The sequence below is a fragment of the Rhinoderma darwinii genome, chromosome 3 (assembly GCF_050947455.1).
Source record: "Rhinoderma darwinii isolate aRhiDar2 chromosome 3, aRhiDar2.hap1, whole genome shotgun sequence".
NCBI classification, from domain to species: domain Eukaryota; kingdom Metazoa; phylum Chordata; class Amphibia; order Anura; family Rhinodermatidae; genus Rhinoderma; species Rhinoderma darwinii.
The window spans coordinates 104,742,677-104,814,765 of record NC_134689.1 but is presented as its reverse complement, the minus strand read 5'-3'; the positions used below and the strand labels follow the sequence as shown (position 1 = coordinate 104,814,765).

At 43.1% G+C, this 72,089-nt stretch overlaps 2 protein-coding genes across 2 annotated transcripts; one reads left to right on the top strand and one right to left on the bottom strand.

Annotated features, from left to right (window-relative positions):
* Positions 1 to 3,699: 3,699 nt before the first annotated feature.
* On the top strand, positions 3,700 to 5,316 carry LOC142750378 (uncharacterized). The gene is made up of 4 exons (XM_075859378.1): positions 3,700 to 4,001; positions 4,206 to 4,359; positions 4,475 to 4,880; positions 5,263 to 5,316. Exons 1-4 carry the CDS (start codon positions 3,818 to 3,820, stop codon positions 5,314 to 5,316), a joined length of 798 nt encoding a protein of 265 aa, XP_075715493.1. The 5' UTR covers positions 3,700 to 3,817.
* Positions 5,317 to 19,950: 14,634 nt separating this feature from the next.
* Positions 19,951 to 71,071, bottom strand: LARS1 (leucyl-tRNA synthetase 1). Its single transcript, XM_075856532.1, has 32 exons — positions 70,964 to 71,071; positions 65,816 to 65,928; positions 61,597 to 61,684; positions 60,591 to 60,671; positions 60,350 to 60,490; positions 59,460 to 59,621; positions 58,085 to 58,197; positions 56,670 to 56,733; positions 56,464 to 56,531; positions 49,181 to 49,406; positions 48,291 to 48,378; positions 48,106 to 48,182; positions 47,584 to 47,637; positions 47,214 to 47,354; positions 46,528 to 46,605; positions 44,231 to 44,316; positions 43,983 to 44,048; positions 43,290 to 43,372; positions 39,224 to 39,362; positions 38,921 to 39,133; positions 37,893 to 37,950; positions 37,709 to 37,772; positions 37,201 to 37,384; positions 36,921 to 37,011; positions 35,156 to 35,296; positions 32,896 to 33,036; positions 32,138 to 32,248; positions 28,756 to 28,866; positions 26,775 to 26,879; positions 25,978 to 26,073; positions 22,223 to 22,355; positions 19,951 to 20,435 (listed from the first exon to the last, which is right to left on the bottom strand). Exons 1-32 carry the CDS (start codon positions 70,967 to 70,969, stop codon positions 20,230 to 20,232), a joined length of 3,528 nt encoding a protein of 1,175 aa, XP_075712647.1. The 5' UTR covers positions 70,970 to 71,071; the 3' UTR covers positions 19,951 to 20,229.
* Positions 71,072 to 72,089: the final 1,018 nt, after the last annotated feature.

Here is a 72,089-nt window from a genome sequence, read left to right as displayed (position 1 = left end):
CACCCTGGTAGTGCTAGGCTGCGGCGTATCTGGCTGGTTATGAAAACTGGGGGGGACCCCACATCGTTTTTTTTTTTTAAAAAATAAAAAAATTAAGAAAGCGACCCCCCCATTTTCATAACCAGCCAGATACAACACAGCAGCATTAGCAGGGTGGGAAGGGCCACTGTTTTTGGCCCTTCCCAGCCTAACAATACCAGCCTGCAGCCGCCCCAGTGTCCGCCTGTCACTACAGATGGTCAGGTACTGCATCATACCCGGTGCTTCCCAGCACCCCTGGTGGTGGTGGGTACCTGGGTAATAGAGGGGGGTTAGTTGCAGCCTTTTTACTGGCTCACACTAAGCCCCACCTTAGTAATGGACGCTGTCAATCAGACAACTGCCATTACCAAAACACTATTAAAGTATTAAAACAAAACACAGAGACATAAGAAAATATTTTTTATTGAAATAAGAACACCCCCAAACAACCCTCTTTGACCATTTTATTTAAAAACAAAAACAAAAAAAACTTAGTTTATCGAAGTAGTGTAACGAATCTACGACATAGTCCAAACAGTCCAGCCGAACCTGCAAAACAAAAAAAATAAGGTTAGTAATATGAAAAATAAAAAAACTAATCACCTCCAGTGACTTCTGTCTTCCCTGCGCTGCAATAGAAACTAGACGTCAATGAAAAATAATTCCCCTTCATGTAACTCTGCTACCCGTCAGCTGAAAAGTCATCCACCACAGGGAAAAATGTTTCCCCATCAGGTCTGATTCCCAGGTGTTTCTTTGTGGTTCTCCGCCATGGGGAAACATATTTCCCTCTGGCAGATGATTTTTCCATTGACCGGTAGCAGAGTTACACAACTGGAAAAAAAATCCCCATCAAGTAACTCTGCTACCTGTCAATTGAAAAGTCATCCACCACAGGGTCTCCCTCTTGACTTTCACTGTTCTCAGCCTTTTGGTTTGCCCTGCAGCTGCTGCTGCCGCGATGAGCAAATGTTATACCCAAGTTAGGAAAAGTAACATAAAGACGATATAACCTGACCCATAATATTTGTGATATCCATAGTTTATTTTTTTGTAAGCCCTTATGCACACGACAGGGTTTCCCGGCCGTGTGACGGTCGTTCAAAAAACGGTGCAGTAGGAACAATAGACCTGGCCGTCAAAAAAATGGGACATGCCCTATTTTCGGCCGTTCTCCCGGCCGGCCGGCTCCCAGAGAAGTCTATGGGGCCGGGTAATACATGGCCATCACTTGAATGTGCTCCAAGGGACGGCCGTGTCTTCCGTCGCTTGCGCTATCTCCTTCTCCTCCCCACAGTGCGAAGTGCATGTGAGGAGGAGGAGGGTATTTTTTTTTGCTCCCTGTAGGAGCGGAATCCCCAATCCCCGGCCACAGCTTCAGCAACGCTGTGGCCGGGGATTGGGGATTCCGCTCCAGCAGAAGTCCCTGAGTTCACTGTGTTCATATATGGACACATTGAAGTCAGGGACTTCTGAAACGGAATCCCCGGCGATGTGGCCGGGGAATCTGCTCCAGGAGAAGTCCCTGGCTTCACTGTCTATATATGGACACAGTGACGTCAGCGACTTCTGAAGTAGAATTTCGCTCCAGGAGAAGTCCCTGACTTTACTGTGTCCATGTATGGACACAGTGACGTCAGGCACTTCTGAAGGACATTGAAGTCAGGGACTTCTCCTGGAACGGTGGCGCTATCTACAGACAGGTAGGGGGGGGTGCCATCTATGGGGGGGTGCTGTGTAGAACTACCTGCAGGGGTCTGTGTGGCATTACCTATGGGGGGGGCTGTGTGGCATTACCTACAGAGAGCTGTGTGGCACTACCTACAGGGGGCTGTGAGGCATTAGCTACAGGGGGCTGTGTGCCGCTACCTACAGGGGGCTGTGTGCAACTACCTACAGTGGGCTGTGTGCCACTACATACAGGGGGCTGTGTGCCACTACGTACAGGGGGCTGTGTGCCACTACCTAGTGGGGGTTGTGTAGCATTACCTACCGGGGGCTGTGTGGCATTACCTATAGGGGACTGTGTGGCATTACCTACAGGGGGCTGTGTGGCATTACCTACAGGTGGCTGTGTGGCATTACCTACAGGGGGCTGTGTGGCATTACCTACAGGGGGCAGTGTGGCATTACCTACAGGGAGCTGTGTGGCACTACCTACAGGGGGGCTGTGGCAGTATCTACATAGGGCAGTGTGTGGCATTATCTACAGAGGGAAGTGTGTGGCAAAAATTGACAAATGAATTCATCCGATTTTAAAACGGACAGGGAAAAAAACAGATGCAAAGCGGGTCAAAATTGTCCGTTAAAAACGGCAACACGGCCTGGAACGGAATCAGGACGGATGCAAAATGGATGCAAACCGCTGGGGAAAAACGGCCCAAAACGGGCGATTTTATCGGCCGGCACTCAGATCCGGTCGTGTGAATAAGGCCTTAGTCTAGAGATCCGCAGTGAGAATATGCTCTTGTTATTTGAAGAAGGATCTGGCCGTGATTTGATGTGTTTATGCGGGATATTGGGCGTGGTCGGGACAGCCTGGGAATAACAATTTTAGGGAAGTCAAGCTACAAAAAAATTCACATCTGTAAGCAAAATCAGCATCTCCCTGTGTTGCCTTAAAGAATAATTATTATTCGTAAAAACTGATATAAAACCATAAACATTACTGAGTCTTGTAGTAACTTTCCTTACCGCCTCTTGAGATCAGTGAGTGATGTGCCTAATGGCAGTATTATTCTTATTGCTATGTCTATATTTATAGTGATAACTGATACATATCAGACAGTAAAGATTATAAAACAGACCTCATGGCACACAGATAAGAAGACATATCTCATTTATTGTGGCTGCTGCCAGTCTTCTGCTGCCACCTAGTGGTCATAAGCAGCACTGAAATATTCTGCAACCTCTAGTCATTATTTCTAAATTCCAATATGTGTCAGAAACAGGAAGTTGGAAATACAAATGACTTCCCAGATCTGGTCACATATATTCCTTTATGTTGACAACTGGCGCTCAGTTTTTTTCTTGGATATTAACTTTTGTCATTTTACCACTTACCGCTATGGCCTCTGCTCAATTTTTTGTATTGCCTTTTCATTGGCTCTGTGTTCCTGAAAGTAGTTCAATGAGGTTTCCTTACCATGTATGCCACTGCACCTCAGAAATCCCACAAGTAGTACCTCAGAAGTGCCATAAATAGTACCTCAGAAGTACCGTACATCAGAAGTCCCACAAATCTGCCCAGTGCCTACCAGATACGCTCCCATGAGAGCTTTCTTTTATGGGTGCATGCCACAGATCTCCCATTCCAGTCACAGATGTCTCTCAGAACCCAGCATTGCTTTGGGTTTCCCACTGTCTGATGCACTCACATTTAGGCCTCATTTACACGAGCGTATTATACGCGCGTGCGACGCGCGTGCTTTTCACGCGTGTCGTACGCACCTATAATAGTCTATGCGGCTGTTTAGACGATGCGTGAATTTTGTGCTGCGTGAGTGCGTTGCGTAAAACTCACGACATGTTCTATATTCTTGCGTTTTTCACGCAACACGCACCCATTGACTTCAATGGGTGCGTGAAAACAACGCATGCCACACGGACGGTCCTGCGTTGCATGCGCGAAAAACACGCAAGAGCTGTTATGTCCATTCTAATTAGTCTATAAAGCTACACAAAGCTACTCCAAACCAGGAAGTGCCTGCCTTTCAAGTGCGAGGGGGCAAGTCTAGCCAGTGCCAGGAGAGTTGTGTGCGGATAGTTTTGAGCGTTTCACAGCCATACTACAGCCATGCCGCGCGGGATGGATGTGGAGCGCCTCATCCTTTTTGTCCAGGAGCATCCCGCGATATGGGATACCAGATGTGAGGAGTATCATAACAGGACGGTGAAGGAGGACGCATGGGAGTTGGTGGCCAAAAACCTCTTTGGGCAAGAGTGGGAGACTGGCCGAACCCGGGACCGCACTCGGTTGGGTGAGTACCTGGCATTTTCTGTCAATGCCTGTCATGCCTATCGAAAACCTGGGCCCTGTATGTGTATTGCGCTCATTAGCACGAGAAACTTTGGTGGAGCAGGTGCTTCCCCACGTCCCACCGCATTGCCATTGCAGGGCCCTTCATTTTGAAGTGAGAGGTGATAGTTCTGATGGCGTGTTATGTTTTTGTTACATCCAACAGTCCAAGATATCAAGACACGGTGGCGGAGCTGCCGTGATCAATTCAGGCGAGAGATGGGTGACAAGGGACGCAGCGGAGATGGGGCATCTCGCAAACGGCCCTACATATATACTAAGCAGCTGATGTTCCTGAAGGACATCATGGATATGCGCACGTAAGCGTTTATGCCGTTGCATGAGTGTAATGTGTGTTTGCCAAGGTCCTGTCTGCCAACGTGTTGTTGTGGGCAATGTTAGATATTGTAGTCATACTTTTTTTGCTCCTTGTAGAACCACCGACAATTTGGAGGACACAGCAGAGGAGACTGACGTGGGGGAGTCTGTGGCCGAACCCCCTGCTCCCAATATCCTGCCACCCAGCCCCGAGCCGACACCCCAGGAGCCCGCACCAGGCCAGTCAGAACGGCCGGTTGCCTCTCCAGCCCAGGAGCGGCCCGTGCGAGCCCGCAGTCGGCGTGTTCGTGCCCCACAGCCCTCCAGAGCTGCCCAGGTGGATACGCGGGTACTGGACTATCTCAGGCGAGCCGCAGAGGAGGATGGGAATGATGCCTTCGGCCGCAGCATTGTCCCCCTCCTACGCCTGGTGCCGATGGACCTTATGGGCCGTCTGCAGGCGTCGATCGTCACATTGATCGACGCTTGCAGACCACCACACAATCCCCATATGTGTTTCACGGCAATAGAGCAGTGGCGAAATAATTACATGCCGCCACCCACGGCCCAGGTGCCTGGGCAATTCCACCCTGTTCCCCAGATGGTACGGCCGTATCCCTACATGCGCCCTATGGCTCACCAGCTGCCAGGGCACACATTCCACCCACCACATCAGCACCACTATGCTGGCGAGGGACAACCTACCCAGCTCCAGGTCCAGCATAGTGGTGCTGATATGCAGGAATATGCCTCCCCAGGACAAAGATACCAACACCTGTGAGTGTGTTGGTGGGAATATCTTTGGACGGCAATGTTGTGTGTGGTGCAAGGCTGCCCACGTTTGTTGTGTGCGCACGCTGTTGTTTTTTTGTTCGTTACACCATGTTCTTCGTGTGTATGTTCAGGTGCAAAACGTTTTAGTTGGCTCCAAAGCCATCAAGAAAAATAATCATGGTTAATGGTTTGCTTTCATGTTATTATTCATTTAGACCACACAACACAAGGTTTGCCACAATGTTCCTTTGCCTACACTCTCACACACCTCTGGCCTTTTGGACCAATGCATGGCCATGTGATATAAGGTTTTAGTTCATCTGTCGGGGTTTGACATAGCTTGAAAGCGATTGCAAAGTTTAGGTCCTGCCATGGGCCCCGAGGCAAACGAACTACACTTGCACTTGGACGGTCCTAAAGTGTAGTCGGCACAACAGGATATTTGGGGAAAGTAACTCAGCAACTGTATAAAGTCCTGCTGAACCCCTGAGAGATGTAAGCTCGCAACGCGCGTCAAGGGTCCTCTGGTTTTGCGCGTCCCTAACCCAACCCCAAACCCACAAATACACACAATAGTTACATGGTCACATGACACGTGGGTAGTGAAGCCGCCAAAGAACATACACCCCTTCAAAGGTCTTCTGGCCCCCACGGTGCTTGTCCAGATGGGCACGCAAAATATGCTGCCAACGTATCACGCACGCGAAGGCCAGAAGAGACAGAACGCCCTTGAGGATTCACCGGGACATTGTCAGTGGTGCCTGCATGTGTCAGGATATATTCTGCATCAAAGTTAGCATCATTAATGCGGCAGAAGTTATGCAGAACTACACCCGCTTGTATAACACGTGTGACATTCGGCATGGACAATTGCATGGTTGAGAGAAATACACGCCACCTGTTTGACATAATGCCAAAGGCACATTCCACACAGCGCCGAGCTCGTCCCAGGCGGAGATTGAACATGCGCCGACGGTCATCCAAGCCCCTTCTTGCAAAGGGACGCATGACTTGACTAGTGAGTGCAAAGCCCTCATCCGCAACGATAACATACGGGATAGGGGGGCCACTGGAGCCCGGGAGGATGGAAGGTTCCGGCACCGCCAGTCGCCTATTGAGGAGTCGTTTTCCCATTCTTGAAGAACGGAATATGCGTGCATCAGCGGAGCTTCCATACGAGCCAATGTCAACAATAGTGAAACTATAATTGGTGTCCGCCAAGGCTAACAAGACCATAGAAAAAAACTGCTTGTAGTTAAAGTATTGGGAGCCACTGCGTGGGGGCTTTCTCACACGAATGTGTTTGCCGTCTACGGCACCAATGCAATTCGGAAATTCTGTCGCTCTAAGAAATCCCTCCGAAATACTTAGCCACTGTTCTGTCGTGGGCTGCGGCATGACCGTGCTCTTTAACCTCTGCCACAACACGACACAGGTGGATGTGATAATGAACGAAATGGTGGTCACTCCCAAAAGAAATTCAAAATGCAACGAATGATAGCTATTGCCTGTGGCCAGAAATCTAAGAAAAACGAGAAAGAAATACAAAGGCAGAACATATGTTAGTGGAGGGCTGGATAAGCAGACAGCGGCATGGTCTAAGTGCAATCCGTTTCACACATACCTCAAGGTCACAAGCAGCCGTTCTTCGGCCGAAATGCAGCGTCTCATGTTGGTATTCTGGTAGGTGAGACCAGAGCGAGTTTGCGCAAGAAGAAGGTCAAACGCGGCCACAGACATGCGGCAGAAGGCACGAAATTTTTCGGGATGCCGCCTTAACTCCTCATACAGGGTATGGAAATGGCCTTTTATAGTACGTTGCGCCACAAGTGGATGAACCCAAATGCGAGTTCTTACAGACGTCCGGTGCTGCAGCATGTGTCGCCGCTCGCCAAACCGACGTGAGATCATCCAGAGAAGAAGCACACGTGCCAGCGATGGCGAAGCCATAATAGTTGGATGTCAAGGCAATTGCAACGTAAAGGGAAAAACACACGCTTGTTTCTGCAGAGGCGGAAAGAAGGTTCAAAACTGGGTTCTACCAGCAAGCAGGGGTTGGGCCAGCTGGCCTATTTGTAGGCAGGCGTCCCAATAATCCCCTCTGCGTTTTTTATGCGCGATGCAAACGCTAGTCCTGCGCGCGTAAAAAACGCAACAAGCCTGCGTATACGCAGACCATACGCAATACAAACGCGCGAAAAACGCAGCGTTTTTTGCGCGCGCAAAACGCACACGCTCGTGTAAATGAGGCCTTACACATAGGATGCAGTATTGGAAGTCAGCCTACATATCAGTTACAGTGAAGAAACCAAAGAAGCAGGCCGCTAGTATCAGTACACATGGAGGGTATGTTATACTGCTTGTTGGGATCTATCCTGGTTTTGACTAGACTTTACCTAAAATCAAGACATTTTCTGCACGTTAAATGGCTCATGCCTCATAAAGTGCATTTTTTATGTCACCACACAAGTTCTCTATGGGATTGAGGTCAGAGGATTGGGCTGGCCACCCCATTACCTCAATCCTATTTGTCTGTAACCAAGATATTTGCTTACTGGTGTGTTTTGGGTCATTGTAGTCTTGAAACACCCATTGCAGGGGGATTTCTTCTTCGGCATAGGGCAACATGATCTCCTCAAATATTTTGATATATTCAAACTGATCCATGATCCCTTGTATGCGATAAATAGGCCCAACTCCATGGTATGAGAAACATCCCCATATCATGAGTTTTGCACCACCATGCTTTACTGTCTGTACAGTGTACTGTGGCTTGAATTCAGTGCTCGGGGGTCGTCTGACATGCTGTCTGCGGCCACCAGACCCAAAAAGAACAATTTTGTTTTCATCAGTCCACAAAATCTTGTGCCATTTCCCTTTGGGCCAGTCAATGTGTTCCTCTGCAAATTTTACCCTATTCAGGACATGTGTTTTTTTTCCAACAACAGGACTTTGCGGGGAGTTCTTGCTGGTAACTTGGCTTCACTTAATCGTCTTCTGATTGTAGCAGTACTTACTCGTAACTTCAGATCGTCTTTGATCTTTCTGGAGGTGATCGTTGGCTGAGCCTTTGCTATTTTGGCTATTCTTCGATCCATTCGGACAGTAGTTCACGGCTTCCTTCCGCGTTATTCAGGCGTTTGTTGCACTTCAAGGCATTTGAGATCATTATAGCTGAGCAGCCTATAATTTGCTGCAATTCTTAATATGTTTTTCCCACTCCAATCAACTTTTTAATCTAAGTTTGTTTTTCATCAGAACAATGTCTGGAACGACCACTTCTCCCCAGTATTTCAGAAGGAAATGCACTATAACCAACATGTGCAACATTTGCCACCCTTCTACCTTAAAGAAGGGGCCAAATTGACACCTGTTATTCCACAGAATGAATGACTTCACCAATTTACCTCCTCACTGCTATTATTTTGAACTTGTGCCTTTCAATGATTGATTCAATTCCTCAGAATGAGCGGCATGCAGGTCCTAATTGTTGGCTCTGGTTTTTTTTTTCTTCTACTTTACTACACTAAGGCTGGGTTCACACGAGCATGTTACGTTCGTAAAGGATGGAACGTATTTCGGCCGCAAGTCCCGGACCAAACACAGTGCAGGGAGCCGGGCTCCTAGCATCATAGTTATGTACGATGCTAGGAGTCCCTGCCTCGCTACGGGACAACCGTCCCGTACTGTAATCATGTTTTCAGTACGGGACAGTAGTTCCACGGAGAGGCAGGGACACTTAGCATCGTACATAACTATGACGATAGGAGCCCGGCTCCCTGCAGTGTGTTCGGTCCGGGTCTTGCGGCCGAAATACGTTCCGTCCTTATGGACCGAACATGCTCATGTGAATCCAGCCTTACAAGTAAATTCTTTGCTATGCAGAAATATCCCTTCTACCAAAAACATTGATTTATCAGGTTAATGATGTTGGACTGCTATTTTTTGAACACTACTGTATATAGTTGATCAGACGAGGGTTATAAGGATTGTGAAGTCTGTTCCCGTTTCTTTGGAGTCCTTGGAGAACATTTCATAAACTGGTAGTTGATATTTGAGACAGATCTCCATAGTTCCACGTGGCACGTGATTGCTCCAGTGGCTCACTCTCCTCTATTACTTCATTACGACCTATCCGTTTCTAGTCTGCCAGTTCCCAATTATGATCAGAAGAGCGCCAGCAAATATCTTCAGCCGAGTGTTACTAATTACCCCAGGGCTGGAGCAGAACTGTAAGGTGTATTGAAGTCTTGTACAAATAAATGATGGCTGTTGTCACATTAACAGAAGGGTTGACAGAGTATCAGCTCCTCAGTCACAAAATCCATTAGGTCCAGAATAAAAACTTGGTGCTTCTGTTTTTGGAGTGTATATATGGGTGACAAATCGTACTGTCACTTGTGTTTGTCAATAATGGAAAGCTGCAGCTATTCCTGAACAAAATCAAGTGATCTCGTAGCACGGTGTAGCAAAGTGACATATTATTTGTCTTTGTTTTTTAATGGTATTTTTGTTAAGAGAGTAGCAGTTTGTATTTCTAAAAAGTAAGTTATGAAATCTGGTATTCCCTTTTCAAAGCAGGATAATTCCAGGGTGCAGAGGCTGAAGAGATGAGGTGTGTGATGCCACAAATAGCGCACAGGCTGGAACAGTGACGTCACCATACTGGCTCGTGTTCTGTATGTTCCATCAAAAGGCAGGTACCTTGATGTGGGTATACAGAAAGGTAAGTGGCACTATCAGTAACTTGGCACTATCAGTAACTAGGCACTGTACGTGCACACTGAGTACTGTATGTACTAATTATCTGGGAAATATATGGTAATATTTTTTGGGCTATTTATGGTGTCATTATTTAAATGTTATATGGCGGTAATACACTGTTTAGCCACAACATAAAAACCACCTGCATAATATTGTGTTAGGTCCCCCCTCGTGCCACCAAAATAGCTCTGACCCGTCAGGGCATGAACCACACAAGACCTCTGAATGTGTCCTGTGGTATCTGGCACCAAGACATTAGCAGCAGTTCCTTCAAGTCCTCCAAGTTGTGAGGTGAGGCCTCCATTGATCAGACTTTTTTTAACCAGCACATTCCACAGATTAAGGGTATATTCGCACAGTTGATGCTAAAAAAATAGTCGCTGAATCTGATTTCAAAATCAGCCTTTTTTCCAGGCTGATTTTGAATGCAGATTTTCAAACGCAAGGCATTTTGTACAATGTTTTTGGCATTGTACAGCACCAAAAGCAGTGCCCAAGCTATTAGGAGCGGTTTTCTCAGCTTCCTACTTCTTTAACGGAAATATGTGGCACAGAATCCACCCCAAGATTGGGCGACTGACTTTTTTTTTTTTTCATGCTGCTGAATGATTTAGCCAGCTGATCAGTGCTAATTCAGACGCTAAAAAGTTGGAATCAGCCTGCAATAAACGGTGTGTGAACCCGGCATTATCAGTCTTTGCTTTGTAAATTTCCTTCTATTTGGAGCAACTTTTGGCTTTGGCTAAATAAAAACGGTATCAAAAACGGCATGTGTAATTCCAGCGGTAATGTTATTGTTGATCGGTGTAGTAGGGAACTGTATGGTAATCCTCTGGCCACTAGAAGGAAGTATTTGAGCATTGTAAATGGGATTATTTGGAATCTTTATAGTAAGGTTTTTGGGGCTGTGTTATTTTTGCACTGTATGATACTATTAATTTGTTTCTTTATAGGGGGTTTTCCCACAATTAACATTCATCACCCCACAGGGTAGGTGATAAATGTATGATCACTGGTGGTCCCCACCGATCTCTAGAACGGAGATTGAATGGAGCACCAGCGCACATGCACTACCGCCACTCCATTTAATAGGTTTGTTGCAGTGTGCAGTGGGTAGGAATGGGGTTCGGGATCATCGTTCTGGGGATTGGTGGGGTTCCAGTGGTGGGGGCCCTAGCGATCATATATTTATCGCCTATCTTGTGGATAGGCGATAAATGTTAATTGTGGGAAAAGCCCTTTTATAATTCTAAAGTAAGGGCTTGTCCACACGTAACTGAATTGCTGCGTATTTTCCATTCCGGAATTGCGGCCGGACAATATGCAGCACCATCCAGTAGCAGCAAAGCGGGTGAGATTTAACAAATGTCTTCCATGCGCTGTGAAAAAATTCAGACTAGAATTTCACCTGCGGTGTGTAATTTTATTACCGCAACACGTCAATTATTGTTGTGGAAAGCGGACCGATTTCCTGATGTAAGGTCAATGCACACTATTTGTATCACGCACGGTTTTGCCAAACGTATTTGCGTGCAGCGTAATAAAGTACCGGCGTAGACAATGAGATTACAGGGAATCTCATGTCCACGCTGCGGTATTTTTCAGGACATAAATTGACCCGCGATGCGTATTTTCAAAACTACGGCATGTCAAAAAAAAAATTCGATTCTGTATGCGAATTCTATCCCTGTAGTTCTTGAGAAATACTCCGCAAAACCCACAGGATGAAAACGCCATGATTTGCGCAGCAAAACGTAATAACCGAACCAGAAAAAGCATCAAAAACACACCTTTGGGTGCGTTTTTTTTGTTGCTGCAAAATTCTTGTGTTTTCCTGCGGTTTTGCTGCATGTTTTCCAATATGCAACGTGTGCATGTAGCTATACTGTGTAGGTTGCTGTGGAAACGCTGCAGCATTTCTTACAGGGGGTGGAAATTACATCACAGGAAGAAATATCACACCTTAAAACAAAAAAGAAAACGCCGCAAAAATCTGCACTATTTTCCACACTCGAAAACTCATGAAATGGTGCAGATTTTCCACAGCGGATTGTCGGCTAGTTGATGCATTATTACTACTACGAAAATTTTCTGAAGCAAATTGAATGTGTGGACAAGCCCTCAAGATTTACATTTTATTACAGTTTCTGATCTGTCACAGAGCTGGAATGCTCACTTATCAAATATTAAATTTAATGTCAAATGCTAGAAAAAGGAAAATAAATATTTATGGGAAACCATATTGGAACCTACTGTATTACCGAAAGTCAGAGCCCGGACCAAACTACCAGAACAAAATTACAACCAAAACCTGGAGGTTGCGGGGAAGTCCGGTACCATCAGCAGAACACAGGAGCCATTTTTCTTCATTGCGCATTCTGTGGATGAGTGGTTAGACAGAGACTGATGCGTTGGCGAGCAATACCTTTAGGGTGAGGCCTCATGTAGCGTAAATACTGCAGAAATGCCCGCCGGGAGTTTCCATGCAGAGATTCCACAGCATTTACACTAACACCGAAGTCGTTGAAAATGAAATAAATCCCATCCTCACGTTGCAGGAAAATACCTGCAGAAATTGACACTCTCTACAGAATTTCATTCCGCAGCATGTCAATAGAGAATTCCTGCAAGCAAAATCCAGTCAGAATTTGCGCAATATTTGGCCTTACCTTAGTACTGATGCAATTCCTCAATTTAATATGTACGTTTGAATATCTAAATACCACAACCTGATTCCCTGCATTACCATTGTGCACTAGGCCATTATACCTGCACCGCCCTAACATTTCTTTCCCTATTGCAAGAAATGAAGAACAGCGTGCTCCTGCATCACACTGACAGCTAACAATTTACCCACCGATCCTCCCTCCTAATACGCAGCGTTTCATGTAATTATCACTTTCCGCGTGTCATTCAAACCATCAATGTCTGGTTTCTTGCCATTTTCATTCTATAACACTGGAGTTAAATGTGAAGTGTGACAACCTGAAATCTTTTACCTTTTGTGGATGATGAATAAAAACATGAGATCGAGAAGAGGCCGTTAAACAATTAGTTTATGTAATAGATTTAGAAATCACCACGGCCGTCTGATCGTGAGAAAAAAAAAAAAAAGCGGTCGTGTAGAAATCGTGACATTAGAAGCTTACAAGAAGCACTAAAACAGATTACATTAAGTGTCGGTTGTTTCTTACTGCTATTTCCGGATAATTCCAGATCTGCTACATTGGGGGTGGGAAGGATACTGTCAAAGTGAAAACAAAAGCACCAAAAAGTACCTACACTATATGGACAAAAGTATTGGGACATCTACACATTACACCTACAGGAGCTTTTATAACATCCCATTCTAAAATCAATAGGAACCAATATGGAGTTGGTCACCGATTTGCAGCTAAAACAACTTCCACTCTTCTGGGAAGGTTTTCTACAACATTTCGGAATGTGTCTGTGGGAATTTTTGCCCATTCATCCATAAGAGCATTTGGAAGGTCCAGACACTGTTGGTTGAGAGGGCCTGATTTGCAATGTCCATTCTAATTCATCCCCAAAAGTGTTGAAAGGAGTAAGGCCCCATGCACACGACTGTGCTCAGTCCGTGATATACGGTCCGCATGTCATACCGTTCCGGGCTGAAAACATGATTACAGTACGGGACAGTTTTCCCGCAGCGAGGCAGGGACTCCTGGCATCGTACATCACTATGATGCTAGGAGCCCGGCTCCTTGCAGTGTGTTCGGTCAGGGAAATGTGGCCGACATGGGGACCGTATATCACAGACCGAACAATGTTGTGTGCGTGGGACCTTAAGGTCAGGGATCCATGCAGGCCAGTTAAGTTCTTCCACACCAAACTTACCCAACCATGCCTTTATAGACCTTGCTTTGTGCACTGGGGCACAATCCTGCTGGAACAGAAAAGGGCCTTCCCCAAATTGTTCCCACAAAGTTGGAAGGATACAAATGTCTTGGTATGCTGAAGCATTAAGATTTCCCTTCACTGGAACAAAGGGGCCAAGGCCAACCCCTTAAAAACAACCCCTAGTATTATCCCTCCTCCACCACCAATATTTACAATTGGCACAATACAGTCAGGCAGGTAACGGCAGGTTCACGTAGATTCCACCGCAAAAAACGCAAATCAGAAAAACAAAACAAAAGACGTACATTTACAGAGAAGACTGTTTCTTTGTCCAGGCCAGGCCAGCCCCTTGAGATGACGTTTCATCTCATGTGACCGCTGCAGCCAATCACAGGCTGTAGTGGCGGTCACATGGGATGAAACATCATCCCAAGGGGCCGGCCTGGATGACGTCAGAGGGCCAGCCTCCAGGAATGATGCTTCATCCCATGTGACCACCACTGCAACCAATCACAGGCTGCAGCCAGCGATCACCTGGGCTAAACCGTCAGGAGGCTAAGCGCTGCAGTTTTCCGCAGCGGGCATTCTGGGCAAAAAACTGCACCACAGTTTGGTGCGGTTTTTCACCCAAAATTCCCTGTGGCGCACAGGGCGGATACGCTGCATGCTTTTATGCATCGTATCCGCCCCGCATGAACTCAGCCTTAGAACCACCCATTCTTTCACAAATGTTTCTAAAGGAAGGCTGCATGGCTAGGGGCTGGATTTCATACACCTGTAGCAATGGGACTGAATGAAACACCTGAATTCAATTATCAATAGGCATGTCCTAATACTTTTGTCCATATAGTGTACGTTAGGACTAACACCTCTTTCTCCTACATCTCCAGCTACCAGCCTTGCACTCTTAAAGGTTGTTTCCACCTTTAAATTCCCTTTTACTGTTTATCTATAGCAGGGGTGCACTAGCTGCAGCCCTTAATGCTGATCTGTGCAGCCTCCAACCATCAGGACATAAGATAGACTTGTCTGTGTCCTGATACTTCAGAAAGGTACAGTTATCAAAAGACAGCAGCATCTCTGATGGAGGGAAGGGAGTTCTGTCATTGGGCCACAGCGGTGTTCTCTATCAGATAGGTCAGTGCAGGCTATTAAATTAAATAAATATATCCATCTTTGAAGCGCAAGTGCACATGGTCTATGGGTCATAGACCTTGTAAGTCCCAAAATTATATTTGGAATTTACCTCTAGCAGGGTACATCATATCCAGTAATAGACCAATGTTTGTGGTCTTTTTGCACAATGATTTTTTTTTTATGTTCTTTGATATGGGGAAGACTGACACCTGCTGGTCACTTACAACTATTCATGTAGAAATCTTCAGCAATCCTGAATGTGTTCATGGTGCGGTCATAGGGACAATAAATGATTATAAATGGTTGGGGTATAGGGCAATAGAAGAATAGGGCACAAGTAATAATTCTGTAGTAGTTCTAATTTTCATGCCGTGCCGTTTTTGAAGCAGCGGCCTGAACGTACTTTGGTTTCAGTACCCGAACACTGCTAGCCTTTTACAATTTAGAGTTTAGGGTGTGTTTGAAGTATATATTGATAGATGCTCCCTACGTATGCAACTGTAAGGCCCCATTCACATCGCGTTTGTGCCATCTGCAGAGCGTATACGTTTTTAAACACTAAAAAAGGTATTGAAAACGTATAGCTCGACGTATCCATAGACTATAATGGGTCAAACGTAGACCAAAATAGTATCCGTTTGGTCTATGTTTGTCATGGTTTACGTTGGGATACTGGTTTTTGAAAGTACTGAAAAGCGTTGTCTCTTACGCAATTCTGTACTTCAGAAAAAAGTATACGCGATGTAACTTTTTTTTAGCATTGATCTCAATGGACAACGTATTCAAACGCAATGCTATACGTTTGTATCCAGCTACATACAGTAAATCTATCCGTTTGTTTTTTCTATCAGTGTTCACTCTGTCAGTTTTTTACCTAACAAAAGTCTACAAACATATACCGAGGTATGAGTATACGCTAAACGTACACGCTATGAAAAATACAGACGCAAAACAGAAAATGGTACACGTTTTTCAACGGTCCATATTTTTATAAAACAAATGGAAATGCTCGGCCGATAGCACAAATGCGACGTGAATGGTGCCTAAGGGCCTGTTCACATCAGCGTTGGCTTTCCGTTCCGGGGTTCCGTCGGGTGAACCCCGCAACGGAAAGTCAATCAAACCACAGCTTCCGTTTCAGTCACCATTGATATCAATGGTGATGGAAACCTTGCTAATGGTTTCCGTTCGTGACCATTCCGGTAGGTTTCCGTTTTTCTAATTGAATCAATAGCAGAGTCGACTGCGCTATTGATTGTCAGAAAAACGGATACCTGCCGGAATCGTGACAAACGGAAACCATTAGCAATGTTTCCGTCACCATTGATATCAATGGTGACGAACGGAAGCTGTGGTTTGATTGACTTTCCGTTGCGGGGTTCACCCGACGGAACCCCGGAACGGAAAGCCAACGCTGATGTGAACAGGCCCTAAGCCATAGGATTTCATACTTTGCCCTTGGACTGCCATTGTAAAAGAAAATAAATATATATATATATATATATATATATATATACATATATATTATTTATTTTTTTTATTATAAAAAATTTTTTGCAGTGCAAACTATACTGGCTGTATAGGGAGGCACAGCAGGCTGCACTTTCCTATATTTGAAGAAAAAAAAAGTATACTGACGCTCTTTTTGCATCCATAAGGGATATATGGACACGTTTAGCCTTTGCAGCATACGTTCGACATATGCGCCAAGAAATGCTCCTTGTGCAAAGTGTGAATAGACCCAAATATTGCTACACTAAAGCTGGATGCAGCAATGTATGGAAACATTTCCTGATATTTATCTTTTTTTTTTCCCCATTAGGCCAGAATGATAGAGGGCTGGGACCAGGCTTTTGTTTATTTTTTTTTATTTTTTTTTTTAAAAGTCTATAAATTAAAAAAATACAAAAAACCAACCTCATTCTTAGAGCAATTGACACGTTGTGTTAGTTTGTGTGAAGTACATGTTTTTAAGGCGCAATTCACACGAACGTGTGTGTTTTGTGCGTGCAAAAAACGCAGCGTTTTGCACGCGTTGCAATTCTGTGTGTCATCAGTGTTTGGTGCGTGGCTGCGTGATTTTCATGCATTTGCCTTCCTTATGACACGCGGTTTCGATGCTTAGAAACTGCAGTGAATGTGGCGCTTTTATTTTTTTTCCTGCAGTTAACAAGTGTAGCGCGAATCACGTGCGACACACGGAAATGCTTCCTTGTGCTGTGCGCGATTTTCATGCACCCATTGACTTCAATGAGTGTGTGATGTGCGAAAAATGCCCAAGTATAGGACATGTAGTTTTATGCAGCGGGCACACGCTGCGTGAAAATCACAATGTCTGAACGGCCCCATTGACTAGCATAGGTCCGTGCGACGGACGTGAACTACGCTCGTTTAAATAAGGCCTTAGACTGCACTTTAACCTGAATTCGGTGTATCTTTCTTTGGAAAAAACTAGACGACCATTTATCTGTGCAATTTTGGGTGGTTGGCTCAAAGAGGTTCTACTTTATAACAGTCCGCTGCAAATAGACATATGTTGTGATTGCCAGTTACATGGTTGTAAGTAGTTCAGAAGTTGCAGTTGGATCTAGGTCCTTGTACCAACGCCCCTCTGCCACATAAGGCCCTGTTCACACAGAGGTTTTTGCAGGCGGGAAAATCTGCCTCAAAATTCCTTCAGGAATTTTGAGGCAGATTTTGACCTGCCGGCAGAACATTTCCGCGTTTTTCGCCCGCAGCCAAAAACAGCCGTGAGAGCCGCGATCTCTGCCTTCCATTGATGTCAATGGGAAGTCAGAGACGGAAACGCCCAAAGAAAGGGCATGTCGCTTCCTTTTCCTGCAAGTGTTTACCACTTGCGGGAAAAAAAACGCCTTTGCCTTCCATTGAAATCAGTGGGAGGCAAGTTCAGGTGTTTTCTGGCGCGGTTTCCAACGCGGTTTCTGCATCAAAACCAGCGCCAAGATACTCAGTGTGAACTAGCCCTAAGAATACTGCAGTAGAGAGGTAGGATTGTGTTTCATGATAATCTTACATTAACCCCTTGGCGACTTGCCACGTACTATTACGTTGCTATCACCAAATGGAAGTATGGAACACACTCCATACTCGGCGCGTGACGGCTGTGTTATACAGCCGAAACCTCACTCCAGCGGGCGGAATCAAAGTTCACTTTGATTCTGCCCGTTTAACACCTTAAATGTCATGATTGACCGCGGTATTTAAATTGTTAGATTCAGGGGGGCGCACCCTCAAACACGCCATCGCAAAAGTTATGGCTCTCAGAACATCACGACACAAAACTTTTTTTTTTTAGCAAATATTTTGGGTTCTTTTTTAAAAAAAAGTGATAGAACAAAACATAAATTTGGTATCGCCGTAATCGTATCAACCTGTAGAATAAGGTGCACACGTAGTTTTTACCGCTTGATGGACGCCGTAAAAACAAAACCCCCCAAAATGTGGCGTAATCGCCGTTTTTTTCCCATTTCACCCCACAAATATTTTTTTCCCAGCTTTCCAGTACATTATGCAGAACAATAAACAAGCCCTCATACGACCATGTCGACAAAAAAAAAAAAAAAGAGAAAAGTTATGGCTTTAGGAATACAGGGAGGGAAAAAAACGAAAATGAAAAAAAACTGAAATTGGCTGCGTCTCCAAGGATGTAAGAATTATAGAAACATCTTTCTATGCAAATGACTAATTTAGTTCTAGAATATATATAGATCCTACACAGTGTAGTCATTGCACACAATGGCACTTTATGGTTTGTGGGGTAAAGTACAAAGGACGGTGGTGGGCAGCTGGTGGCGTACAGTTGCCCTTTCTGCTACCCCCCCACTCTGAAATACAAGAGTTTATTATTAAAGGTTTTTCAGAGGAGTCATAATTAATTGAGACAAGAGGAGACTGCAGCCGAATAGTGGTAAGGGCGTAACATGTGTTAAGGAGGGTGGTGGTACGGCATGCAAATTTGGCAGGGGGTTATGGCTGCACTTGGGGGGTACAAGTAGCTAGTATTCCTAGGGAAGCAGCAAAAGCACCTTAAATAGCAGGACACAAAAAATTTCCCCAGCGTGGCACAGGCTTTCTTTGGTAGTTATGAGAGTGGCAGCACACATGAAACCACCTGTCTGCTGACAGGAAGATTGAATGTAACGTGTGGCCCTCAAGTCAAGGGCTGCATCTATATCGTGGATTGACTGCCACATGTCTGAGCTTTAAGCTGCGACTCCATTTTTAACGCATTTAACTGCTGCAAATAAAAAAAAAAGACAGACGAACAGAGGATTTAATTTTTTAGGGCAAAATAGTTGAAGATCCTTTAGAGTGGAGACGCTTCAATGAGGAGCAGCATTGCTCCTATAATACTTTCTTATACTGTCTATAATGCTGGCCTTTTATTTACATGTATAAGATGCACTGGGGCTGGACCTTCCCAACCTCAAATATCAAATGCAACTAAACTCAATATCGGAATAGGTGTAAATGTTTGCAGGGAATCTGGGGCAGGTGGGGAAAAAAGTAAAATAAACTCGCTTAATAGAAGAGCTGGTTTTATTTTAAATATTTATGAGAACCTTAACAGTCATACATTTAAAATAATCCAGTAATTGCTGTACAAGCAGAAAAACTACCAGTGACCGACCTGTCTATTATGGGACCAAATAGTATCTGTAAGGCTGAAGCTACATGGATGATCCTGCCTGGGGTGTACGGTCCCCAAGATCAAATGTTTCATACAGCAATTTGGTCAGAGGGCCAGGTAAACCAAACAACGCTTCTGGGTAGATTTCTAGCAGAACACGGTTCACATGATTTGACAGTGGTGTTGTGGCTAAGTAATACAACTAAGCAGCTAATTTGGCCCCAGGAGATGTACTAATCTCACCCATGTAGCTTGAAGGGGTTTTCCCAAAATCTATATTTATCACCTAGTTGATAAGTGTTCCGACCCCCACCAATCCAGAGAACGAGCTTACCTGTGCGACCACATATGAATGGCGCGGTACAGCGCATGCTTGGCCACCACTCTATTCACTTTCTATGTGGATGCCGAAGATAGCGTTCAGCTAACTCTAGAAGCCCAATAGAAAATGAATAGAGCGGTGGCTGAGAATGCGTTGTACCGCTCCATTCATATATGGCCCTCCGGGACGGCCTATTGAGCTCGTTCTCAGGATTGGTGGGGGTACCAGCAATCAGATATTAACCACCTATCCGGTGGATAGGTGAAAAATATTGATTATAGGAAAACCCCTACAAGCCCTAAGGCAAGTGGTATAAAATAATGTACAGTTCTTTTCAGGTTCTTGTGCCACCTGCATTGCTTCTTAATCCACCATATACACCAAGGTATCGCCAATGTCTATCTCCAGTCCATTGTCTGCAACGTGTACTTTCTTCTCATTAAGGTCAATGTGGAAGGCTGCTTGCTCAGAAATCAATGTTTTACCAGAATTTTCTTTTCCAAGAACTGGAACTCTTCGGGGTCCCAAGACTGGGTCATCATATCGCATGAGTTTCACCTTTGTAACATCTGAAAAGAAAAGGTTTTCAATTATTATTAGGAAGGCAATGACGTCCAAGCAAGTTTCACTGTGGTGTAAGGAAAGTAGCCAAAGCACCGTTAAATGTTATGTCCAGCTTTATAACCATTTGTTTTTTCCTCCAATACAGCAGCCAATATACATAGAAAACGAAACAACTTTGCAAACAATTGTCAATGTCAGGGACTTCTGTACACGTTACTGCCCCTCTTACCAGTTAGTGTGAGTATGTTCTCTCTGCCACATTTAGTCTTTTTTCCTACTAAAGGAGTGAGAAGAGCGGTTACACATTTAAAGCCGTTAACTAGGATTAGAAAAATATGTCTGCTTTCGTCCAAAAGAAAAAAGCGCCACTCCTTGCATGTGGTATTGTAGCTCAACTCCAATTTAATGGTGCTGCGCGGCAATGCCATACACAAGCCATGTTAGGTGTGTTGCGGTTATTGGAGGAGAGCAGCCGCTATGTTTTTCTAGTCCTAGAGAACCCCTTTAATCAACTTCTGGGCCTAATCAGACCATTTGTTGACTGGCATCTGGATCGCAGAGACTTGCGGTCCCTTCAGTTTTGCGCATGTAGACATGGGCATTAGTGTCATGTAACAACTTTGCACATCAATAACTTTTAGGTGGTGTTGCGGTTCCCAGACACTACTTCCATCAGACGGTGTTTTATTTATTATATACATTGTATATTTTTGAGCGCAGTTGTGGGTACATATAAAGCTAATTTGTGGGCTTGTTTTTTGCGGGTTGACTTGTAGTATTTAACAGCACTATTTATCGTACCATATAATGTACTAGGAAACAAACATTTGTGGGATGGAATGGGAAAAACCTGCGATTCCACCATTGATTTTTGGGTTTTGTTTTTACGGCCGATACCAAATTTATATAGTTTTTCATTTTACCACTTCTACAAAATAAAAAAAAGATTGGTTAAAAAACATTTTTTTTTTTGTGTTGCCGTATACGGAGAGCCATCATTTTTTTTATGTCTGTCGATTAAGCGGTGTGAGGGCTGAAGTTTTTATTGCACATACGACTTTTTGATCACTTTCTACTCCTTTTTTTTTTTTTTGGGTAACAACGGTGACCAAAAAACAGCTTTTTTTATGGTGTTGATCCTGCGGGTTAACTAGTGTTATATTGTAATAGTTCAGACTTTTACAGACACCGCGATACAAATTACCAGGACTGGCTCAGTACAAAGTCACAGAGCGCAGATATTCCGGTGTTGAAGTCTTTCTGCTGTGACAGTTTCTCTTTAAGTATCTTACAATACCGGACCTTCATTTCTTACTTCTTAATACAGGACTTGATGTGCTTGTTCCTTTTCTGTACAGTCGTAGCAACAGTGGACACGGAATTACAGTTTTGCTCCTTACCATAGTGCACCATTTAGTCATAACAATAGCATCCCTTGATAGGACGAGGCTTACAGCGTAATTGGGGCAGCCTTTCTAAAAAGGAATTACACTGAAAATTAAACATATTCTGTATGATCCCTGCAAATTACAGCTCATATTTCCCACTACACAGAGTTTTGCAGAGCTCTCTTGGGTGTTTGGTCATCATGCATAGTAACAAGATGGTTACTGAAAAACGACATCTCCAGCCTTTGCAATACGGATCAGAAAAACGATATTCCACTCAGACCGCAATAATTGCTCATTAAAATCATCCTTCCTGTCAGTCACTTGCTTAGATCCTCAGAGACCCGTGAAGAACATTCATCCCAGCTCATCACTAGACTGCCCTCTTCCTGCCTGCAAGTTACCTTTAATCCCACGATCAGTCTTCATTAGGCGTCTTATTACGGAATCTCTGCTGTCTCCTTGCCGGATCTCAATCTTTGTGGAGAAATGGCCATTTGACGGCTGTGGGTTCACCATGAACACAGGCACTCCAGGCTGCGATAAATAAAATAGTAATACCATTAAATAGAAGCATAAGTACAATATATGGGCATGTTTTTTGCTCATGATAAATAAGAGAAACTAGTAGCGAATAGAGAATGTCTCAGTTTCTAAATATTATTTGAAACTCTCTAAAAGGGTAAGAGCGGACCTAAAAGTGGCCATATACACAGAGAAAACTTGGCCAAACGCGATTTTGACGGGACCGGCTGACTATCTACTGTGTAGGGGGGCGACCAGACTCTCACTTGACGGCGGGGGAAAGAATAATCGCGCATGCTGGATTTGAAATAAACATGTACGCTCGGTCGAGATGTTTAGGAGGCAGTCGGGAGAAATAGCAGTTTTCCAATTTTTTTCTTATTGAGCGGGCACAGAGTTCCGTTTAGAGCTCCTTTAGTGGGGGCAAGACCTCGGGCTATTTTGGCGTAGATTTTGCTGTCGGGAGATAGACACTATCCTAAGAAAAGGAAAAAGGGATGATTTGGTCCATAATGGCTGTAAGATAAATATATATGTGGACTAAGCTCCAGAAACACAGATGAAACGAGTCTCCTATTACGAAGTCAAGAAAAGACTGAGGGATGGGAATATTCGACTGTATTTCCAGCCAGATTAAGAGTAGTTTGGGAAGGCAAAATTATTTTCTTTGAAAATGTAGAGGAAGCTAGTGATTGCTTGGATTGTCGCTAAATTCTATAGCAGCGGTTGTCAGGAAGCTTAGTATAGCATTTTTTTTCTAGCAAAGTGGGGGGGGGGGGGAGTGAGGATATGATTGGTTATGGGTTCTATTGTGTGGCGGCAGCACACAGCTGGACAAGGGGGGGGATGAACAGCAAGGGATGTTGGGATGTAGGGTGTGTTTTTTTTTTTTGTTATGGGGAAAATGGCTCGGTTAATTTCTTGGAACATAAGAGGCTTGGGAGATAGTCTTAAGTGTCTTGCAGTATTCCAGTAAAATTGTTAGGGTAGGGTGGAAAAAATCGAGGTGTTGGTGAGACATTTTTCGGAGCTTTATGCATCGGAGATGAAGATCTCTGTAGAAATTTCTGATTATTTGAAAGGTATTAGATTACCAACTTTAGAGGAGCAAGCGAGGAGCGCGTTGGATTCTCCTTTTTCTCTTCAGGAACTTGTGCAAGTGGTGAGAAATAGCCCAAAAGATAAGTCCCCCAGTAGTGATGGACTTCCAAGTTTGGTTTTTGGGAAGCACGGAAGTATATTATGCCCATTGCTTTTGGAAGTGGTTAATGATGCTGGTATAAAAGAGACACTGCCAATTGTGTGTAGGGGTGATTGAGAAGTTAATTCACCCAGATCAGGCAGGGTTTATGCCCGGGAAGGCTACGTCTAGTAAAATACGACGGTGCTTCTTAGCTCTGCAGGGCGTCCGACAGGGGTTTGTGGACCCGGCGGTGGTTTCTCTCGATGCGGTCAAAGCTTTTGGCCGAGTCGAGTGGGCCTATATCTGGGAGGTCCTTAGGAGATTCGGTTTTGGGGATCAATTTATAAAGTGGGTTAGGCTCTTGTATGCAGGAGACAAGGCAAGGATTAGTGTAAATGGGGAAGCATCCCCAGTTTTCTCTTTATGGCGGGGAACTAGGCAGGGCTGTCTCCTCGCGCACCGGCTATTTGCATTAATGATCAAATGAGCAAAGTGATCAAGAGAGAAGGCGCCTTTGCAGATTCAGATTAGGAGGGTTGGAAAATCGAGTGCTGCTGTATGCGGACGATGTGTTGATTTATTTGGAGAACGTTCAGGAGTCGATCGGGAAAGTAATGAGGATTATTAGGAGATTTGGGAAATGTTCTAGGTTTTTAATTAACTGGTCCAAGTCTGCCGTTATGCCTCTTAGGCCCGATTTACACGAGCGTGTGCGTTTTGCGCATGCAAAAAAACGCTGCGTTTTGCGTGCGCAAAAGGCACTTAACAGTTGCGTGTGTTATCAGTGTATGACGTGCGGCTGCGAGATTTTCTCGCAGCCGCCATCATTATGACACTCCGTTGGAATGTTTGTAAACAGAAAAGCACGTGGTGCTTTTCTGTTTACATTCGGAGTTTGACAGCTGTTGCACGAACCACGCAGTGCTTCCGTGCGGCATGCGTGGTTTTCACGCACCCATTGACTTCAATGGGTGCGTGATGCGCGAACAGCGCACAAAGAAAGGACATGTCGTGAGTTTTACGCAACGCACTCGCGCAAAACTCACGCACTGTCTGCACTGCCCCATAGCCTAATATAGGTGCGTACGACATGCGTGAAAAGCACGCGCGTATATTACGCTCGTGTAAATGATGCCTTAGGGTAAGGAAGGACAGATAAGTTAGAATGGCTGAATTTGGTAGAAAATTTTAACCATCTGGGTATTGGATGACCCCAGAGGTTAAAGAGTATGTGGACCTAAATATAGTTCCTTCTAGAAGATATATTAGACAAAAAGTTAAGATCTGGAGAAAATTGTCACCTTGGTTAAGATTGTAGTATGCGCTACAGAATAGTCCTATATGGATCCCAGACAGGATGTTTAGGGTAATGGACTCTATTATAAGAGATTTCATCCGAAAAGGGAAGCAGGCGCATATAAGTTTGGAGAAGTTGCAGTTAGATAGGAATAAAGGGGGAGGGTGGAAGTGGAACATTTCAAATTCTATTTTTTCATGGCACAGTTGTGTCTTCTGATAAAGGAGGGAAGATGGTTAGTAAGACACATTAAGGGATCCACGAGTGAAATTATACATAATAGATATGACAATTTTATGTGTTTGGAAGCCTGGCTATTTGAAGAAAGTAGGCTTGTGACCATAAAAATGGTGCAAAAATTTTTGGAAAGAGTAAAAACAATGTTGAGGATATGCGGTTATATGAAATTTACACAAATTTGGGGAATGAACGTTTTGGTTGTGGGAAACTAGGCAACGGATTACAGAGGCGAACATTCTGTATATTTATCAATTCTTTGAACTGGAGAATATTAAGAGTTTTTTGGAGTTGAAGCTGGATTATGGTTTAAAAAGGTAACTTTTTTTTATGCACAAGTATGTCATGTGTTAAGAAGCTGTAAGTTAGGGGGGAATTTAAGAGCTGCTAATTATGAAGACCGTTTTTTGTTTTTTTTTACAGGATACTGTACTAGGAAAAAAAGCAATCACGAAAGTTTATACCTGTCTAAAGGAAGCTGCTGGGAGTCCAAGTTTAGTGTAATCGTATGCCAATTGGCAAGAGGCCCTGGACGACCTGCCGGAGTCTAAGTGGATTGATGCTCTTAATATGGCGGTGGAGACGACTCGCGTTTTTCACGGCCGTTTTTGGAGATTTATCAATAGAGTCTATGAAAAACGCCACCAAAAACGTCCCAAGAATTGACCTGCAGTTCGTTTTCACGCGGCCGTTTTTCAAAGCGGCCACGCAAAAAAAAAAAACGGTCCGTCGGAACAGAACGCCGTTCTGCTTCTGATTTTTCGGGCGTTTACGGCCCGAAAAACGGCCGTGTGAAAATACCCTAATAGGTGCACGGTGTAATATGTCAGCTAAGCAAACCGTTCAAAGTACTTTGTCATATTCCCATAGTGTAAGAAATGTTAACTAACACCGGTATAGCTCAACATTCCACTTACCTCTGTTCTAAAGACAGAAAATGGTTTTCCTGGGCAACAGTCTTCCTTTATTTTATCATCTGCATCTGATGCAAATTTGACATCAATCTGATCCAACTAGGGAAACAAGAGAGACACACGTTACATCATCAGGTCTTCCAAATGAAGAGTAATAACACGTGATAATAAAGCTGAAGCAATGGGTGGGACATACAGTCTATTTCCACTGCTGTTACAGGGATGGCAGTGCAATCCATCCATCACATCTTAAGAAATGTTCTCAGAATTTGTCAACTAAAAGCTTCTCTTTCTCTTGATATTATGCTGCGGCTTTTTATCGGATATTGTATCACTCACGTAGAATGTAGCAGCGGATCACTGGTGGCTAATTAAATGTAAACTCTTGGTAAAAATAAATAACGGCATGACTGACAAGCAGAGATGTGGATGAAATCTAAAAAGGCAAGACAGGCATCCGTGGCGTGGGACAACTAAGCGGTCTGTAAACATTAACCTTGTGAAAGATAATAAAACAGAACATGGTGTCCAGGGATGGGAGATACACTCAGAATTAAAATTCACTACAAGCTCTTAGCAGCAGAGAAAATAATCCATAATTAACTTCTAATCTTTTCATCTTTAGCAAAGACCATTTACAACCAGCACTGAACGGTTCTGTCAACATCGATGTTTAGCAGGGCAGTCTTCAGTAGACTGCTGTATCATCCGGAATTGAAATGAATGTCAGAGGAGTGATTTGCCAAGTTCCAAGACAAACAAAGCATCGAGGGAAGGGAAGTGAGAAAAAGACTACTAACATCCAGGGAGTTGGTGAGATAGACAAGGTTTTCAAGGAGAACAGCCCGCTCATCAAATTCCAGCTCAAGGTCCAGAACACGAGCTCCTTTCTTTTCTAGATTTTCCTGCGGAAAGAAAAATATTAGAAATTAATGTTTTGGAATTAAAAAAAAAAAAAATTAAAAGGTCTTCTTTCAAAACCCCTTAAAAGGTAGTAAGGATCTCACAGATTCTCATAATAAGCAGCGGGCAATCCCAGAAGATTTGTAGATAGTTAAGTGATTGTGACACCTGCAACACCATTTTGAAACCGTTGGGTGACGTTTACTGAGTAGTAATGGAGAAAAGTTTACACAGATTTTCCTTGTAGAGGATTCAACATTTAGTCGCCTTAGAAAGTCTCACAAAGTGGGTGTGCTTATGAGATATGGCATAAGGTATACTATTCAGTAGGCTGTAAATGGTGGATACCAGTCAGTTACAAGAAGGAGCTTATAGTCATATATGTGAAAATTGTGGGGGTCAATGAAGGACAGAGGACCCAATATGGAGTGTAGATTCTGGTAGATTTGAGAATAGCTAAAACAAGCCTCAGTTATAGAGTTCTTCCATATAGAAATGGTCTAGCAATCAGCCATAGTCTTGAAATATGTGCAGTAAGGCTAACTGGAAGGAATAAGGGGTGATATACTAGATCAGGGATGGGGAACCTTTTTTCTGCCAAGGGCCATTTGGATATTTATAATATCATTCGTGGGCCATACAAAATTATCAACTTAAAAAGGAGTCTGCTATATTTGGTCAAACATCTAATTAACTCACCCCTGAGGTGATGGCTGTACCGGCTTCAGCGTGGGATGTTCGCCGATGATGATGTGTCGATCAGTCTGGTGCGCAGTCTTTGGTAAGTTTTGAAAAGAACTCGCAGCAGTAAGTTGTGCTGATTGACTTAAAGGGGTTTTCCCATCAGGGGCATTTATGACATTCACATGAGATCTCATAAATGTCAGATAGATGCGGGTCCCACCGCTGGGACCTGCACCTATCTCTAGAACGGGGCCCCCTAAACCCCACTCTACCTTTCTGTGTTCCTGCTGATTTCCGACCATAAGGAAGGAAACAGCGTAGCTCGCTGAGCTGTTTCCGTAACTCCCATAGTAGTGAGTGGCAGTTACGGAAGCAGTGCAGTATGCGAGTTACGCGGTTTCCATAACTACTATTAAGTTCTATCGGACTTACGGAAACAGCGTAGCTCAGCAAGCTACGCGGTTTCCTTCCTTATGGTCGGAAATCACATGCTTCAGCACAACACAAAGCGGTAGAATAGTGTTTAGGGGCCCCGTTCTAGAGATAGATGCGAGTCCCACCTCTGGGACCCACACCTATCGGACATTTATGACATATCCTGTGGATATATCATAAATGTCCTTGATGGGGAAAAAACAAAAACCTTTAAGTCACTTGGACCTCACTTTAAGTAGGGGGCGCGGACGGAATGACACGGCGGCAGCAGCGGTCAGAGTGAGGTCGGAGCGTGCGGTGACAGGAGTGGACCAGTCCAGTCACGTCACTGACGTGAGGTCAGATGACTGTACTGTGGCGGCTCGGGAGAGGACCAGTCCGGTCACATGACCTCACATCACTGACTCAGGTCTGTTCCACCCTTGGGCCGGCACAGTCCAGTCGTCTGACCTCATCGACTCAGGTCAGGTGACCGGACTGATCCACTCTTGGGCCGGCACACACCGACCTCACTCAAACCGCCACGCAGCAAATAACGTGGCGACAGCGCTGTCTGATTGAGGCCGGGCCAAATGAACCCGCGGGCTGGACATTTTCCCCCCCTGTGCTAGATGATAGCTGGAAGCAGGTTTTACAATTGTTTCACACCTCCCGCACAAAAGAACATTAATATTTTATCAGCAGTCCCTTGCACAAAATAACATTTAAAAAAAATCATGAACAGGTTATGTTTTACTGAAAAGACTATGTACAACTTACCTTGATCATAGCAACAAACGGCATGACTCGCTTCATGTATTTCTTCAGCTCAGCTAAACTATTTAGTTCAGTGGCTATGATTTTATTATCAGGTAAGTGGCCACTATTTGCCTGAAAAAATACATAAGTATGATGAGAATTGATAATATAAAATGAAGTAGGTCTAAAGTTGGCTAAGCATGGTTAGTTTGTCACTTGAACCCTTGACTTAGCAATAGAATAAATGTCCAGTTTGTTTTATACATTTGTAAAGCGCTGCATCAGAAGTAAACAGAGCAGGGAGCTGTCAAATCTCCCTGCTCTCAGCTGCCGGATGTAGCTGAGGGTTGGGAGCGTCCCTGCTCGACCGGGTGAGATTGATATTAGTATCAATATGAGAGATATGGATTACACGCCCCACTGTAGAGAACACCACAAACAACCCCCGTAAATCAGCTTTAGCTAGCGCCACCTAAGCTCCCTCTAGGAGCGGAATCCTCAGGCCAGCGCTCTGGTCGCGGATTCCCGTCCTAGAGGGAGCCCCCGACGTCTCAACAACCCAGCTGTATATAGTGCCATGCCCTGTAGATAGCAACACCCACTGTAGATAGCATCAAACCCCCCGTCCCCCTGTAGATAGCGCCACCTAAACTCCCACTAGGAGTGGAAGCTCGATGTCAGATTGCTCTGTGCCGGGGATTCTACTCCTAGAGAGAGAGTGCTTGACGTCACTGTCCACCGTCAGGGGCTCTCTAAGAGCGGAATCCCCGGACAACACTCTGACCGGGGATTACGCTAATGGAGAAGCCCCTGGCATACTATCCATATATGGACAATGACTTCAGGGGCTACTCCTGGAGCGGAATCCCCGATCATAGCACTGCCGACGCTCAGGCAGGGGATTCCGCTTTTAGAGCTAGCCCCTGACAGAGACATCAGGGACTCCCCCTAAGAGCGGAATCCCCGGCCAGAAGGATTCAGCTTCTACAGGGAGCTGGTGGTGCTATCTACAGGAAGGGAGTGACATTTACGGGGGGGGGGGGGGAGTGGCGCTATCTTCAGGGGGCGGCGCTATCTATAGGGGCACTGTGGCATTAAATGGGCACTACCTACAGGGGATACTGTGGCACCATCTACAGTGGTATTTAGTCACTATCTACATAGGCACTGTGGTGAAACCCTAACGAATAAAACTCATCCATTTTTTCACGTCAATGAAAAACGGAGGGCAAATGGCGATGAAAAACGGTCAGACGGCCAGAGAATGTATTCAAAACATTGATGCAAAACAGCCATGAAAAACCGACAGTTGATCCGTTGTTTACTGCCCTTTTTTTCATGACGTGTGAATATAGCCTTATAGCCCTCTTTACTCTCCGCTCACAGCGATCCAAGGTGACGGAGAGAGAAGACAACTGTTAGAGCTGTACAGTGTATATATAATATAGATAAATATACATATAAAAAAAGAAAAAAAAGAAAAAATTTTTTTCCAATTTTTGGTGATTTGTCTGCTCTTAAAGGGAAGGTGTCACAAAAAAATTTTTTTCTATAATGTTATTGCTTTTAGTAGGTCATTCAAAATTTTTTTATTTATTTGTGTTGTACTTTTTCTCTCTTTTACTTCTCTATGGGGGCTGCCATTTTTTTTTTATCTCTGTATGTGTCGATTAACGAGACAGAGAGATGGAATACGGCACATACATCCCCATAGAGAATGCGAACGGGAGCCGTTCCATTCACTATAGTGTACGCCGTCTGTGTGGGAACGGCGCATGCACCGCTCCCACACAGTCCAAAAGGAAGGTCTTTGGCAGAGCGACATCCGGCGCCATTTTCATGAGGACCGGAAGCCGCGGCCTGACAGTAAGAGGACTACTTCCGGTCGTGGCTTCCATCCATATGTTCAGAAACAAGGACTAGGAGCGGAGGCAGCGGCAGGTAAGTTATGTTTGTGTATGTGATGTGTGTGTATGTTCGTGTTATACTGTCTGATTACCACTGTATCTAATCCTCCTACCCTGTGCATTCGCTCAAAAAATGGCGGCTCACAGTGTAGGAGGTTTGAACATTCAACCCCCTCCTTTCTCCTGGCACTAGCCAGGATAAAGGAGGGGGGATTGTTTGAGGACACTAGAGCGAGTGTGTCTTCTCCAATTTTGCAGCATAAAGCAATGAGGTTGCTTTACCACATGCCAATGCTGCAATTCTGGGAATTGCTCCCTCGTGTGACCAGCACATGGAAATGTTATAAATTAGAATCTAATTTATAATATTTCCTGACTTGTGAAAAAATTTAAAAAATTAGAACAACGTCTACTCGTTTATATATTAACAGTTTAACTAAATAAAAAAAATAAAACATTTCTAGCGACACATTCCCTTTAAAGAGAACCTTTCACCTCCCCATACATGTGCAGCATGTAATAGGCAGGGCTGCACAAACCCTGGGGCACTTTACATTCTTTCCCATCCTCCGTTATTTAGATATCAGTGCCGTATAATTTCGCGCCCGATATTTAAATAACCCCCTGAACCGTCAATGGGGCGTGTACTGGCAAGGGGGCATGTTACTATGTCTGTGACACTGGTCAATCAGATATGGACAGTGTTACAGCAAGAGCGAGGAGAGAGAGTGTGTGTGCGCACGCGCTCACTCTTTAGCTTTCAAGATTAGTCTTCTGCCGAACTGGCAAGGGGGCGTGTCTCTGCTACGGACAGTGTAAGAGCTGGGGAGCGCTTGCACTGTCCATAGCCGTGACACGCCCCCTTGCAAGTTCGGCAGACAATGTACAAGACTGATCTCTCGCAAGAGCTGAAGAGCTGAGCGCGCTCTCCTCTTCCCTGCTCTTACACTGCCCGTAGAAGTGACACGCCCCCTTGCCAGTTCGGCAGAAGACTAATCTTGAAAGCTAAAGAGTGAGTGTGCGCGCTCATTCTCTCCCCGCTCTTGCTGTAACACTGTCTATATCTGATTGGACAGTGTCACAGCCATAGTAACACCCCCTTGCCAGTACACGCCCCACTGACAGTTCAGGGTGTTATTTAAATATCAGGCGCCAAATATAATGGCACCGATATCTAAATAACGGAGAGGTAGAATTTTTTTTTTAAAGTGCCCCAGGGTTTGTGCAGCCCTCCCCATTACATGCTGCACTCAGCTGCACATGTATGGGAGGTGAAAGGTTCTCTTTAATAAAAATTAAAAACATGGAATAAATTCATCTAATCTAGAAAATGAAAGCCTCATAAGTCTTTTAAAAAACAAAGTAAAATTAGTTGTGATATTCAAAGCGGTTCCAAAGATATCGTTTAAAGAAGTGCATATTTGACGTGGATACAGGGGCAAGCAATGACCCTTGGTCATGAAAGGGTTAAAATATGAATCCGTGAGAGAGTTCACCTCATAATGCTTGCGAAGAGTTGATAAAGTAATGTGTTGCCATGGTGGATAGGTCTTGGCCACGTAGATGGTGCAATGTGATGGCTTTTGAGGCGGCAGTTTGTCACCTTTCTAGAAGAATAGAAAATTGCACAATTTGTAAATCTTCTAATTTCCAAACTGGTTGAAGACTGACAATACAAAGCAAACGAGTTACATAGTTACATAGCTGATAAGGTTGAAAAGCGACAAAGGTCCATCAAGTCCAACCTATAATCCTATAGTGTTAATCCAGAGGAAGGCAAATACTCCCACATGATGTCTATGCCAATTGCGTTATTAGGGGGGGGGGGGGGGGAATTTCCCTGGCTCCAAATATGCCAATCAGAATAAACCCCTGGATCAACATCCCATCTCCAGAATGTAGTACTCTTAACTTGAGAGTTCCATAGTCCCACTGCTCTCACAGTAAAGAATCGCCGTCTGTGATGGTGGTGAAACAGAGAGAATACCCCCCTTGTCCTTGTTACAGGCCGAGGTGTAAGAAGATCATTAGAAAGATCTTCGTACATTGAAATTGGATCACCCCTAAGCGGTCTTTTTTTCTAAACTGAATAGTACCACGTTTGATAACCTTTCCTGGTACTGAAATCCAACCATTCCCTTTTCTAGCAAATAAAATGCACAATGACAAAAATGTAATTACCATATAGTTTATACAAGAAAGTGTTTCTACAGTAGCATTTATATTCCAAGATGGCACACATGCATCACCTTACCTTCCCCTTAGCAGGAGCCAGGTAATTCTTGAGCCGTAGTCGAAGGTCGTGAGCAGTCTCTGTTAGGTATTGTGAGGAGCGGATCAGGATTTCATCAGCAGGGCCTGCGACAGGCCAACAGGCACTCATAAGGGAACCAGGCTTGAGAAGACAAAGCATGGCATATTAATTTATTTTATAGCTAATAAATCCTAACCTCTATTTTTCCAGCCATACAGACAAAAAGTAGTAAAAAGGGAATCCGCTCTTTTGAATGTCAACATCAATCGTTCGAGCTTTACTTATTGAAAGTAGCGAGAGTCACAAATTGCTGTACTGTCCAGATTTACAATTGGAAATATTAAAAGGTGTTGCACCGACTGGGCAACACCTTCTCAGAATTAAGCCATCTTGGCAAACTGCTGATCATTGCAGGTCTGACTGCTCGGACCCCCTGAAGCCAGCTTTCATCACATTGCAGTATTACACAGCCTTCAAGTTAAATGAATAAGCGACCTAGTAATACATGGTCGCCCAGAGTTTGCCAGTGCGGGAAAACCTCTCTTTGCAGTAGCTCTTAGTTGGGGGAGTCCCAAGTGAAAGACCCGTCTATCGCCCCCTTATTTCCTAAAAGGGATTATTCAGACACGACAATCCCTTTAATTGCTTCTAATCAAAAGGAATTGAATCTTTGCTATCGCTTCTTAATTCAAGGAAATAGAAAATTAGCTCTTGATTTAGCAAACTTAAAAAGGGAACCTGTAACATTGATCATAGCACCACATCTGCAGGCAGTTTGTTATAGATCAGGAAGGGATGAGAACCTTAAAATCTATATATACACACACCTTTGAAATATTTTTTTTTTAGATGTATATACCATAATGGCTTTCAGCGCTAGATACAGCTACTCTGTATACAGGATACAAAGCAGCTGTATCTCAAAATAAAAATTATTTTTAAATGAAAACCAATTAGTAAGGTGCACAAAACACACCGATAGATATTTTTATTTAAAAAAATAATAATTTCAAAAAGGTGTACATAGCCTTTTTATTTTATATTATAAATTAATATGGTAAATTACATGTTATACTAAATCTTTTCCCATTAAAACTATATATTCAATCTACTGAGCTCCTCCTGCTCTATAACATGCTGCCCGCAGATAGGACATCATGATAAACGTGGCAGATTCCCTTTAATTTGTCAATGAAATATATATATTACAAACAAATTATGGGGTAGAGGCTTTATGATAATGGGGTTAGTCAATCTAAAAGGAAACAATACCTACTCCTGCATTAAAGCCTTTAGTTAGATCAGGTGTTACTGCAGTGGCACAGCCAAATAACATTTAGATTGAATCTGCATTTATTACCAGCTTTCCCCTCTAAGTTCCATCACTAATTGTCAGTTGTCCATGAGCTCAGTTCAAGAAAGGGCCGGGACTAGCTGCTATGATGTCTTCCATACACAGCAAAGGGGGAGAAGAGGAGATCCTGTTCCACTATCTCTCTGTAGCACATCCTCAGAAGCAACAGCAGCATGGGGGACATTATACAGTAGCACTGGAATACTTACTAGAAGCTGCAGCAGACGTAACTTGATCTCTCAGTGTATAGACAAACGGTGTACTGAATTGAGAGTGAGTGATCAGTGCATGAGTGGGGGGGGTCTGATGAAAGGAGACCTTCATCTTTCTGCAATAACGCATTACAAAGTTTCTTCACTTATACTATTGATTTAGGGGGAAAAAAAAATACCTGTCACAGAATTCAACAGAAACTAAAAGACATAGTGCATTCTAGAACGGAAAAATATTTAGCAGAATATTTAATTGCTAAATGAATCATAGCTACACTTGTATTTGAAATATAATATACTGCTCTATATGTACGTAGTATGTGCACAGGTAAAAAAAATGAAGATATATATACTCCATGCCAAAAATAGTAGGCAAATACCGTAGTGTCAACATGTACGTGGTAGAAAAATCGCACCTGTTCAGACTGAATTTACAGCAACGTTTTATGAAAGCATCTTAAAAGATTGGAGCACTGAAAATTTCTATAGAACCGGATTTACATTTCCAATGAACAAAGAATAAAGTGCTCTCATGAAATGGTCAAGAATCGCTGCAGAAATACACATTAGAGGAGACTCAGCCTTCCTGTTCAGCAGCGGACATGAAATAACCGTGCTTAGAGCTCTTTAATAAGCCTTTCAACATGAGCAGTGCTAGAGGAGAAGCGTCTTCGTGGCTACTGGTATTCCATACCTTTCCTAGTAGTGACCACACATATTCACACAAGTGTGGACAGATCGGAGCCAGCAGCAATGTCTGGATTTCAATGAAACGGATAACCAGGGCTTGGTGCATGCCTTCAATTGCTAGTTCTCTGTATTTATCCTTTGTGGCCTGCAAGACAATGGTAAGTAGAAGAGCTTGATATGGTTTATTTCATTTCAAGTGCATATTTTGGACATTTAGGCCCAGTTCATACAGAGATTTGGGATGTGGAAACCGCATCGGAATCAGTCCCAAAAAAAAATCCGAATCCGCCTGCCATTGATTTCAATGGGAGGTCGGAGGAGTTTTTTTTTCAGCTGTGGCTTTTAGCCACTCGCTGTTTAAAAAAAAAAACAAAAAAAAAACGGCATGCTCTTTTTTTGGGCCACAATTGCGCCTCTGACCTCCCATTAAAATCAATGGGAGGCAGAGAAAGCGTTTTTCGCTGCGTTTTGGCCGCGGGCAAAAAGACGCAGCGAAAATCCGGCAAGAAATTGAGGCAGATTTTTTCTGCCTGCAAAAGACACTTAGTGTGAACCGGGCCTTAAGGACAATGACAGAAACAATGACGCAAAGCTACAACCCCTCATTTCTTCCAACACAGAGTGAACATCAGTTGTCGATCGTTTCCTACATATCTGCTGCAGTTGAATTTGCATGTGTTAGTAGATCACTGTAAGTAGTCTGTAGCAATGTAAACCACCAGCATCACAGACACATGTGGGTGTATATGTTGTTATACAGTAAATATTTGTGCAGGGAATAGGCAACAAATGGGAAAAAAAAGAATGTAATAAAAATAGAATATAATTTGTGTACTTTAAGATACATTTTTAGTTGCAATTAAAACATTGCCAGCAGGATATATATATATATATATATATATATAGGCACTTATTTGCTAGCCACGAGACAACAGGGCTGAATGTCCCCTGTATTAGTAACCAGCCGTGCCACAGTATGGTTTGATGCACACACACTTATTTCAGTGTTCTAACAGGTTTCAGCCTTTATTTAATTTAGTACATTGGGCTGTTATAGGGATGTCCGGTGGTATCTGGCATGAAGACGTTAGCAGCAGATCCTTTAAGTTATATCAATTGCAAGGTGGGGGTCTGCATGGATCAGACTTGTTTTCCCAGCACATCCCACAGATACTGATTTAGATACTCATTTAGATTGGGATTTGAGGTTCACTCCACCTCTGAATTATTTGACATGTTCCTTAAACCATTCCTGAACAATTTTTGCAGTGTGGCAGGGCAAATTATTCTGCTGAAAGAGACCACTGCCATTAAGGAATACCGTTACCATAAAAGGCTAGATTAGGTTTTCACGGTAGGTGTTGCGTGTATGAAAGTAACCGAAGGGTTAAGTTGTTTATTATCTGTTTTCTCATTAGCCTCCGTTATACAATGTGTTTTAGTCAGGCACACTGACCTCATTTATTTTCCTCTAATTTGTCGTCATGTTAACTACCTTATAGAACTATATTGCTTGTAATATGTACAAATGGTTTTATGCTCGAGTTACATAAAGAAAAAGAAAAAAAGTGAAAAAAACAATTACACCTTATTGTTTGGTAGAGAAATTAAACACAGCGAGAAGGGGGGGAGGGGGACACACATCAGGGAAAAAGTTGAGGGGGGCACCAAACTGAATCTTTGCCCCGGGTGCTGGAGAACCTAGCTACGCCTCTGGGATGAAGCAATGTAAAGCATGTCTTACACCCCAGGGCATCTCAAAATCTCACCTGAAACTCAAAGAATCCGGTTTTTAAAGCTTCCTTGAACATCATTTTTTCATAATTTTGTTCCGTTTTCATAATGCCAACATTCATCTCACTGAAAAGAAGTGGTCCGGGTTAAATTTCAAAAGACAAAGAATAATATGGTACAAAAAAAAAAAAAAAAGCTGTCGCTAGAACGTTCAGTATGATAGAATAATGGAATATTAGTATTAGATAAATGGAACAAAACACATATATAAGAACATTGATTTTCAACTTTTCAGTAGAAAACGGTAAAATGTACCTTTCAAATACCCGGTCATTATATGTATGGTTGGGGCCACTTCTCAGGCTGTCAAAGTTGGCCAGCATTTCTTTAACCCATTCAACCCAGGTGTACAAACGAAGAATACCTGCATCAGCCATGGCTTCCACAAAGTTAGCATCTTCCACAGTATCGCCAGCATCAGCCAGGGCAAGACGCATGCCTAACAACAAATATAGGAACATTTCATATTAAGATAGGATTTACGTTATTCTCTTTGCTAGATGATCATGTAAAGCTTTTTGGCATGACTCAGTTTTCTGGTACTGAATATCTAAAAAAATAAAAAAAATAAAAAAATTAAAAATCTAAGTAAAGGTCTTTTTGTATAAACGGCTGTATATACAGATCAAAATATACATATTATTACCCTCTCATAAATTAATCAGGGTGACATAAATAAGCATGTAACAATTTTTTTTTCTATTTAAGTGAAGATCATATAAATAAGAGCTATGCTTTTAAAAAAGGTTAAAAACACACTAACCGTCTGCTGAAAACTTGTTAATAGCCTCAGTCATTGTAAGGAAGTTTCCAGTTGACTTGGACATCTGAGTGAACATAGAAGTAAAAAACACATTGACGTACCAAATGTTCAAATTTGAGCGCGGAATTCAACATCTCTTCAAAAATAAAAGTGAAGTGTGACGACACGGACAGCGCAACTATACCTTTTCTGAATTCAGCAGCAGGTGTCCATTTGCTCTGACAGCCACTGGCCATTTTCCACTAATGAAAGCATAGAGAGGATGAATAAAAGATTATAGAATCCATTTCACATATAAAGTTATTATTTATTGCATTCCAAATTATTGTAATTCCAATTTTCAATGTGCCGAAATGCATTCTATGTATTATCTGTGGGAAGTTACGCAAGCCTCAGCTGATCTAGAGAAAGGCTTCAGGCTGATAATCTTCCAGGTGAACGTAGAACACTAAATCCATGAGCAACAACACTGATGACTATTTCCCAGAAAAATTTTCTTTTCACATCCGTCGGGCTAGTATACGTCGGTATACCTCTTTTATTTGGAGAATGGAAAAGTGTAGTACACTACGCTATTCCATCCTGAGGGATCCCGCAAAAAAAAAAAATGGATACCGCACAGTATGTTGTTTTTTTGTTTTTTTTTAACATGGGCGCCTACATGTGACACATGACACTGTATGGCATAAGTAAGAGGTATACGTTAAAAGTATACTTCGGGGAGCTTCCCAAGGGCCGGAGTCCCTGGGGTGATCAGGTAGCGCTCGGCCCAGGGATTCCGACCCTGGGGAAGCCCCTGATGTCACTGTTCATATATGGGACAGTGATGTCAGGGACTTTAAACTGCAGAGTCCCCAGCCAGAGCATCGGAATCGTTCTGGCCTCTAAACTCCGTAATCGAAAGCCCTTGACATCACTGTCCCATATATGAACAGTGATGTCAGGGGCTACTCCAGGCAAATCGCTTTAGATAGCGATTAGCCAGACGAGTTTGTGCGATGCATCCCACTGTACGCCTATACAGTGGAATACATCGCTAACTTACGTCAGACGTACACGTCGGGACTCCTCCCGACCTATACCTCAACAGAAGAAAAAAAAAAAAAACTAGCTATGAGGTTTTAATCATTGTTCTTTGAAGCATTGGTAAAAATATGTAAATGAGGCAAAAAGCCCATTTTAATGAAATAATTAAATAAGTTATGAACTCACCTAGCTTCAGGCCACATAGCCACATGGTTGTATAGGTAATAAGACAAGTGATTGGGGACAAGATCTTTTCCAGACGCTCTCAGATCAACTGGATACCAAAACTCAAACTCCTTCTTTAATATGTCCAGTTTCTCCTTCGGGATGGTTGTTTTTGGATACGGCGACGTCTTGAAAAATATGTAGTCCCACACTTCCCTGGTCATTTGCTCTGGCCTTTAGATTAAGGTACACCGTCAACACCAAAGTAGCAAAACAACATTCATGAATCCCTAGCTTTTTAACTATGAACCAAGATGAATTTACCTGATACCTATAGGAGAGTCCGCTCTTCCATTAAGATCGTTCCCCTGCAGAAGATGACAAACCGTGTAGTAGGCCATGTAAATCGTAGAGTCAGATAGAGACTCAATTAACCACTGCTCATCCCAAGGCAAGCGAGATCCTAAAAGAAGAAACGAGACAGAGAATTACCTAAACACAACCAAGACTCCTGTAAGAAGCACCAAATTTACTGCAAATCTACAGATGAAAAAAAAGATATAAACAAATGTTTAACTTTACTTTGCACAGATCCTAAATTGCAACTGGTATTACGGTAAATAGCCCAGAGCTGCAGTAACCCCTTAAGGACTGAGCCTTTTATTTATGTTTTCATTTTAGTTTTTCACTCCCCGACTTCCAAGAGCCATAACTTTTTTTTATTTTCCCATCAATGGAGTTGGGTGAGGTCTTATTTTTTGCAGGAGGAGTTGTAATTTCTAATGGCACCATATAATGTACTGGGAAACTGAAAAAAATCAATTACGGTGATACCAAGTTTATATTTTACTACTTTTTCGGTACCGTACATACAACTTTTTGATCACTTTCTATTAACATTTTTTTGAGAGCTAAGGTGACCAAAAAACATTTTGGAGGTTTAAATTGTTGTTTCTTACGGCATTCACCGTGCGGGTTAAGTAATGGTATATTGTAATATCAGTATTGCGAGAAACTACACATGGAGCGCACATCCAAAATATATACGTTGATGTGCGGTCCATGTCTAGTTTCTGACAATACTGGCATATTGTAATAGTTCTGACTTTCACGGACACAGCGATACCAATTTTGTTTGATTTTTTGATTATATTACTTTAGAGGAAAAATGGGAAAAGTTGTTGTTTATTTTAAACTTTAAATATCTTCTTTTTTTTTCACTACTACTAACTTCATTAAACTTCTTTTTACACATTTTATCAGTCCCACTAGGGGACTTGAACCAGCGATCATTAGATCGCTGGTACAATACACTGCAATACTAATGAATTGCAGTATATTGTCATTTCTACAGGCTTCTGTTAAGTCTGCAGGGCTTAACAGAGACAGAGTAATGGCAGACCTCAGGGTTCTTCATTATGCCCCTGGGCTGGCATGACAACCATCGGAAGCCACCGATTTAGTTGTGGGGGCGCTGATGGGCTGTCTGAGGGGGCCGCCAGCCTCTCTTCAATGCCTCAGTTGCGATTGACCGCAGCATCTGAGGAGTTAAACTGCCAGAACAGCGAGATCGCTGTTCCTGGCCGTTAGTCCCGGGTGTCAGATGTAAAACAGAACCGACACCTGCAGCGTATGGAGCAGCCTCGTGAGCGCAATCCATACTACCCTATAACACTTATCACGTAAGTGGCAATGCGTCAAGGGGTTAACAATCTGCTGGTGGTCAACGAAAACAGTATACAAACTTGTCAGACAGATCTTTAGCAAACGTACAAACTGCAGTTCCCAGAATGTAAAAATCAGAGAAAGCTCTGTGCAGATATTGCGCAAGCAAGAAATGAGTAAAGATTTCAGCACTGCAGTCTGTAGAATTGCGAATGCAGCTCTGGAATATATTACAGACAGTAACTAAGGAACATTGGGAGATAGGCAAGGTAAAAGTGGATGTGGGCATGTTATTGCACCCGAACGACACATGGGGACTTTTTTTATATTGTACTGCTACTGTGTGCATGGTTTTCTTTTTCCGTACTGCTTATGTTATGAAGTGCATCTCATTTGAAAACGTAATGTTTTCTTGTTCTTTATGTAAATTAAGACTCCGATTCTGTATGATTTATTGTTTTATACCAATAAAAGTTTCTAATAAAAAAAAATGAATATCATATGGGGGGCAAAGCAAAATCGGCCATAGGCTATGCTAGGCTAAAACGAAGAAAGCTGGTCATAAAAAAACGTTACGAAGCTAAAGTTCAACAAATACATCTGTGTCCCCAGTTGTCTGACTTATTGGGAGGACACACAAAAAAAAACACTGGGAGGTTCAGCAATAATCCCAAACAATGGGGGGCGGGGGGGGGACAGAATAGGAAAAATAAATCAGCTCATGTGGTCAAACCACTGCATTTAGCAGAAACTTGAATGTATGCGACTTTGTTGAATTTCAGAGTGAGAATATAAGACCATGTAGCGGCCTCACACACTTAATGGGTGGGAAACTCATGGTGGACTCCTGCACAGGAGATGGATCCACCAGAGGGAGCAGTAGCTAGAAAACGGCCTCCTAACCTTGGCCCAATAGGCCTTACTCAGGGCAAACCAAATCCATCAAGTCATTGTTGCTTTGGAGGCTACCAGATCCAGCTGAGATGACAAGAAAAGAGAAAAAAAAGAAAGAGCCTTGACTATAAACAGGTTATGGTGACGAAGGAAAAGACACTTATTTGTGCACTGCTTGAAGGACAGGTGCAGTCACAATTCATAGAGGATGTTGGCATCACGGGATTGAGCATAGCCTAAATAACTTGCTCACAGGACTGTGGCCTAAACAGCCACACAGTCAATGGTAGCAACTAAAAATATAGGGTGGAAAGGAGATCCTGAGAGAGATCTGCTGAAAAGGGTAGAAAACAAGAGATTTACCACATCTACAAACCAGGATTCTGGGGCCACTAGAATTACCAGTAGGCATCTGTCTTCTGATTTGGGTGACCTAAAGTATTGGTCTGTTCCAGGATAAAGACAGCTGTGACTAGTGAATGAGCCACTTGCCCCAGACTGTTTGATGTTAATAGATGCTGCCAGTCCAGTACCCTTTAGAATAACGTCTGGGATCAAAGCCAGACAATTGACAGCAGTTTTCGTGCCAAAATGAGGGAAGCCCACAGCCACCAGGTTAGAGCCTTAAATCTTGATATGTGTGGGGATAAAGGCTTGAATTTACAATGTGTGTCCAGTGTTCACAGCTTGCACTATTCTGGCCAGAACCCACATACAGATTTGCACAGACTGAACATGTTGAGTGGAGGGTGGCAAATCCCAGCACAGAATAAAACTCTGATTATCTGCTAAAAAGATTATTTACTTTGTCAAAAGTCATACTGAGAAAATGCATATCTTGGAGAGGGAATGGGGTCCTGTGTAGGTTTTTTATGATTTCGCTATTAGACTACATTAACCCCTTCTCGACATTTGACATATCCATATGTTATAGCCGGGTAGGAGGAGGCTTACGGAGTGAACCCGCTCCATACGATGCAGGTGTCGGCTGTATGTTACAGCCGACACCTCAGTAACGAGCGTCTGCAGCATTTAAATCATTAGAAAGAGGGGGGGCGACCCCCTCTAGCAGCTCATCGCGCCCCGCGCAATACAATCACAGGGTGGCGATGGTTGCTATGGCAGCCTCGGGGCCTAATGAATAATATATAATAAAAGTTAAAAAAAAAAAAAAAAACATTTCCCCCCTAAAGCATTGCAAAAAAAAAAAAAACACATAATTGGTATCGCCGCATCTGTAAAAGTCTGAACTATTACAATATATCATTATTTAACCCACAAGGTGTACGCCGTAAAAAAAAAAAAATTATTAAAAAACGCCAGAATCGCTATTTTTTGGTCACCTCATCTCCCACAAAAAATGGAATAAAAACCTCACATGTACGTCAAAATGGTATCATTAAAAACTACAGCTTATCCCGCAAAAAATAAGCCTTAAATCGATGGAAAAATAAAAAAAAGTTATGGCTCTCAGAATTTGGCGACAAAATAATTATTTGTATCGACCCTCAGAATAAAGTTAACATGTTGTTTTAATTACACAGTGAATTCTGTAAAAACGAAGCACAAAAAACAATGGCGGAATCGCAGTTTTTTTTTCATTTTCTACCCCACAAATAATTTTCTGCCTGTTTCCTAGTACATTATATGGTACAATAAATGGCGCTACGAAAAACTACAACTTGTCCCGCAAAAATCAAGCCCTCATAGGACTATATCGACGGAAAAATGGAAAAGTTATGGCTTTTGGAAGGTGGGAGGAAAAAACGAAAATCTGAAAGTTACTACGGGAAGGGGTTAATAACACAGATATAGAAGTGATCAGACTTACCCAGGCCATACGTCCTGGAGCAGGCATGTTCTTGTAGCCAGCCCAAAGTGGCTTCAAAGTTTCTTCGTGTCTCTTCACAGAACCTTCAAGCAATGCAAAGTAAATTTATTTCCTACATGCATTGCAGTCATTTTAAAGACCGGAGCGATATTCACTTGTGTTTTGGATGTTGCTTGTATCCTGAGCACCAGCGCTATTTACCATGGACTTCGAGTGTCCGTGAACTCTCATGGATTTGCAATATTAACGGTGTATTCTATTGTTATTGTAACAGAAAGGCCCCGTTCACACAGTTTGTTTCTTTTACGCCGATTTTGACGTGGAAATAGTGTTCGAATCAGCGGCAAAAAATGTCCGAAACCGCCTCCTATTGCGGTCAACGGGAGACGGAGAAGTTTTTCCGTGGCGGATTTTAACTGCTCGCGGGGAAAAAAAAAGCAACACTTTCTTGCCGCGGTTCCGCCTCTGACCGCCCATTGCAATCAATAGGAGGTAAAGAAAGCGTTTTTTTCACCCGCAGCGCGGCAAGAATTTGCAGGCAGGTCAAAATCTGCCTCAAAAATCCTGAAGAAATTTTGAGTCACATTTTTCTGACGGCAAAAAAAACAACTCAGTGGGAATAGGGCCAAAGAGTGTGAAATCTAAATATCAACTAATTCCACTCCTCAGTGGTATATTAAAACACAAGATTACGTTTCCAAGTTCTTCAAGCACTCTGAAGTCTGTTTCTTCCAGCTCTCTTCGCCGTAATCCAGGTACCTAAGCAAAATACACGACAAAATCTCAATCCATAGTCTAAATCTTTAATACTTTGAATTACTTTAGCATTTTCACGTTTGATTTATCAATACTGCTTAATAGTTTTATGTATTACTTCATCTTATCACAAAGCTAGAAAAAAAAGAAGTCACAAGTAATAGACCCCTATGTTATTTACTCACCACTGGTCACATAGTGCAACTACACATTCATCAGATGAACGGGAAATAACCTGCTTTTCTGGCTCCATGTAAACAACAGCCTCATTCTATAACAGAGGATGGAAAATCAATCATTGACTAGGGATACTGGATATCAGCCAAACCACCAGGAATATTACCACTAATTCCGAAGCTGCTTTATGCAATATGTTTGCTGTAGTACACCTTCACACAATCTCCACCATTGGATTGTGCCTGGAAAATATATGCTCCCCGTCCCCGTTTTATTAATAACGCTTCAGTTCACCCAATTCAGTTATAACATCTGATCTGCATACGTTTGATCTGGTGGCTTCTCTTCTTGGTTAGGTAAAACGTTAAAAATGTTTCATGCGTCATCCTATTATCATACACAATGCAGGGAGAGGTAGCACATTAACCCAGCAAAACCTGTACAAACTACACGTCAAAGCCAGTAAAAACAGGGCCGGTACATCATGCGGCTCCACATTAAGACCTTATTCACACCGCAGTGAAAAATGTCACACGTCCGTTTCCAGAACAATGATGTTCTATGGGTGTATTCACACGGACATTTTTTGTTAACGGCCTGTGAATAATGGCCGTCAAAACATAGGACATGTCAGTTTTTATCGGCTGTCAATACATGTAACAACCATTAAAAATGTATCAGACATGGGTATAGCTGATCGTTCCCTTGCTGGCTATCGGCGGCTCGATAACATACTCACCGATGCAGCGCCGACATCTTCAGGTGTGGTCTCTCGTCTTCGCAGATCCCGTGAAGACGAAAGACCTTACATGAAGACAGCGCTGCATCGGTGAGTCTGTGCGGCATCATATACCAGGGAGGCTGTGCGGCATCATATACCAGGGAGGCTGTGCGGCATCATATACCAGGGAGGCTGTGCGGCATCATATACCAGGGAGGCTGTGCGGCATCATATACCAGGGAGGCTGTGCGGCATCATATACCAGGGAGGCTGTGCGGCATCATATACCAGGGAGGCTGTGTGGCATCATATACCAGGGAGGCTGTGCGGCATCATATACCAGGGAGGCTGTGCGGCATCATATACCAGGGAGGCTGTGCGGCATCATATACCAGGGAGGCTGTGCGGCATCATATACCAGGGAGGCTGTGCGGCATCATATACCAGGGAGGCTGTGCGGCATCATATACCAGGGAGGCTGTGCGGCATCATATACCAGGGAGGCTGTGCGGCATCATATACCAGGGAGGCTGTGCGGCATCATATACCAGGGAGGCTGTGTGGCATCATATACCAGGGAGGCTGTGTGGCATCATATACCAGGGAGGCTGTGTGGCATCATATACCAGGGAGGCTGTGTGGCATCATATACCAGGGAGGCTGTGTGGCATCATATACCAGGGAGGCTGTGTGGCATCATATACCAGGGAGGCTGTGTGGCATCATATACCAGGGAGGCTGTGTGGCATCATATACCAGGGAGGCTGTGTGGCATCATATACCAGGGAGGCTGTGTGGCATCATATACCAGGGAGGCTGTGTGGCATCATATACCAGGGAGGCTGTGTGGCATCATATACCAGGGAGGCTGTGTGGCATCATATACCAGGGAGGCTGTGTGGCATCATATACCAGGGAGGCTGTGTGGCATCATATACCAGGGAGGCGTGTGGCATCATATACCAGGGAGGCGTGTGGCATCATATACCAGGGAGGCGTGTGGCATCATATACCAGGGAGGCGTGTGGCATCATATACCAGGGAGGCGTGTGGCATCATATACAGGGAGGCTGTAAATAGTGTCTAGGTGAACGTGACCTTCCTTTGGGTGTATTCAGGGGGATGGGACAAAAAAAGCCTGATGCAAAACGGATGTCACATGGCCATTAAAAACAGACAGACGGACTGGAAATGCATGAAAATTTAGAGACACACTGATGGAAAATGGCCATGAAAAGCTGACAGTTAATCAGTTTTTAATGGACATTTTTTTTCCCTGTCGTGTGAATGTAGCCTAACTTCATAAGAACTAAGCTTAGAAAATAGCCGCGGGGCACACGGACAGATTCAGAACAGAACGACTTTATGCAGCTGCCAAAAGGTCTCCTTCGCCTTTAACAAAATTCTAGTAAAAGAATCGTCAGGTGGAAATACAGGTCTTGAAATGTCCTTTGTAAAGGCCACTAATGAGAACAGCTCCGTCCTTGTAAATGGAATACGCAATGTACCCAGGGACAAAATAGAACTGTACAAACTGTAAAAGTACCGCAGCCCCAAGAAGGGAATTTATATTGATAAACATACATTATCCGTCATCATCTTCTGGATTGTCTTTTTGACATCTTGTACCTTCTGGCCTTCAAATCCCGGCACTAGCATTACCTGGGGAGAAAATAAAAAGCCAGCAGATCAGATAAGCCAGTCACAGATGGCAAGGGACCCTACTCAACCCACTGCCCACGTGTTCTGACATTTCTTCAGGAAAGTAAAATGGGGAACAGCATGATTAGAGTTACAAATATCGTGGTTGACCCACATGTAAATTCTCAAAAGAGTTGTTTAAACGCTAGCATGATATTCTAAGGGCCAGTTCACACAGGTTTTTGGCGCGGATTTTGACGCGGAAATAGTGTTGGAATAAGTGCTAGGGGAAACCGTGACACATCTCCATTAACTTAAATGAGCTGTATGCCAGTTCCCTGAATAGCGGGTGGACGAGATCACTGCTGTGCAAGAAAAAAAAGCTGCGGAGACCTTGTCGCCTTACTTTTCAGTATCGGGAGGGGTCCCTACTGATCATCATCTAGCAGTTTCCATAACATTATACGATAGGAATAATTTTAATAATCTCCGTGATCACTGGAACTGTTAACAAAAACAGTTTGATTTATGACCAGCTAATGGTTTTTTCATCATTCTAGATGATAACGTTGTCTACAGAATCCTAATCAATATGCACATGTATTCTGACCAATATACTGTATACATACTCCCTCATAGAATCCTTTCAAATAAACTCTTTCTTTTGCTTCTGCTAACTTTTCCCGGTCATTCTGGCTTTGGATTTTCAGCTCATCGCAGATCAAGGGGGCAGAGAGATTTCCAAAGCCGGGGATGTCAATAATGGGTACCTAAAAGACAAAAATGATCAAGATAAAAAGCCGAAAGTTACATTGTGCTAGAAACGGTCCAAATTGTACATATAGTACAGGGTACAGTATACTGTAGTGTACAGTGAAAGAACATATACAAAACTAAGTTGGAAGACTTGACAACCCCCGGACCCTTTTCTAAACCTAAATGAATAGCACTGGTGTAGCAGCACACACAATATATACAATGAGAAGGACATATACTTACAGGCTCAAAGGGCAAAACCATTTCATCTTTAATCCCATACTTCATTCTCAGCGCCTGCATAAAAAGAAACATTTATGAAATGACCAAACTAGCTCCGCATTATTAGGGCATCTATAAAATGGGCAAAACAAAAAAAGGTGTCTGGCACATAATGCCAATATTGGCTGCAGTAATGTACCACATCCCCCAATAGAACCATTGATCCCAATTTCTGAAGACCTGTGCTGCGCAGATCAAAACACGTGGGAATTGGGTTGACTTGTACCACCTGAATATCGGTAATATATGGCAAAAGAAGCCAACTATGGCAACGCCTGTGGTATCTGTAGCACTGTTTTGAAACAAAGAGAATACATTTTTTTAAAGCAATCTCTCAACATTCTTCAATCTGTTATCGAAGACCAACGCATGTCTATAGATCAGCACAGGGAAAATAATTTGTGTCAGTTATTTAGTGGGGCCACACGCATGTGAACGAAAAATCTTTCCTATATGAAGGAAGTGTATAAGGACAGCGCTAACTTGTTTTTTCTTCAGGTCTCGTAAAGCTGCGATGTCATCTGGAGAATCGGAAGGGACGCTTGTAACCACCCCGGTGCCTAGGATGTAAAACAAGAATGATGAATAAACTTGCAGGTTTTTTTGAACCATGAGCAAAACCACACCAAATTGGACAAAATGATTTAGAGTCAGCCATTCACCCTCACCTTTTTCTTCCTTAATGGTGAGCATGGGGAGGGCAAATATCACTTTATAGGAAGTCAATGGGGCAGACAAAGCAGCTCCAAGAAGATCCTAAAATGTCAAGAGGAAGAATTTGTAGTTATGTAGAATTTCGATGTAATGAACAGAAAACAATGATCTTCAAATACTAGTTGATTTAAAACACAAACATTTTGTGGTAACAACAAATGCATCTTGCAGGAATGGATTCTAAATCTTCCTAAGCAGACTCTGTTCTTGAAGAACTGATGGGGGTTTCCTTATAATAAAATACAACTTATATACAAAGGGTATTCCGGTTAGGCCACCTGCACACAGCCGTGACCGTGATCATGGGCCGCGATTAGGGGCACGGCTGGCCGAAGAGGACAGCCATCCGCATCTTCGGCCCGTGCTCCCATACAAAGTATGGGAGCACGGTCCGTAAAAAGCAAAAGATAGGACATGTCCTATCCATTACAAACGTGCACAGACCCAGCCAATAATGTATAGAGGTAATGCAATGTCTGTAAGATGGCTAGCATCAACACCCAGCCCCTCGCATATCACAGGCACACAAAGACGTCCTCCTCAGGGACCTCAGGCATAGCTGCAATTCCAGGCACAGAACCCCTATGGACGAGCCGATGTGCCTGTAAAATGAACTAAGTGGCTGCAGTGCTCCAGCACCTAATTCGGCTGATCGGCGGGCGTCCCCCACCAATTAAACAAGGATAGGCAATCAATGCTGGAGACCTGCAAAACCCCTTGAAGTTGTTACATGTTAAACACCTCTTGAATTCCTAAAAATCTTGTGTACACAGCGAAATCATATCAGACACGGACTTATTATTGTCTTCTTTATAAACGTTAACTGAATAGTAAAAACGCTTACCTCTCCCATGAGCTCCTTCACCACTGGTACAACACCATTGTCTTTTGTGAAACCTTGGTATGACATGTTCCTGGCTGCTCTTTGTGTGCATACAAAAACGTCACCATTGGCGGTCTCAAATGCGATGTAAGGCATGTCAGGCCGAAGCCAGCAATTGGTCTGTCCAAACATGGTTTCTGGGCGCATCGTGGCAGCGACTAGGAAAATATTCCTTCCCTTCAGACCGCTAAAAATGAATGCGAACAGTCAGAAAACTTTATTAGCAAACATATAATATATATTCCACAGTACTGGAAGATCCAAAATAACTGCAGATTATTTCCAGTACAAATGAATAAATTATTAACCCCTTAATGACCAGCCTATTTTAGGCCTTAATGACCAAGCCATTTTTTTCATTTTTCCATCGTCGCATTCAAAGAGCTATAACTTTTTTCTTTTTCAGTCGACATAGCTGTTAAGGTCTGTTACGTGTAGGATTAGTTGTATTTTTCAAATGGCACAATTTTGGGGCACTCAATTTAGTAATTAACTTTTATTAACCTTTTTTTTTGGGGGGGGGGTATAGGAAAAAAAAAACAGCAATTCTGCCATTGTACTATGAGTTTTTGAACTAAAATTATTTGTTTTTTCATCGTCGCATTCCAAGAGCCATAAAACTTTTCATTTTTCTGTCAATGTAGTGATATGTGGGCTTGTTTTTTGCAGAACGAGACATAGTTTCCATTTATTTAGGGTACATGGGACTTATGGATTAAACTTTTATTATTACTTTTATGGCGGGCAATGGAAAAAAACAGCAATTCCTCTATTGTTTTTTGTGTTTTTCTTTTAAAGCGTTTACCTTGCGGTTTAAATTACATGTTAACTTTGTTTGGGTCATTACGATAGCGGATATATATGTGTGTGTTTTTATTACTTTTTTACTAAACAAAACCACTTTTTAATGGAAAAAAAATGGCTTTATTTTTACTGTGTATCTTTATTAATTTTTATTTAACATGAATTACTTACTTTTTCAGGCTCACAAGGGGAGTTCACTATGCGATCTTTTGATCGCATATATACTGCTTTCGTATTAGGGATGCACGGTGCATTGAAACTTCGATACTGTTTCGATACTGTGCATCCCCAAACAGTTTGATGCCGTTATTTCATGTATTTCGAAACTAAGCTGCGCCGCCGCACAGCTAAGTATAGTAACACATGCATGTATGAGAGCGGGGCTGCGGCTGTGTGACACAGCCATTGCCCCGCTCCTGAGTCCTGACAATTGCGCGCCGTCAGGATGAGGTAATGCTGCCGGTGCTGCACTAATGATCGCCAGCACTGAAGACAGAACATGGCGGCAGCCTTGTGAAACACCCCCGTGTTCTGTCTTTAGTGCATGTGCCGCCGCTCATTAGTGCAGCGCCGGGCGCATCTCCTCATGCTGACCACGCACGCACTTCCTGTCAGGAGCGGGGCAATGGCTGTATTACACAGCCGCAGCCCCGCTTCATAGTGGCGGCGATCAGAGAAACCTCATCTCCACCGCTATTCCCCTGAATGCTGCGATCACTGCTGACTGCAGCATTCAGGGGAAAGTGTGAAAGGGGGGGGGGGGATGCCCCTGGAGCGGGTCACAGGGAATTCCTGTGATGCAATCGAGGGCCACACCATATATTGGCAGACAGCCCAGGGTCTATTTAAGGACCCCAGGGCTGTCCTACCATATTTCCTGTTAGGACATACTTCGGTATGTCCTAACAACTGCCTGTGTACTATCAGTACACAGGCTAATGTACTGTAATATAGATATATGCCAGTACATTCAAGTTATAAAAATAAAAGTAAAAACAAAGTAGAGTGACGTAAAAAAAAAAAAAAAAAAAAATTTTTTTTTTTTTTTTTTTTTTTAACAATAAACATTAAAATAAGTCTCAATACACAAAACATACATATTCGGTATTGGCGTGGTCGTAATAACCTGCACAACAATTTGTTTGCATCATTTATGATGTGTACGCTGTAAAAAAAAAACTTTTCACTTATTAATGTAAGGCACGGTGTGGGCTGAAAGGGTGTGTATGGGCGGGGATTAGGTTGGATTAGAAGCGTGTCTTAAAAGAAAAAAAAAAATTGCTGCTGCGAGCCAAATAGATTACCCCTCTTTGTGATACTTTGAAGTATAGCCCTGTCTATAGGGAGGGCTGTACAGTACTGTATGGGGAGGCTGTATAGACCTGTCTACAGGGGGCGCTGTCTAGCACTGTATGGGGAGGCTGTATAGACCTGTCTACAGGGGGCGCTGTCTAGCACTGTTTACAAGGGGGCTGTATAGCACTGTATGGGGAGGCTGTATAGACCTGTCTACAGGGGGCGCTGTCTAGCACTGTTTACAGGGGGGCTGTATAGCACTGTATGGGGAGGCTGTATAGCACTATTTAAAGGGGGGCACCATCTACAAGGGCAGGCTGTGTGTGGCACCCAGGGGAGGAGACCCAGTCAAAAGTTTGCTATGGGGCCCAGTGTTTCCTAGTTATGCCCCTGGTGACATCGCAACTGTGTTTCTGTCAGGTAACTGCTGTGACATCACAAGTGTGATCCGCCCCATGACTACTTTATTTCCCATACTTTATCTGCAATTCTGAGCACCTTGTAAAAACATGCAATATACTTGTGTGATTTATATTAACACGTTTTTTTTAAGCTTTACTTTTAAAATATGTGTACTGTATATACAGTATGTGTTTGGCTTGTCTGGTGAGAATCTATGCACTTTGGTATGATATAGCATATATGATGCATTATAGGCATATGGTCACTGTTTGCGGTGGTGTGAGAACCTGCATGAAGAGCAAATGCATGAATTGGCAAACCCTGAATCATGCGGAGCACACAGATGGTATTTTATTACATATTCTTATTGTAATATGGACTGTTGTCAGTAGACTCATTTACCTCACACATTAACCCATTATAACTGAGAAACATGATGGGGTTAATTACTATTAATGTGAGGCACATGGAGGTTAAATTCATCATCACACCTCGCGCCTCACATCAGAAAATGGAAGAACTTTTTTTATTTTTTTTATTACAGTTGGCAAAAGTATCAAATTGGTATCAAAATCGCAATACTAAACTAAGTATCAGTATCGAAGTCCAAATTCAGGTATCGTGACATACCACCAAAACATTATTGCCTGTTATCGTAAAACTGACAGTCAATCTATTAGGCCTAATAAGCATATAGCCAGGGGCAGGCCTATGGGCCCTTATTAGGCCCCCCACTGCCGAGGCACCGCATCGGAGGCCCGTGATCGCATTTGCGGGCCAAAGATGGGTGACAGAGGGAGCCCCCTCCCTCTGTAAACCACTTAAATGCTGCGGTCTCTATTGACCGCAGCATTTAAGAGGTTAAATGGCCGCAATCAAAGGAAACTGGAGCACGCGATCCAGCTTGCACTGGACATCCATACAGGACATGGACTAGGCTGTCGTAGCCTAAGGCCCCTTAGCGACCACCGTGAAAAGTAATAAAACTGAGAAAAGGCGTATTGGTGGTCATGAAGGGGTTAAAGGGTTTGCCTACTTTGGACAACCCTTTTCCATATACTCTAAGAGTATATGGAGGTAATAGATTGGGGTCCTTCAACTGGGAATACCCTCTATTAACAAGAGCAGAGAGTGGCAGCAAAAACAACCTTTCACTCTGGAGATCTACTAGCATGTATGCAGTGTACACCCTATAAAATCACTGGGAGCCATGTAAAGCTTCTCGTAACGGAGCACCACTGCATGGAAATTGAGCAACTGCCGAGTGGTATTACTGACTATTAGCGGATTGCCATAAGAATGCTCAATGTAAATGGTTTCCCTTAAAAGGGGTTGTCCAGCTTCTGACAACTGATGACCTATCCACTGGATGGGTCATCAGTATGTCATCGGTGCGGGTCCGACACCCGGACCTCGCACCGATAAGCCGCTCCGGTGACCTGCGGGTGTTGTAGTGAATAATGCTATGGATGGAGCCCGGAAGCAGTTGGCTCCGACCATTGCATAGTAGCCATGCTGCAGAACTGCAGGTCCACTCCTATTCACTTGAATAGGAGCAGAGCTGCAGTACTGAAACTCGGCCGCTATTCCGTCGCCGGAGCAAACTGCTTCCGGCATGTACGTCCGGTGAACGGAGGCACCGGAGCAGCTGATCAGTGTGGGGCCCGGATGTCGGACCCCCACAGATCATGTACTGATGACCTATCCGGTGGATAGGTCATCAGTTGTCAGAACCTGGAAAACCCCTTTAATGCTTTGTCATTCCTGTACTAAATCATTTTTGACACGGGTGTAGTCTCCTTGACACAGAACCAGCGGCTATGGTAAGAAAGAGGTCTACTATGGTTATCTTGTGTGACCATTCCATTAAGTAAATAGACTTACTTTGCTATTTTGTGTACACCATTTAGTAAAAAACTGTGTAAACACAATGCCGATATTTAATGAGCGAAAAGATTATGCAAACAGTGTGAGATTAAAGGGAACCTGTCACCAGTATTTCAACTATTAAACAAGCAATACCTAGTGGAAGTGGGTGAAAATCATTTTTATGTAACCTATAATTAATTATCTTTTAAGTAGGCTCTGTACCTTTAGTATTCGTTTTTTTTTTGTTCCGGTGTCGTATGCTAAGGAGCATAAGAGTCATATCTTCGTTCGAAAAGAGTCATATCTTCATTCCTCAAGCCTTCCAGAGTTAACCCTGCCAGCATACTTTTGAGTGACCACTTACTTTTGATTGACCGCATTCAGGGTGGGCATGTCTAGGTGTCTTAACCACACCCATCGCAATCTAATGTGTAAAATTAAGCACACGGCCATGCAATCTACATGAACAAACATTGCTAGTAGTATGGGTCGTGTTGAAAAGGCAGCACAGCCAAAGATTATTGTGTTATCGCAATGTTGCGCTGGCTGCATTTCAGTAATGAAAGTGAATGTGGCTGTGTTGCGACCATCAAGTTTGAATTTCTTGTGACTGTCGCAGCGCGATCATGGCAACCTGCACGTCCAGAGCGTCAAGGATAGTCTGAATCCTCTAGACCCTGATCCTCTTGAGGAGCTTGGGAAGAAGAGGCAGCGGGGGAAACTTGTAAATCAGGCTGAAGTGACCCCCACAGAGCCACCAGAGAATCGACCACGTACGCCTCGGGATCCTTAAGCCTGGAACAGATTTGTTTAAACATCTCGTGATGCAGGGCCTACCCGTTCACCACTAATCCGCGGCCCAATTGTCGACCCTGGAATTGTGGACTGCCGAAAAAGCAGAAACGTGAAGCTCTGCCCATTCCAGAATCTTGGATGCTTCCACAAACTCTGTGTCATGCCTTCGTGATTGAGGTAGGCAACAGCCATGACATTGTCTGTCTGGACACAGACTGGACTGCCGATTAGAAGACTCATCTAGTGACTGAGACAGTGGAAGATCGTCCTGAGTTCCAGAATGTTAATGGGGGGGTATGGCTATCTGGTGGGACCAGAGCCCAAAGAATAGCGACCGTGGAGAGGACCTGCCAGCGGAGCGGGAGAAGAAAAAAAATAAAAAATAAAAAATAAACTGGTCCTGTGGGGTCACCAGGGACAAGAACCACCAGAGGAGAGACTGGCGGATGGTCAAGGGAAGAATTCTAGGAAATTCGAGGAGAGGTTCCACCTGGAGAAAATCACTCTCTGGAGCGGATGTGTGTGAAACTGGGCAAAGGGAATTGAATCAATGGAAGCCACGATGGTGCCTAGAACCTTAACACAAAAGCATAGAAATACAGGATTGCCCCACCACAGAGCGCAGACTCCTTGCTGCAGGGTGAAAAGCTTCTTCAAAGGAAGTGGCACCCGAGCCGGTGTTAAACACGGTTCCCAGGATAGTGGGGCTCCTTCTAGGACAGGGCATACAGAGTAATTTGTAGACTGGTTAAGTTGTCCTCCCAGGGCGAGGACTTGATGGGTATATAGTCAAGATAGGGGACGACTAAAATCCCTCTGGAACGAAGAATCGACATGATCACAGACAGAATCTTTGTAAAAACCTGCAGGGCCGTCGACCGAACGAACGGGAGGGCCACAAACTGATAACGATGATGGAGGACTGTGAAACGCAGAAATTGCTGGTAAAAACGGGCAAATGGGGACGTGCAGGTAAGCGCCTGCATGTCCACTGAGGAAAGGTAATGCCCCTGTTCCATGGAGGCAATTACCGACTGGAGGAACTCATGCAGAAATTACGGATCTTGAGTCGTTTTAGGTCCAGAATAGGATGAGCTGACCCGTCCCTTTTGGGGACAAACAAAAAGGTTTGAGTAGAAACATTGAAATTCCTGGTTGGAGGAACCAGGCTGACTATGAGGCCACCTAAGGTTACCTAGAGTGTTCTAGGTATCTTCTCCCCTGCTGTACTGAACTGTAGTTAGATAAGCAGCTCCTATCAGGATAAAAGGGGGTGTTAAAGAATGGTCCTACCTGTTTAGAGGATGGAGGGAACACGCAGTCCCAGCACCAATAGCAATGCCATAGAGGTACTGAGATTGGTGTGCTGGGACGCGGAATGTAAGTGGTATGGACCCTGCAACCGTATGCTCTGGGAAAACGCCCACAGACCCTCCAAAGCAGTGTTGCGGGTGGCGTGTGGTGCACCTCTTGAAAGCAAAGAGGTGCGCTAGACGCACGGCCGGTGCCATAGAGAAAGGAGAGTGGGGATAATCACCCATCCTGAAGTACATCTGCAGAAAGTGAAAACCAACAGTGAAGTCCCCTCGGTATGCCAGCTCAATGATGTGGAACACTGGTGGAGCAGAGAAGGGGAATGACCCTCGGGCTAGTGGGTGACAGAGGAGCTTGCACTCTTGTCCCTTTTGTCTTCAACATGGCAAGGGAACAACAGTGCAATAGAAACACTGAGCTCCCGCCAGACGCTGAGAAAAGTATGGAGACCGCATCGCCCGTTACCCTGCTTTAATAAAAAGAAAGTGTTTGCCTTCTGCGGACACCAAGCCAAGATTGACTAGCTCAGTGCCTGAAAGAGGGGCATATAACGTAAATGTAGCGAAGACTTTTTTAATTATTAGTGTCACGCCTCCTATTGGCAACAGCATATACCCATGGTCGGGTCTACCCAAGAGATGAACTAGAAAAAGTTATATCCTCCTTTTCTAACTAGATATAAAAAATGTTATTGTATATGGATTGTGAAGGAAGTAGGCCACTGTTTCGTTTGTGTTTCATTTTGCTTAAAATAATAGACATACCTCAATTTTGATGGAAAAGGTTCCAGGACCTTCATTTTAATGAGAGTGTATTCTTGTGGTCCCACACCCTAAACAAAAACACAGCAAAATAACATATCCATTCACATCTATTAATAAGCTGGACCAATATGTAGAAAAATAAATGTTTGGTCACTAAGAAATATTCAACATAAAATATTAATAGAAAATTAGCCAAAAAGCCTAACCTCTCCAGACTGTCTATCATGATCCATGCATGGCTGGCCATCTCGTGGAGAATAGATCGTGTATCTGAAATGAACAAAGCAAAAATCATCAACAGAATCCTCAGGACTTAAGAATAAACTTCTCAATGTAAATATAATGAGAAATTAATCTCGCAGCACAAAGAAATAGAGTACACAAACAGTAAACATGTACTTAGGGTACACGAAGTTGGTTTATTGCATCGTATAGGAAAAGCAGTCCACAATAAGTAGATTACTTGTTTACAGCATTGAAGAGAATTTTTTTTTTTTAATAAAATCAATGTTTTATTGACTTTTTTAAAAAAATGAATTGTAATAATTTTAAAATGTTTTACTTTTTAAGATACAGCTTCTATGTATCCTTTATACATAGAAGCTGTATTGTTCAGTCAAAGACGCATCCGTCACTTCAGTTGAACTGACGGCTCCAGGGAAAACGGGTCCTGCGTGTCTCTGACACACAGGCTCCAACTAATAAAGATCACATCGAAGTTCATAACTTATGATCTTTATTGGCTGGATCCTGCATATCTCCTAGCTTTCAACCGGGCCGTCAGTTTAGCAGAACTAACGGAATCCGCTTTGACGGAACGATACAGCTTCTATGTACACACTAAACATAGAAGCTGTATCTTAAAAAGTAAATAGAAATTAAGTCAATTTAAAAACTGTTTAGAAACAGATAAAACATTGATTTAGAAAGAAATATGCTCTTCAAAAAAAAAAAAAAAGCATACATAGCCTTTAAAGAGATTTTTTTTAATATATACTTATTTAACTTTTTTTACATACAAAAAAAAACATGAATATATCATACATAAATTATCAGTCAGTACAAAGGTTTCCCAAAATACAATAAAATTCTATAAATATACCACTGTGGTAGTAACAGAATCCTGTTCCAACCAATGGGTAACCTTTAATAGTAAACCCATAAGGTTGGTACCTACTACCAGGATAATACCAGTTCTAACATATTTGTAGTATTAAAACTTACAGAAGGCCTCTTCAGTTTTCCTTATTTAATGGAGTTATTAACTTATTTTCCTGTTCGGATATTAGTTTAACACTTCTAGTACATATCAAAATACACTAGCAAGCTATACAAAAACACATACATCCAGTAAACATGTAGTCCACTTGTCAAATTAGCTGCGAGATATCTCACCTTACAATATTTTACCCCGTAGCTATTCCCAATCCTCCCCCTACTGCCTCTCATCTATTCATGCACACCCACCACAGAAAAAAAATAAAAAATTAAAAAAACTCTTAATTTTAAATAAACCCAATCTGACTATAAAACTGTAGTTTACAGAGGTGCACTATGCAAAGTGATGTGTTTACTTACAAATGACAGGAATTAGGATTTCAGAAAAATATTTAAATGTTACCGTTTGCCAAATTTGATCTTATTCCTCTCTCTCAAGGTTAAGAATTGCCATTTTACAAAGGAATCGTAATATGGATTGACATCAGTGGTAATGAATGAACGACGCCAGTCTACCTATAAGCGGACAAAGTTTATGTAGAATGTCACTTGGCAAATGTCTAAACAGGTGCAGATCATTATTAACGGCTAACACAATAATGACGAAACAGAAGCTTAAGGATATGAGAACAATTGTTAGTACATAGAACATACGTCCATAGGCAATGGCAGTTTTCAGTTTTACAACCCATGGAGCAATATAAAAATATTAATTAGTAATTTATTCCTGTAAGTAATGAATAAAGCAAAGTGTTAAGATGCCCTAGAGAATGTAGCCTGTTACCCCAAAAAGTATACAGATGCCCACATTTTAGTGTTCTCCACAGTCTGAACCTTCAGAACACCGATATCTCACATCATGCTGGCTGCATGACCAAATCAGAACTGGGAAGTCTACTTAAAGGGGCTTTCCCACGAACGACATTTATGACCTATCAACAGGATATGTCATAAAGGTCAGATAGATGTAGGTCCCACCTCTGGGACCCGCACCTATCTCCAGAACGGGGTCCCCTAAACCCCTTTCTAGCTTTGCCTGCCATCACTGACTCCCGGCCACTTCCTGACTATATGGTCGGGAGTTACGAAGACACAGTAGCCCGCTGAGCTACGCTCTTTCCATAACTCGCATAGTAATGAATAGAAGTTACGGAAGCAGCGTAGCATGCAAGCTACGCTGTTTCCGTAACAACCATTCAGTTCTATGGGGCTTACGAAAACAGCCTAGCTCAGCAAGTTACGCTGTTTTCACCTTCATGGTCGGAAATCAGCCAATACACAAAGAGGGAGAATGGGGTTTAGGGGCCTCGTTCTAGAGATTGATGCGGGTCCCGGAGGTGGGACCTGCATCTATCTGACATATCCTGTGGATATGTCATAAATGTCCCTCGTGGGAAAACCCCTTTAACTTCCTTTCCAGCTTTTAACTTGGCCAAAGCCAGACTGTTGCTGCCAGTAAGTTTCTACTGAGACAATGTATACTAAACATTCCCTGCCAAGAATGGACGGGCTCTGTAACGTATTACCATATACTGCTCAAAAATCCCCCTAATAGTGGGAAAAAAATAAGGAAGAATTCAAGGGTTTTATATTTTTTAATCTGAACTAAATAAAATATCATGTATGTAGTGGTTCAGAGCGCACAAGATCCAGGTAGGTGCACGAACAGGGTCCCAACCCAATCAAGTAGTCAAGAAATATTCGGCATACACACTTCATTCCAACAATGCAACGTTCCCTTTTACGGAGCACTTCATGTGCAGCAAAAATCAACTTACCTTTAACCCCATACCCTTGAGATCTTCTACTGCCAAATGGGGAAAATATCCAAGCCAGTGTTCAGCCTCAGAAAAGTTAACTATCTCTTCATCTGCAAGGCCTAGAGACTTCATTATTCCCCACTGGTATTTTGATGAACCGCTCTTTGCTGCGGCTTTACTCTGTCAAACAACAAAGTAACAAATTTAGAACAGATACAGCAAAAATATCTGCTTTTATCACGTACATCAAAAACACATGTGCTACTGATGTCTCCATAGGCAACTGCATTTTAAGGGGTAACCCACATTTCTAAAATGTTTTCGTAATGGCTGCAAGTGAGCTAAATGTTAAAAAAAATAACCAGTACTTGCCTATCCTTTTCCCTGGCGATCCAGCACCGATTCTTTGGCAGCCCCTCCTGGTGACTGTTTAAATGCGGGCAGCATGTGACTGATGCCGCATGTAAACAATCACCGTGAGGGCCTCCGTAGCGTCAGTGCTAGATCGATGAGAGAAAGGATAGGTGATAACCCCTGGACCAGCTCTCCTGACACGTCTGATTTAGTAAATACTGGCAATCCTCAAAAAAATTATTCTGGACACAACTCTAGAACTCCATGTTGTGTCGTTCCTGTTACCATTCCCCTTGTCAACAGGGCGTGCCTCTATGAACTCTGACAATGTCCAAACAGTGCAGACAAACCTTACTGACTAAAAGGAATGGTAACGCCCAATTGTACATCTTTTCATAAATTTTAAAGGAGAAATAGTATGGCACAAAACAGTTCATAATTTTTCTTTAATTTTTAAAAGGATGCTCCAGCAATAGTAGGATATCGGGAATGCAAGCTTTTACTAAAACAGACAAGTCAGGAGCGCTATCTGGTCCTCTTAAGCGATGAATTACCTTTTTTCCCTTCGCTTTGTCCTTGATAATCAGCTCATCCTCTATCTTAGAAGACGGTTCTTCATCCTCTTCCTCCTCCTCGGGAAACTGTGGTGGGCAGCCATACAACTCCATTTCTCTCTTCAGCTTATCGGCACATGCCTGACACAAGAAATCATGTTACTAGATGACCACAAGGACATACTGAGCAGTAAGTGACAGTGGGCATGCTGTATCTCATCACATCATGGCTAGAACTTACTTTGATGGGCATGCCGGTACAATGAAGTCCAAAGGGGAACAGACATGACTTGCCTTTCAGCCTCTGGAAGCCTACAGAAAACTAAAGACACAAGATGATATACTAGTAAGCTCATCGGATGTTTCAGTATAGGTTATAAACGGAAAGCTTACAATGTTTGACCATTGAACACACACTGAAAACTGCTACAATGTTTAGAGTTGGGTGTGATTTCTGTGGTCAATCATTGCCGTGGCACTGTGGATGACAAGTCACTGCGGCTTGGCAGTGATTGCTTTATTTCAAAGAATGGTATTTTTGTGTGGGAAGAGTTTCATGAGGTTTTTTTTCTTTAGACTTTGCTCAAAACTTATTTTAGGGCCGGTTCACATCAGCGTTCGCTTTCCGTTCAGGGGTTCTGTCGGAGGTTTCCATCGGATGAACCCCTCAACTGAGAGCCAAAAACGGAAACCTTAGCTTCCGTTTGCATCACCATTGATACAATTAGCAATGTTTCCGCCACCTTTGATATCAATGGTGATGCAAACTGAAGCTGTGGTTTCAGTTTGACTTTCCGTTGGTGTTCACCCGACGGAAACCTCAGACGGAACCCCTGAACGGAAAGCCAACACTGATGTGAACCGGCCCTTATTCTAGTTAATATTAACTGTGGATTCCAAACAGAAGTAATGTATGAAGGAAAAGGTTATTAAACTAATCCCAACCCTACTAATCTTGTAAGCAAAATAACCTAATGTAGGATACTGAACAGTGTTACTGTAGAGAATACAAAAGATTTCAGTGATTTTTAGAGGATGTTTCGACATTAACCAACAAGATAGAAGTAAATCACGTAGACTCCACTAAGAAACTTTAAGAGCTCCGGAGAAGACAGGACGTTCTGAAAGAACACTGACCATATGGCTGCCAGAAGATGAATTCAACTTAGCATTAAAGACAGTAATAAGATTGTACAAGGAAAAAAATACAGTAGTAAAGGAATATAGATGCATGAAAGTTGTCTTACCTCACATTTCGACAGGGAGAACGTATGGCCCAGGTGGAGACGCCCATTCATGTAGGGATAAGGAAAAGTCACCAGATACTTGCCTTTGCTGTGATAGAAAGAATATTAGCATTATATCGAAATCAATAAATTAAAGTGATGCTAAGAAGCAAATTCAAAAGGTGGAAACAATATGGCTGCAATTCTTACTGCCATTTTTCTGTCTTGTAGCGGAAGACATTTTTTGTCAAAAGTGATAACAGCTACGTAAATGAGGGGTGCACAACCTTTTCTGGTCTGAGGGCCACAATGTCAGACTGTGCGACTCCCAAGGAGCGCAATAAAATGTAAAGGGGTATTCTCATCTGAGACATTCAAGCTCATCTATAGACATTTATGGTATATACCAGTCCTTCTCAATGAATTACAATATCATCACAAAGGTAATTTCAGTAATTCAATTCAAAAAGTGAAACTCATATTATATAGATTCGTGATCTATTTCCAGCATTTTTTTCTTTTAATGTTGATGATTATTTATTGCTAACAGTTAATGAAAACCCAAAATTTTGTGTCTCAGAAAATTATAAGCGCCCAATTTCAATAGTGATTTTTAATACCGAAATGTTGGCCTACTGAAAAGCATGTACAGTATATGCAGTCAATATTTGGTGGGGGCCCCGACTCTGCATGAATTACTGCATCAATGCGGCGTGGCATGGTGGCGATCAGCCTGTGGCACTGCTGAGGTGTTATCAATGCGGCGTGGCATGGTGGCGATCAGCCTGTGGCACTGCTGAGGTGTTTTCAATGCGGCGTGGCATGGAGGCGATCAGCCTGTGGCACTGCTGAGGTGATATGGAAGCCCAGGTTGCTTTGATAGCGACCTTCAGCTCGTCTGCATTGTTGGGTCTGGTGTCTCATCTTCCTCTTTACAAAACCCTATAGATTCTCTATGGGGTATAGGACAGGCGAGTTTGCTGGCCAATCAAGCACAGTGATACTGGGGTTATTAAGCCAGGTATTGGTACTTTTGGCAGAGTGGGCAGGTGCCAAGTCCTGCTGGAAAATGAAATCCGCATCTCCATAAATCTTGTCAGCAGAGTGTTATATCAAGTCCAGTGTCAGCGCAGCCATTTACCAGGAAATTAGAACACTTCAGGCTTCCCTCTGCTGACAAGATTTATGGAGATGGTGATTTCATTTTTCAGCAGGACTTGGTACTTTTGGCAGGTGCCAATACCTGATTTAATAACCCCAGTATCACTGCGCATGATTGGCCAGCAAACTCACCTGACCTAAACCCCATAGAGAATCTATGGGGCATTGTCAACAGGAAGATGAAAGACACCAGACCCAACAATGCAGATGAGCTGAAAGCCACTATCAAAGCAACCTGGGCTTCCATAAGACCTCAGCAGTGCCACAGGCTGATCGCCTCTATGCCACGCCGCATTGATAACACCTCAGCAGTGCCACAGGCAGATCACCTCCATGCCACGCCGCATTGATGCAGTAATTCATGCAGAGTCGGAGCCCTGACTAAGTATTGAGGGCATATACTGGACATACTTTTCAGTAGTCCGACATTTCGGTATGAAAAATCATTTTTTAAATTGGGCTTGTATAATACTCTAATTTTCTGAGAGACTACATTTTGGGTTTTCATTAACTGTTACCATAATCATCAACATTATAAGAAAAAAATGCTGGAAATAGATCACTCTGTGTGTAATGAATCTATATAATATATGAGTTTCACTTTTTGAATTGAATTACTGAAATAAATTACCTTTTTGATGATATTCTAATTCATTGAGGAGGACTAGTGTACTAACAGGCAGTGGTTTGAGCTTGGTGGCTACCACCTATCAGGAGAACACAGAAAAATCTGAGAATTTCGCTACTCCTGTAAACTACAACGGAGAGGGCAGAATGACATTGTTTAAGGACAGTCTTCAGTTAAATATATGGATGCAATAACACACGGCAGACTTGGCTGCAGAAATTTCTGCGCCTAAAAACGTCTCATCTGAAAGTTACTTGTAGAAATCCATGCACCTGCAAAAGAATCAACCCCGTTCAGATAAATAGAATTTATTTTCAGTTACAGAAATTTCTGCAATAAAATCTGACTGCACTCCATCTCTTTAAAGTCATTGGGAGCTTCCCTTCGGTTGGACCTCCACTGATCAGATTTTTATGGTATATATAGTGTGCGTTAAAGTGTTCCCCGACACATGACTGGATGTAGCCATTAATCTGTTAATCCCATGGTGACATGTGGCGTAACTGTACGAAACAGCCGTCGACACCGCACTGCAACGGCCGGGATCGAAGATAACTCCGTTCTTGGCAGTTTAACCACTTAGATGCTGTGGTGAATAGCTCTCAGAATGTGGCGACACAAAACAAATTTCTTTTAACAAATCGTTTTTTCTTTTTTTTAAAAAGTGGTAAAAAAAAAAACACTAGATAAATTTGGTATCGCAGTAAATCGTATTGACAGTCAGAAGTAAACATCTCGTTTTTACAGCACGGTGAATGCCGTAAAAACAAAACCCAAACAATGGAAGAATTAATGTTTTTTTTTCCCCATTCCACCCCACAATGAATGTTTTTTCAGTTTCCCAGTACATTAAATGGTGTCGTTACAAACTACAACTCGTCCCGCAAAAAAAAAAAAAAACGTCATGGCTTTAGGAAGGCGGGAAGGAAAATGTAAAAAAAAAATAAAAATCTAAAAATGGCTGCGACGCCAAGGGGTTAACCCCTTTTCGACATTTGGCGTATCCGTACGTCATAGCCGGGTAGGGGGGGGGGTATGGAATGGGCTCACGGAGTGAACCCGCTCCATATGATGCGGGTGTCGGTTGTATGTTACAGCCGACACTTCAGAGTAACGAGTGGGAACGTGCTCGAGTGCGATCCCGCTCATTTAACACGTTAAATGCTGCGGTTAATAGCGACCGCAACATTTAAACAGTTTGAAAAAGGAGGGGCGACCCCCTCAAGCAGCTGCAGCTCATCACGCCCCTCGCAATGCAATTGCGGTGTGGCGGTGGCTGCTATGGCAGCCTGGGGGGCTAATGAAGACCCCCAGGTCTGCCATCTTTTGTGCTCCAATTAAGCTTAATAGATGCCTGTCAGAAAGACAATATACTGCAATACATTAGTGTTGCAGTATATTGTGAAAGTGATCTAACGATTGCTGGTTAAGTCCCCCAGGGGGACTAAGAAAAATTTAAAAAAAAAACGTAAAAATTAGTAAAATAAAGTTGTTTTTTTTATGTAAAAAAAAAATAATTAAAATAAAAAATTACAAATATTAAAGGTTAAAAAAACAAAACCCTTTTCCCATTTCCCTCTAGAGCATTGTAAAAAAATTAATAAACCTAATTGGTATTGCCACATCTGTAAAAGTCTGAACTATTACAATACATCATTATTTAACCCTCACGGTGAACACCATAAAAAAAAAAAAGTGTCAACTCCAGAATCGCTATTTTTTGGTCACCTCATCTCCCACAAAAAATGTAATGTAAAAGTAATCAAAACCTTGCATGTACCCCAAAATGGTATCATTAAAAACTACAGCTTATCCCACAAAAAATAAGCCCTCATACTACTTAATCAATGGAAAAATAAAAAAGTTGTGGCTCTCAAAATTTGGCGACACAATAAATTACATTTTTAATATAGAAAAACTATATATATTTGGTATCGCCGTAATCACATTGACCCACAGAATAAAAAGTTAACATGTTGTTTTAATTGCACAGTGAATTCTGTAAAAACAAAGTGCAAAAAACAATGGAGGAATCGCTGTTTTTTCATTTTCTACCCCACAAATAATTTTTTCCCCATTTCCTAGTACATTATATGGCACAATAAATGGTGCTACGAAAAACTACAACTCGTCCTGCAAAAATCAAGCCCTCACAGGACTATATCGACGGAAAAATGAAAAACTTATGGCTTCTGGAAGGTGGGGAGGAAAAAACGAAAATGAAAATCTGAAAGTTGTTTACGACAGGAAGGGGTTAAACTATAAACCTCTACACTCAGCAGTCTATGTGGTTGAATGGATTTCATTTTCCAGCTGCTTTCCCTCAGGAACACTGGATCGTTGCGGTGTGTCGCAGGAGTAGTTCTACTAGTAAGAATATATTGGAGTGATGGCATAAACCAGAGATCAGTTTATTTTATGAAGTGGTTCAGGCAATACACGTAAACTTACCTGTTCGGATTATCAGAAGCATTGGATTCAAAGACCTTTTGATTCTCCCATTGTGCTTGGATATCCTTCTCAATTTTCTTAAGGAAGTCAACCTTCGCCGTTCCCTTTCGCTCCTTTAAAAGCAGTACAAGTGACAGGGGATTAGACAACTCCAAAAAAAAAGTTCAAAACTACACAAGACCTACAATGACAACCTAAATTGACTTAAAGAGGCTCTGTCACCAGATTTTGCAACCCCTATCTGCTATTGCAGCAGATGGGCGCTGCAATGTAGATAAGAGTAAGGTTTGTTTGTTTTTTTTAAACGAGCATTTTTGGCCAAGTTATGAGCATTTTTATATTTATGCAAATGAGGCTTTCTAAAGTACAACTGGGCGTGTTTAAAGTAAAAGTACAAGTGGGCGTGTATTATGTGCGTACATCGGGGCGTTTTTACTTCTTTTACTAGCTGGGCGTTGTGAATGGGAGTGAATGATGCTGACGAATCAGCATCATCCACTTCTCTTCACAACGCCCAGCTTCTGGCAGTGCACAGACACACAGCGTGTTCTCGAGAGATCACGCTGTGACGTCACTTCCTGTCCCAGGTCCTGCATCGTGTCGGACGAGCGAGGACACATCGGCACCAGAGGCTACATTTGATTCTGCAGCAGCATCGGCGTTTGCAGGTAAGTCGATGTAGCTACTTACCTGCAATCGCTGATGCTGCTGCAGAATCAACTGTAGCCTCTGGTGCCGATGTGTCCTCGCTCATCCGACACGATGCAGGACCTGGGGCAGGAAGTGACGTCACAGCGTGATCTCTCGAGAACACGCTGTGTGTCTGTGCACTGCCAGAAGCTGGGTGGTAACAATGAGAAGTGGATGATGCTGATTCGTCAGCATCATACACTTCTATTCACAACGCCCAGCTAGTAAAAGAAGTAAAAACGCCCCGATGTACACACATAATACACGCCCAGTTGTACTTTTACTGTAAACACGCCCAGTTGTACTTTAGAAAGCCTCATTTGCATAAATATAAAAATGGTCATAACTTGGCCAAAAATGCTCGTTTAAAAAAAAAAAAAAACGTTACTGTAATCTACATTGCAGCGACGATCTGCTGCAATACAAGATAGGGGTTGCAAAATCTGGTGACAGAGCCTCTTTAACGTGTCCCTCCAAATGCGATCTCTCTCCCAATCAGAGATCGGATGTGTAAAGATGCTACGTACACTGTGGGGTACAAATGCTATATCAATCGTACGATGCCCGTAGAGTATCATGTATGGGTGAGAATTAATTATAGCAATTGGAGGGCACTTTAAGTGCTGAACATCCATAGTTACATAGTACGGCTGAAAAAAGACATGTCCATCAAGTTCAACCAAGGGACGGGAAAAGGGAAGGAAAAATTTCTACACATAGGAGCTAATATTTTTTTGTTCTAGGAAATTATCTAAGCCTTTTTTAAAGCCATCTACTGTCCCTGCTGTGACAGCTCCTGTGGTAGGCTATTCCATAGATTCACAGTTCTCACAGTAAATAAGCCTTGTCGCCTCTGCAGGTTGAACCTTTTTTTCTCCAGACGGAGGGAGTGCCCCCTTGTTTTTTGGGGGGGTTTTTACAAGGAACAGGATTTCACCATATTTTTTGTATGTGCCATTAATATATTTATATAAGTTAATCATGTCCCCCCTTAGTCGTCTTTTTTCAAGGCTAAATAGGTTTAGTTCTTTTACTCTTTCCTCATAACTTAAATTCTCCATGCCCATTATTAGCTTCGTTGCTCTTCTTTGTATTTTTTCCAACTCCAGGGCATCCTTTCTATGAACTGGAGCCCAGAACTGAACTGCATATTCTAGATGAGGCCTCACTAATGCTTTGTAAAGTGGCAATATTACATCCCTGTCCCGTGAGTCCATGCCTCTTTTAATACACGACAATATATTGCTGGCCTTTGAAGCAGCTGATTGACACTGCATGCTGTTATTGAGTTTATGATTTACAAGTACACCCAGATCCTTCTCAACAAGTGAATGCGCCAGTGTAGCTCCCCCTAGGACACATGATGCATGCAGGTTGTTGGTACCCAGATGCATAACTTTACATTTATCTACATTAAACTTCATCTGCCAAGTGGACGCCCAAACACTTAGTTTGTTTAAATCTGCCTGCAATTCATGCAATCCATGATGTGGTCTCTCCCGGATCAAGGGACTAAAAAAGGGACAACCAATATGGGCACTATTTTATGGTTCCAGGGGATTTTAGCTGAATATTAGTTCTATCCAGAGTAGGATCCCTCTGGATGAGTTGAAGGCTGTGCTGTGCTCACACGTCACGATCAATGTGAGTATTTTGCCACAATTCTTTGCAAAATCGTGGCAAAACGTTAGTTTTGCAAACAATGTTTTTACTTCTTTATTAATTACTAAACCGCTTTAACACATCATTTATACATTAGGGTTAAGTGCAGCTATATATAAACCTTTATGCTGGGCACGTGCCTTAAGGCCTCATGCACACGACCGTGTTCGGTCCGTGATATACGGTCCGCATGTCGGCCGCTTGTCCCGGACCGTACAAAGTACAGGGAGCCGGGCTCCTAGCATCATACTTATCTATGACGCTAGGTGTCACTGCCTATCCACGTAACTACTGTCACACACTAAAACATGATTACAGTACGGGACAGTAGTTCCGCGGACAGGCAGTGACCCCTATCGTCATAGATAAGTGTGATGCTAGGAGCCCGACTCCCTGCACTGTGTTCGGTCCGGGACATGCAGCCGACATGCGGACCGTATATCACGGACCGAACACGGTCGTGTGCATGGGGCCTTACCTGTAATAATCACTGCCAATGAAACCAAGTACAAAACACGCAACATGAGAAAGGTCTTCTAAGGAGGTTTGAGTAGGAGTTAAAAGTAAGAAGCATGAGGTAAAAAGACCAACTCAGTATAAAATTGTAATAGCAATGGAATATTATAAGAGTATAAACATATGATAAATAAGGCTTCCACCTACAGTTTACATTTGTGAGGGTATGTTCACACGCCTACTAAAAAACGTCTGACAAGGGAAAACAACTCCTGATTTTCTGCCGTTTTCTTTTAGCAACTCGCGTTTTTCACAGCCGTTTTTGGGGCTGTTTTTCTGTTGAGTCAATGAAAAACTGCTCCAAAAACGGCCCAAGAAGTGACATGCACTTCTTTTTACGCGCTGTTTTTTGAAAGGGAGGTGTAAAAAAACTCAGTCAGAACAGAACGCCGTATTTCTCATTGAAATCAATGGGCAGATGTTTGTAGGCCGTTCTGCTTCCGATTTTTCAGCCGTTTTTCAGGACGTTTACGGCCCGTGTGAACATATCCTAATGCGGAATATGTATTTACATTTATAAATTAAAAGCATTAAGACAAAGTCACTTAGTCTCGGACAACCCCTTTAAGCTTTTCATTGACATCAGTAAGAAAACGTGTTGTTTTTTTTATGCACGTGTTTAAAGACATGTCATGTAGAGTCAAGTCAGGTCAATCCTTGGCACCGAAAACGTGCACAATTCCCATAGTCAGTGGGTGTCCTAGATACGCGCCAAAAAACGCCTCAAGTTTAAAAAGCACTTTACAAAAGCGCTAGTGTTTTTGACACGTTTACGCATCATTTTTTTTTAGCGCCGTGTGAAGTGCAGGACGCTGATTGGTTACTGATTGGTCAGCGTCATACACTCCTCTGTACAACGCCCAGTTGGTAAAAAGTAAAAACACGCCCAGTTGGTCATTAAGAAACTAATTAGCATAAATCTAAACTAGCTCATAACTTGCTCAAAAATGATCGTTTTTCAAAATAAAAACCACTGTTATCTACATTACAGCGCCGATCAGATTATGTATGAGATAGGGCACTTATAATGTGGTGACAGAGCCTCTTTAAATATAAGTATTCCCATCTTAGAGATTTACGGAATATACACAGGATATGCCAGAAATATCCGATAGACACTAATCCCAGCCCTGGAACCCGCACCGATCTCTAGGACGGTGGTGATGCATCTACTGGCCACAGATTTCAGACGAGTACTAGTGGAGAAGGGGGGACACCTGAGCGGCGTTTGACATTTATTTAGTTTTTTTCTTTCTGAAGGTTCTTTACCTCTACAGGAGTTTTATATACTTTCCACACTGCCGGATTTTCCAATGCTTGGATTATCAAAGGCTCTGGATTATCAGACAATCGTGGAAGTCTGGTATAACGTGTAATTGTGAGGATTGAGAATCCTGCCCACAACAGAATACATGTACTCTGGTCCTTGGGGACTCTCATACTTGATCTCCCTGCTCAGTCGTTTCCAGCACAGCAAGATAAGAGGCAGACTATGGGATTTTCCGGACCGCAGGACGCCGGATTAGGCTATGTTCACACGGAGTATTTTGGGGGAGGAATATCTGCCTCAAAATTCCGTTTGGAACTTTGAGGCAGATATTCCTCTCACTGCACGCCGATTTTCGCGGCAATTATCGCGCCGTTTTTCGCCCACGGCCATTGAGCCAAATACGCTTTCTCCTGCCTCCCATTGAAGTCAATGGGAGGTCAGAGGCGGAAGCGCCCGAAGATAGGGCATGTCGCTTCTTTTTCCCGCGAGGCAGTTTTACTGCTCGCGGGAAAAAGACGCCGACGCCTCCCATTGAAATCAATGGGAGGCGTTCTCGGGCCGTTTTTGCCAAGTTTTGCGACGCGGTTTCCGCGTCAAAAAACTCGGCAAAATACCCCGTGTGAACATAGCCTTGGGTATTTACTGCATATAATTGAGGGGGGGGTCAATGTGCATCCATCCCGGCTGTCACCACTGGGTATTACTGGTTCGCCATCATTGACAGCTGTTATGTTAAGGTTCTCCATACACAAGATTCAGGGTTAGGCGCTCAGGTACACTGGTGCGGATCTCCATTGTATTGCCTACAGCGGTTTCTAGTCCTTACTGGAAAAACCAGCATTATCCTGCCAGCATGCGGTCCTAACGTCAGCTGTAGCAGCCACGTAAGTATGGGGAGTCCTCCTCCCCCACAAGCTGTATAAAGGCTAACGTGGAATGGACGCCCGTGCTCCACAGTAACCATCCCGTAAAAAACCTCATGTGCGGGAGGAGCCCTCACTAGCACTGACCGTCATGGTTTGACGTCCTCCACAGCACAGGCCGCTCACACAATCTCAGGCTTCTACCTTCTGTGGCACACGTTGCCGGCTACTAAGCGGAAGCTAAACCTCTTTCCTGCAAAGCATGCCGGGCAATGTAGTGTTTATTTAGACCTGGGCAAATACACTGAAATCAACTAGGAACACAACTCCCAGCATGCATCGGGTCGGAGATTGCATCAGCTTTATTGACAAGTAGTATTCTTTACATGTCAGCTGTGTTCTCCAATCGGATAGCTGCAGAACCATAATGCATTGTGATAGATGCACCACACGGTGGTCCTGGTGAGCTTAGGACATTGCAGCGGTCCTAGTAATGTAAGTGTAGTGCCAACTTCTCCTATTTCTTTTTGTAGCCATTGAATGGAGAGGTGGCTACGCATGTGCAGAGCTCTCACCATTCATTCTATGGGAATAGCCGAGCAAGAAGCCAACATACAGCTGCTGGAGGAGGAGCGGACACAGGCAGCTACTATAATGTAGGGATGAAGCAGCATGGCCAGCCAATGGGAAAGAGGACTCACCAACATATCCAATGCACGGCGCTTTATTGCACATGCGCAGTGCAATCCGGTTACCATTACCAGAAATTCATAGTTGCCAACATTTGAAAAAAAATTCCAGCGGCACTTTGGTTATGGAGACGGATTGGGGCGGATTGGTGGGTGTGGTTTAGGGGTGTGGCTTATCTGGTGGGTGCACTTAATGGGGCGTGTCTGTCTTCTCAGAATACTACTGAGAACTACTATGGTGGACGGTATCTCTCTCTGGTTGTATACGGGCAGGTGATGTCTCACTTTATCACTAGGGTCTGGGAAAACTTTGTAACAACCTCTAAGGGAGCTTAGTGGCGACCATATTAGCTGTCACTCAGCTTTCCCAGAAACGGATATAACTGGCCAAAGGGTGAGAAGAACTTAAAAGGAGGCGGCATCTCATGGTCTTATAATTGAAGTCGTATTTTCTATAAATATAATCCGTCTTTACCTGAAACTCGACTACTACAATTCCTGTACTGTTGGCCGAAGATACAGGTTTGAGAAACTGCGGCCAAGGATAAAAAGAATAAATAGGAAGAAATACGAATTACTAGTTC

Excerpts from the sequence above, each read along its gene's own strand:
- LOC142750378 (XM_075859378.1), top strand. The coding sequence starts at position 3,818 with ATGCCGCGCGGGATGGATGTGGAGCGCCTCATCCTTTTTGTCCAGGAG. Across the intron at positions 4,360-4,474 it reads GACATCATGGATATGCGCAC|AACCACCGACAATTTGGAGG; the intron begins GTAAGCGTTTAT and ends TGCTCCTTGTAG. Across the intron at positions 4,881-5,262 it reads ATCCCCATATGTGTTTCACG|GTGCAAAACGTTTTAGTTGG; the intron begins GCAATAGAGCAG and ends GTGTATGTTCAG.
- LARS1 (XM_075856532.1), bottom strand. Across the intron at positions 47,638-48,105 it reads GAGACCTGAAGAAAAAACAA|GCGCTGAGAATGAAGTATGG; the intron begins GTTAGCGCTGTC and ends CTTTTTATGCAG. Across the intron at positions 37,951-38,920 it reads GCTATGTGGCCTGAAGCTAG|TGGAAAATGGCCAGTGGCTG; the intron begins GTGAGTTCATAA and ends TGCTTTCATTAG.